General features: G+C 44.7%; 2 protein-coding genes across 3 annotated transcripts; one reads left to right on the forward strand and one right to left on the reverse strand.

Annotated features, from left to right (window-relative positions):
• Positions 1 to 12,045: 12,045 nt before the first annotated feature.
• LOC139650649 (phospholipid phosphatase 3-like) lies at positions 12,046 to 25,035 on the reverse strand. 2 transcript variants are annotated; one of them, XM_071527381.1, is made up of 6 exons: positions 24,650 to 25,035; positions 18,662 to 18,819; positions 15,212 to 15,492; positions 14,951 to 15,008; positions 14,661 to 14,837; positions 12,046 to 14,096 (listed from the first exon to the last, which is right to left on the reverse strand). In XM_071527381.1, the coding sequence occupies exons 1-6, from the start codon at positions 24,786 to 24,788 to the stop codon at positions 13,968 to 13,970; spliced, it is 942 nt and encodes a 313-aa protein (XP_071383482.1). In that variant the 5' UTR covers positions 24,789 to 25,035; the 3' UTR covers positions 12,046 to 13,967. The 2 variants fall into 2 exon arrangements, with proteins under 2 accessions (XP_071383482.1, XP_071383483.1); XM_071527382.1 differs by lacking the exon at positions 18,662 to 18,819 and adding an exon at positions 19,213 to 19,367.
• Positions 25,036 to 34,966: 9,931 nt separating this feature from the next.
• Positions 34,967 to 39,565, forward strand: LOC139650654 (complement component C8 alpha chain-like). Its single transcript, XM_071527388.1, has 11 exons — positions 34,967 to 35,076; positions 35,221 to 35,314; positions 35,896 to 36,043; positions 36,193 to 36,340; positions 36,793 to 36,982; positions 37,072 to 37,254; positions 37,411 to 37,651; positions 37,829 to 37,960; positions 38,231 to 38,388; positions 38,611 to 38,833; positions 39,414 to 39,565. The coding sequence occupies exons 1-11, from the start codon at positions 34,967 to 34,969 to the stop codon at positions 39,563 to 39,565; spliced, it is 1,779 nt and encodes a 592-aa protein (XP_071383489.1).
• Positions 39,566 to 72,089: the final 32,524 nt, after the last annotated feature.

Raw genomic sequence — 72,089 nt, forward strand, 5'->3', positions numbered from 1 at the left:
GGCTTTGTGACAGAGGTTCGAAGACTTTCAGAAGGTTATTACCATTGGCCACTGTTAGAGGGAGACAAACACTGACGCATCCATCACAGAGCTGTGAGGGGGAAAACACAAGCAATTGGTTTAAGCCTGTGCAGCAGAGTAGCTCTGTCTGAGAATCTGTAAGCTCCAACATAGCCAACTGACTGACTGTTTAAAATAAATTTAGGGTGGTATGTAATCTACTGCATATAATATGTTTTGTATTGTCTCTTTACATTGTACATGAGGCTCTGTTTTCCGTGTGTCAGTGGCTATATACTGTGAAAATGAGCAAGCCAATTTGTCGTTGCACCAGCATCATCACAGAAAGGGATGAGAACTCAGTATGTGATTAATCACTTCATTATATCTCAAAAATTACTTTTTAGACCTTTTGTGCTCCTCTGATGTTGGCTGGATATAATATATCTATCACAACTGTAAGATTGATTGTCCTTAAACTGTGAAAGAAAGCCAGAGGTTTATCTACTGTAACATAAGGACACTTATAAGTTATCTGGTTTTAAGCAATGGGTCCTGTGTCACACAAACTAAAGAGTTGTGTTGAAGTGCTGCTGATGGTCTGTTTTCCAGACACCCAGCCAATGATATGTGGACACCAAGTAATTGTAACTATTCAGGTAATTGTTTTATTACCTAGGTTGCTGGCAGGCATTCTTGGCCCCAGTCAAAAGTGTATAAAATAGGACAAAGAACTAAAGCTGGCATCAGTTTTTTAAATGCTTTTAAATAGGGCCAATAATGACCCATAATGCGCAGAGTGGGTGTAATGAGTGTGATTTGCCTGAGCCTAATTTATCTAAAACATTACGTCTGGTGGTGCTTTTAATTATTGCTTTGACACCCTTTATGTGAAAACCCTCGTAATAACTGAAAGTTTACAGCTAGAAAAAAAGAGTGTTCCATTGTGTTTTATACCTCATGATGGATAAGTGAAGGCTCCTCTATTGCGAGGATAATAATCCCTATAGGATCTGCATTTTGACATGCTACAGTACATAGGAATTATTCAGTTGCCTTTCATGCATCGGAAAAAAGGCTGTCTGAATGCCAGAGTGCTAAACTCATTCAAGTCCCTTCAGTGAGGAGATTCTGCTGTAAGCTTTATACTGAGAGGCAGTATCCTATTGTCCCAATAAGATGACGTGCAGAATATCAAAATGTCTATAAATTGGTAATGAGTATTACAATACTCAAGTAACAAACTATTGTCGTGGTTCATTCGTTTCATCCACGTTGTGTGATGTTTGTTTTAGCAGTCAAAGGTATCCCACCTGCCTGCATAACTCTCATTCCTTCTCCTCCTCTTTCACTCTGTTGCTGTTTTCCAGAAGAACCTGTGCATCAACCCATTAAGTTCATAAAAATCTAGTATACTTATTACAGCCAACTACAGTATTTCTGTTTACAACAACAAATACTTTCAAGTGCTCTTACTGAAATCCTTTTTCCATCTTCAGAAGTTGTAATTCATACTTGTCGCACATTTTTCAAGTATTTTTGGTCGCAATTGTGTTTTTATGCAAACTGATAGAGGGAGGGGGTGTAGTGGAGGGTAAACCCACCCACCTTTTTATTTGCAGAATAGAGTTTACCCTTTTTAGACTGGCATAAATCTTTACAACGTTATACAAGGATAGGATATTATAAGGAAAATAATCATAAATTGATGCTTTTCTGAAAATATACATGATTTTTGTTGATTGTTTTGTTGTTTTGTGGTTGTTTCCCTATGATAATCACCAGCTGGAATTTATCCACCTTTTTATCTACTTTACCACTGCCTCCTTTACCACAGGTATGTGTACGTTGATGTAAAAGTAGTCAAAGTCGTCTTATTGGTCTTGTGGAAAGAGGTGTGCAACATTTTCTTAAAAATTCAATAATATTCTACCGAAAGTTAGAATTATATATAATGTGTCCATTTGTTTTCGCTCTTCATACCACCATATACCATTAATTGAAAAAACATATTCTTTGCACATAAACCTTCACTCTACTGCAAATGGCCTAGACACAATCTGCAGGTCAACACAACATAGCAAGTCTTTCAACAGCATGCAATCTCTGAATTTAAATATGTTTTATACTTGCAATGCAATGAGTACTTAAGATAAACATGATTGAATCTTTGACGTTTATAATGAGATGCCCTGGAAAACATCTCAAATGCCCAACATAAATTTACTAATTTCATTACACTTTCTCTGCTTTAGGCTACAGGTTACCCATAACTGCAGGAATAAAGGTGTGTTTTGAAGAAATGTACAAAGACACTGTAACAGTAGTGTGCAAACAAATGTATTTGAATGATATGATTCAGTTGTTCAATAGTGTAAAGTGGAAGGAAGATGACAGTTCAGAAGTGGACTGCAGGTGAGAGGGCAGTCAAGCAGGGCTTTGGCTCATCTGCTTCTGTCTGGCAGGTTTGTTGGAGCGGCATCTCTGCTGTTGCAGCCATGTTGTCAGCACATTTCTTGTTCTTCCTCCGGAATATGCGAGATAGCCAAGAAAAGAAGCCACGCTTCTTCTTCTTTGGTTTGGTCGACACGCTGTCTTTGGCACTGGGACTCTGAGGTCCTGTAGGTTCGACCAGCTGGACGGATGGAAGTGTGTTTTCCAGGGTCAGACAGGACAAACTGCTAGACGCCTTGTTGTGAACAACAGCCTCACACACACAGAGACAAGTGGATGAACATGAAGCTTCAGCCTCCTCAGGTAGGCTGGTTTTAGCCTCAGCAGCGGCCTCAATCTGTGCACAAGGGTTGACCGTTTCACTCTTGATGATAAAAGGACATTGTTCTTCCTCCTTCTCCAAGTCCTGGAGGAACAGCATCAGTTTAGAATCAGCTTTGACAATTGGCTCCCATTCATCAAGATGATCTTGAGTAGGGGCATGGTGTGCAGCGCAGGCAGCCATAAATGTAGAACTCACTGATGAGGAAGCATTCATGTGCTTTTGATGAAGTTCCTCCTCCTCCAGGAGGACTGAGAGGAACTGCATCAGGTGAGAATCAGTGCTGCTGACAACAGGTTCCCATTTGTCAAGCTGGTCCAGAGTCGGCCCATGCTGTGGGGAGCAATCAACTACAAATCTAGAGAGATGTGATGAAGCATAGAGGAGCTCCTCACCAAATCCCTCCTTCTCCAAGTCAAAGTGGGATTTGACCAGTGGCTCCCACTCATCCAGGCAGTCCAGAGTGGATCCACAGGGTGAGCAGCAGTCAGCCACAAATCCAGATGTGTCACATGGGGGGGCATAGAGGTATCTCATTCCAACTTTCTCCAGGTGGATGTCATCGTCAAAACCAAAGGGGGAGTGCTGAAGCAGCCTCAATCTCTCAATGATTTTGAAGTCATCAGTTTGAGCCTCATGGGATGGAGCCTCAACAAGGCGGAGCAGGTTGGATTGATCCTCAACATGCTGAGCTGGGTGGATGGATGCTCCAGCATTACCTAACACTGTGTCCTCGGTCATGAGAGGAGACTCTTTCTCTGTGGGAGGAAGGTGTCCTTCATCCATATCCAAGAGAAGTTTGTATGCTGATGAAGCTGTGCTGGCTATTGGTTCCCATATATTTAGGCTCTCAAATCCACAAGCAGGTTTGGAGCTGAGACCAACAGCAGACTGAGGTGAAAGGTCACAGTCGAGCTCAGCAGTCACTCCAGAGAAACTAGAGGCTTCAGCATAAAGGTATTGCTCCTTGTTCAGGACTTTCACAAACATGCAGTTGATGTTTTCATGGTGATCGTCATTAAGGGCGTTGAGTCGAGCGACCATTTGCATGGATGCTGAAAGAAATGCAATGGCAACATCTTAATGCAACAATGCAAATTAATGCAAATAACCACGAGGCCCCCTGATGTAGCTTCATCATAGCTTCATCTTAATGCCTTTCACCATAGTTTTGTTTCAACAACAAATCTAACTGTGAACTTACAATGTAAACCAAACCAATGAAGAACTGGACACAAATGCAAATCCTTCAACACATACAAATAGTCTAACCTGACTGTCTGTCTCTTGTTTGTCTGTTCAGCAAAATCCTCTGTACTAATCTTTTCCTGGTAAATAATACAATTCTAAATACATGTGGCTTACCAAGATGGAAATTACTCTCCATGTTTTCCTTTCTAAAAGGCAGATATTGTTGATGTTTCTCCAAATGAAAGCAACGTGAGTTTTCTGTCTCAATGTGCAGGTGAACACCGATCAGAGATGAAACTGTGAGTCTGAGTCTGTCTTCAGGTCAGTCTGTCTTTATGACACTGACATTCTAAATTCTATGAACTCTGCTGCATTGGGTCCAGCTGCATTATGATTCACTTTGATTCACTGACTTTGATGACAGATTTCTTGCTTTGTAGGCCTATGTGGTTTATAACCTAAACATGATTAAACAAGCACAGATCCTGTACAGACCCCATGGCGTGTGTTCAATTCTATACACTGAAGCACTGGAGAATCAGTGAAAGGTCTTCCCCTGTACAGTACATCTAAAACTCTGTAGCCCAATTCAACCTGCTTGTCATGTCTTAAAAGGCCTGTAGATGGTAGCAAATGTTCAACATTCTCAAGCACATAGACATTTGATGATATTCTCAGAGATGGAACAATCAAGCCACTTTTTTTTTTTGCACATTTGGGATTGCATTCATAAGGTCTGTTATGTTAAGACTACTGATCACGTTTCACCAATGAGGCTGTCAAACCCATATAAAAATCCGTGGGACTCTGAAAACTGAGCCTAAGTCAACACTCTGAGGTCATCTCATCCACTTAAGAATCTTTAAGAATATGTTTTTGTTATTATATAGGAGGCTCTTAGCCATAAAACGTCCAGCTTCCACGACAAAAAAAAAGACTGCTGTGAACAGGTTCGATGATTTCATCAGAGAGGTGTAATAGAGAACATAAACTCGTCAAACTTGACAACATTCTTGCAATTTCCTGGGAATGAAAAAGGAGAGAGGGAAGTTTGAGTCACAAATGGATACAAAATCAGGTTACTGTTACCCCGGGGGGGGGGCTGTAAAATATTACCCACGCTTTAGCAAGTGTTTTCGGGGCGGCTCAGGATGACCCCGGGGTCGGCATTACATGAGGTAGAGCGTAATCATAAAAATGGTGCACACAGAAAGAGTTATGTTTTTTACGAGTCGGGGCCTCTGACTTCCAGTTTTAGGGAAATCATAAACTTACGCAAACATTAAAAATGGTCTAAACGTTGATGTCACTGAAAGGCCACCATTATGAGCAGATAAGATTTTACTGCATCTGTCAGTGCAATTAAGCGTGATTTACTGTGAATCATAAAGAGGATGTGTGGGTTATTAGGGGAGTGGCCCTAAATTTTTGCCCAAACCACCTGAAGCATGGAGAAGTGAAGAGCAGGGAAGTGAACATGAAACCACATGTGGACTGAGGATACCACTATGGTTGACTGAGTTTCTGCTGAAGTCACTTACTCATGGTACATGTTCATTGGAAAAGTTGAATAGATATTTCAGTGTCTTCCTGGTATAACCTCATTTCCCACTGATGCAGCTTGAAACATGGACGTGCGCGATTGCGTGCGTCGAGTCGGGGGTCAGAAAAACATCGCATTACAAATGAGGCCACTAGGCCAGGAAATCCTCCAGGTTCACATGATTAGTGGAAGGCCTTCGCATGCAAACAAAGCCAATTAGGGAGGGAGGAGACCCCTGGACTTTTATAGCACAATTAAGCCAGAAAACACTCAGTGGGTCGTTCAGGCTCCCCAAGAAAAACACGCACTCGAGTGTTGAAATCTTCTCATGTCAAATGTACGGTACGCAAGAAATTTGATAGCACCTCGTTTCTCATGCAAAACGTTATTGCATCAACACCGGCTTCACCTATCAGGAGAGATTGCTTTAAGACTCCACAAGCCATATCTGAAAGTGAAGTAAAAAGACGAGATGAAGAGGGGAACATTATTTAACGACTCCTGCTGCTCATGAATTTTTAGTTAGATGGATCACGCAGCGCTGTGCATCTGTTTCCATTTAGGAGCCTACAGAGAGATTAAATGAGTGTAAAAAAAGTAATGGCTCTCATATGTACGGAGAGGCCCCATTTACATCCTGTAATTGTGTTGTTGATTATTCATGCCATGACATAAAGCGCAGACCCCGGAGCCGAGAAAGACGTCGAGGAAGACGCGTAAACATTTACGACTTCAAACATCAACTTCCAAAGTGATTATTGCAATGTCTAATTGAGGCAAAACACAAACAGAGATATACACCAAGGCAGGCTTTTGCACAGGCGCAGAGGTAGAAGCCCCCCACCAGCCAAACACCAACCCTTGCTCTCTGGCTGCAGGGTCATCAATAGATTCCCCCGCTGCATCAATCCTTGTTGCTTAACCAGATGGCAGCAGCAACCAAAGAGCCCGATCGAACGCCTGATAGGAAAACCCAAAGGACCGAGTGTCAGAGGCCACAGGGGCCAGTGGATTCTAAGTACATTAACATTCCTGAATAAATAACCCCAGGGAATGTTATTGTGGAGACGCTAAACAGGATTTTCCTCCCGGAGCCCAGGAGAACGCCCAGGCATCACTCTGGCGTCTCCATCGCCCCGGGTGAGGAGGAGCCGAAGAAGCCGGCAATGCATCCCCCCCACCCCCCTGTGCCAAAAAAGGAGATTTCTTAAGCCCTTAGAAAAAAAAACAGAAAAAAGAGAATTCACAAGAAATAGAGAGAGCATGATCAAAGTCAAGAAAACGCCAAATTGCTCCACATGGAAGAGTTCTGGTGGTTCTGCGCTGGTTTGATGTGTCTTTCTTGGGATGGTTTATTTCTCAGTATCCCTTAGTGAGGTTAGCTTATTGCTCTTCACTACTAACATGTCAAGTCTAATACATTACTTTGATGTTGGATGTCTTTATTCCAATGTATTATCACAACTTAAGTATAAAGTGCACATGCCTAATTCACTAAAACAAGTATTCCAGCATCTGGCGTAGGTTTTGCTGAACTATGTGAAGATATTTCCTGCTGTTTTCTTTAGAAAAATGATATTATGTTGTGTCTAATTGAGTGCTAAGGTGTTAATTGCCAACAGAAAAACTGTTTCCATGCCATTTTGGTCACTGATTAGATCTCTTGTGTGGCTTCCTGTGTTTTTCCTGAAGCTAGCAAACTGCCTGCATCTCCAAGGTACAAGTCATCATCCTGCGATTGGAATATCACAATAACAATGTGAGCCATCAGCCAGTGCTTTCTCCATTACTACTAGAGTCAGCATTTAGAATGCCATTTGAAATGGCATTTTCCACCACATCATGAATTATGAAGGTCCATATGATCAATCAGAATCACAGTTCGTTGTGATAAGCACTCCTTTTGCCCTTTAGGAAATGAGAGGGCAAAATAATATTAAAATCACCCAACACCAAGAGCCACTGTAGCAGAGGGAGGCCCTCATGCTGATGTTCATTGGTGATGTTCATTTGTGAGTGTGAGCATCCCAGTGAGTGACACCACTGCGGTTATCAATTGTATTCAGTGATGCTGGACCAACCAGTCACACGGTTCTACAATTCTTCAATCTGATGTTGACGATCGGAGCTGTCACATTTCTAGCTCTGCTTTCTAATCACCATGAAACGTAACAGCTAGTCAGTGGATCCAAATAGAACGCTACACAATAAAGCCCCCTGCAATGCATTAGCTGCACGTCTTCTCTTTTTCAGAAAGGTTGTTATTGCCAATTCTTTGACCTTCTCTCCCACCTCTCTGCATGTTGTGGTGTTAGAGATAGCTGGGGAGGAGGCAGAGTCCATCGACAGGATTCCTCTGGATCAGTCCGAGGCTCTGTTATATTGCAGCTCGGAGCTCCCTAGATAGCAGAGGAGTCCGCCCTGAACTCCCCCGGTGAGTCACACATTCCTAATGTCGGAGGTCAGCGTTGAGGGAGGACTACAGTCTCAGACACATTGATGATTGCATGAAATATGGCCGGGCTTGATTGGGTGATTTTTCTCTTAGGTTCTGCGAAGGTTTTCTGTTAGTGATGTTTCTCCAGAGGCGCGCCGGCCGAAAGGTCGCCACCGAGCGGCTGCAGAGTGACATGAGAAAGAAAGCAAATGAGGTCAAAAGCCCTTGGCTTGTGGCCAACAGAAATACAGGTTTCAGTAAGAATGAGTGTGGTACCTGAGATTTAAAGTTAATCACGCGGGGAAAGTTATACCCTGTCTTCCTCTCTTTTCCTTTTTTCTCACGTCTCATACTTCTCCCTTTCCCCTTTCTCTGGTTGCTGGAAAACACAAGGGGCCCGATAGAGGGGGCCTAGGTTTTCGCTCACCACCATTTCATCGTACATAGTACCAAACATTTACATTTGATCGACGCTGTAAATTGCATTAGATCTTTGTTATCTCTCGATTACCTTATCATAGCAAGGCGTGAAGAAAGACATTTTACTTTACTCAGTGATAGCACTCAGCTCCGCCAACCTCCACCTCTTCATCTCAGATGCTCAACAACATGTGGCACGGGAAGATAAAAAGCCCCACCGGTGGGATGTAGCCATGCTGTCAGCAAATGGCTGCCAGTGCCAGGTGAGCATATGGAGAGCATCAGAGCACGCTGCCTGCAATGTTTGATGAAGTCAATGTTTGTGTTCCGTCAGCAGTATATTCTTCTTGGCCCCCGTCCCATGGGGCTCCTTCAGACACATATGGAGGTAATTTGTTCAAATTCTTCAGCGGAGAAAGAAAGACGAGGGAGAAAAAAAGAAAATGGCCTTGGGATTTTGGGGTTGGAAGTCAGTTTGAGAGGTTGGGACTGGGTGGGGGTTTGTGTCTTTAGGCGTAGAGGGAAAGAGGGAGGGGGGCCTGCTGTGAGAAAATGGCCTTTAAAGAGCTTTGAGTGAAATGTTACAGTGTACGCATGGAGAATTTATAGAAGTTGCTGTTACATGACTGTGACATCCAATTTAGAAAAAAAGAGCACGCTTAAAAATATTTAACCCATGAAGGAATGGTTGAGACTGTTGGCTGTGCATCCATCACTGCACACTGATGCAGTTGGTTTTAGTCTCTGTGACCAAGTGTCAAGTGACGTCCCACATGGGGGCAGATGGCTGAGGGGTTTAGGTTGAGCTGGAAGGCCTCCAGGAAAGGGTTAAACAGGATGTTTCAACAAAGTGTCTCGCCATTCCAATCAACCTAATCATACTTTTACTCTCTGTGTACATTTGGCTGTTTTGGGGCTCGGCCTCTCGGTCGGTATGTCTCGGTTGGGGCATATTAGCTGTAAGGAAGGTTGCGATGGCAGAGAGATTCAGACACCCCCCCTTGGTGTTTACATTCTCCAGACACAGGGGGGAGTAGAGAGAGAGGGAGAGAGAGAGAGACGAGAGAGAGAGAGAATGACTTACAGCTGCAGCCCAAAGTCCCAAAGCCCCTCCATGATTGAAGAGGTCTGGGCATACATACAAGGCACAGCGAAGTCCAAACTTTACGGCTATCATTAGATTTAGAGTGGCTCATATGAACTTGTTGGGCGTTTGCCTGTATTGTCTATGGATGAGTAAAGGGCAGAGAAAGGAGACTTATGTAACTCGCTGATGGCTCGCTTTCCTCGCCTCGCTTTTGTTTCAAATAAAACATTTACAATGAACAAGAGCGGTGTTGAGGGATGGAAGATGTGGCGGGTGTTTGTGTGTGTATGCGGCCGTGTGTGTGTGTGTGTGTGTGTGTGTGTGTGTGTGTGTGTGTGTGTGTGTGCGCGTTCAGCTCGTTCAGCCCGATGATGTCTGATAACCTCTGGAGACCGTTTGATTACGTGCCAGGAGCCGAGTAAAGAAAAACTCTGAAAAAGTGCGTGAACTTGGCACGGCTCGCAGCCAAGCAGAGGTCTCCGGGGGGCAGCGGCCGTCATCGCGGTGCCCTGTGAGTAAGAGAAACTCGGCCAGCAGAGTTGTAATGAGGTCAGTTATCAGCCAGGGCGTTTGTGGGTGTGCCACGCCGCCTCCTGACATCCCCCATCTGCCAGGAAGAGGCACAGTGACCTCAGCAACAACGGCTAGTAATGTCATGTGGCGGCAGGCTCATATGAGACACAGCAAGTCCAGCAAGACCTTTTTCAGAGCAATGAACCAGGCTGGCCGCTTCTTCTTGTTTTTCTTGTTTCTCTCGTTTTTCTTCTGGTCCTCTGCCTCTTCCTCCTCCTCCTCTTCTTCATCTTCTTCTTCCACCTCTTTCTCTTCTTCTTGTTTTTCTTGTTTCTCTCATTTTTCTCCTGGTCCTCCACCTCTTCCTCCTCCTCCTTTTTTTCTTCTTCGTCTTCTTCTTCTTCTTTCTTCTTCTTCTTCTTAACTTCCCTTAACTCAAGCTGGTTTTACTTGCAAACACCAGCTATTAAATACTGCTGCTTTTCCCTAATAGCTACATTATTACAATGCTACAAAACAGCTTGCACATTGTAAAAAAAAACAAAAGGCAACTCAAAGGATGCATCATACCCACAGAGTAAGCAGTCTAATCTGTTTATGTGATGACAAAATACACCAGTTTAGTCAGTTAATTGATGACAGTTGTGCCTGACAGCAATCTTAGCAGGAGTGGTGGGGTTTTGGGGGGTGTTCGGGGGGGGTGGGGGGGGGGTTAGTATACAAGGTAGACAAGAAAACCATCAATGTCACTTCAGAGCAACCACAACGCTGTAACAGAGCGAAGTGCATGAGAAGAATTTGTAAATCACGCAGGGCAAGAACTCAACACACATAATAGGGGTTAAATTGCTGTGGGAAAACACAACAACCGTATTTTTTTCCAGCCACATGAAAAGGATTCCATTATTAGAATGCCAAGCGCCGTTGATCAAGAAAGCCTCTCTGTAATCTCAACGAGACAAAGGGCTCCGGTTGAAAATTTGAGAATGTGTAGGTTCTCTGCCATTTGTTGGTCTGGTGAGTACTAAAAATATACTTGGCTCTCTGCCCCTATCACTTTCAATTACAGCTGAAGATATCTCTGAGAAAATCTTGCGCCGTTGAGGTAGAATGGAGCGTGTCAGGACTGGTTCGCAAAGATAAACATGATGTCAAGGGTTTGGCACTGGACGTGAACACTGGTGAAACAGAGAGAGCAGTGCCCTTGGAGTTAAAGGCACTGCCATGTTTGGTAGCAGGGGGAGTCTTACTTCTAACCTTCACACCTTCATTTGATCACTTAGATCAAAAGCAGTCCATATTTGGTTTGGAGAGAGAAAGAGGGAGAGAGATGGAAAGGACCTAGGAAAACAGAGGGTGGGTAATAAGTGGGCAAAAGGGTAACAACATAAAAGAAGTATGCATGAAGCGGTACACACACACTCTGTAGGGTGTGTAGTCTTGTGGTCAATTAAGACAATGGAAACCCTGGAAATTTGTCATACCTACACAAGGCGACTGCTCCATACATGCTAGTTCAGTGGTGTATCGGCCCTGGTGCGGCCATAAAAACAAAACCCATTTTGTAGCTTATTAAACTAATCAACTGTAAGCTCCTTCTGGGCACTGTGCCTGATCCACAGTGAAATCAATCAGCTTAACGGATACCATGTGAACGCACTGGCCCAAAACCCAGCTCATGCTACGCTGGCACATAACATTACTTGCTGCGACCTGCGGGTGATTTATATGTTGCAGAGGCAAAGTGTTGCATTAAAGTGTACTGTGCTGCTCCTAAGCATTCTCATATGTGAATGTACTTTGCCACTCTGGCGCAGTCGCTCCGTGTAGCCTGTATTATTCTAGCGGGTCATTGGGGAGAGGGGTTAAAACCTGGAATGCACACTATTTCCCCACAGGAAACTGAGTATGGAAGTCTAGCATCGCCCCACGCCCAGATCTCTCCATCACACGCATAGTGGGCCCAGCTACTGAATTATTATAGTGTAAAAGTCTGAGATTCTTCTCTGTCATATGTGGCACTCGTTAAAATAAAGTTCAAAAACCTCACCATACACCGTGCTTGATCTTTTGCGTTTTTATTAAAGACACTTTATCTTTGATACATGTCTTACATTTTCATTGTACAAAATTTCACACAAGACAATACAAAAATATTGAAAGGCATTTTTTCTTTTAATAAAAATGTACTGTAGCTGTCTGCCTTGAGAGCTTTTTTTTTCCATAAAACTTTTAGTATTCACAAGTTGTCACTTCACTGCATGACATCTGCCAAGCATTGCCTCTTCAAGCAGCACGTTTGACATTTACACAGGTCTCAACACCATCAAAGTCATAGTGGATGTTTCTTCAAATAGATATACATGAGACAGTATTGTACATGGCATACAGAAGTTTCTGATGCTGTATATAAAGAACAGGGCTAGTTTCCCCATGAGCATCTTCAAACTAAGACCATCTTTTGTCTCAGTGACTCACAACTGATCTTGGTACCAAGATGCTTCCAGGCAGTGGTTCTTAACCAGTGTGATGAGACACACAGGCCTACCAAAGTTTTTGCTGAAAAGTCAATGTCATTCAAACTTATTAGAATTATTTAAAATTCAATTCAATGATTTTTCGTCCATGATATAATGCAGCAACTCATTGCTAGCCCTCTTGTATTATCACACAAGGCTTTGTGAGACTTTGTCAAGCAATCAGTCTTTCAATGTGCCAAATTGTGCCTTGGTACCAAAAAGCAACCCTTGCTGTAGGAAGTCCCTGTCCGGACGGTAAGTATATATAAATGTCTGTGTAGCATATATCACAGGGATCTCAGTGATGTGAATCATCAATATGATTAGTAGCAATAAAGTACATGTATATGATGCTCTATTTTCCACAGTGTTCCTGTCTTGGGTTATATGTGTCTGTTGGAGCAGGTGCATGTTCTCTGTGTGAAGAGAGGCACACCGGTAGGCTATAAACACTGAAATATAGACATGACATTAAAACACACTGGCACACTGACAGAACCCAGCCAAACCCACATACACACACACGGACACACCCAAACACACACACACACACACACACACACACACATACAGGCAGTCACTCTCACCTAACACTTGTGAGCACCCGTCTGGTACATATAACAGACAGTCATTTCATTAAATGGCTCAGTGGGGGCTCGTCCCAGCCAGCAGAAAGAGGCCCACCTCCAACACACACGCCCTCACCGTACTTTCCACCTACTGTAACTTCTCTATGCATTTTCTATGCAAAACTACATTGTGGACATAGCAAATAAAAGAAAGGTTACTTACAAAGCTTTGCAAAAGCTTCACTTCGGTTCATTCAAGTGGTGACAATCAGTACTAAGTTTGGATAAAATAGTGCTATAAATCAAACATACAATGCTTACTTTTTTTTTTTATAAAACCAAAATAAAACAAAAGGAAACATCCTTCCTGAAATCAAGGAATTTGTTTTTTGTCCATGATTTGTATGTATCAGGCACACAGTGAGGGAGTGGTGGTAATATAGTACAATAACAACAATATAGAGCTTCCATGTTGGCTGCAGCTGAGGGGAAGCTATGCACAGCTTCACTCATTTCTCCATCTCATTTAGTTTCAGACTTTTGTCCATGGAATGACCTTCGCTGAAGATCTGCGACTAGGAGAGTCTCCAAGGCGGATCCGTTTCATAACAACCGGAGTAGAAGGACAAATATCCCTGGAGATAAAAACAGAGGAGTGGTCCCCTCTCTTTTCCATATTAAAACGTCTGGTGAGATTGAGGGAAAAAATAGGAAAATTTCCGCTGAAAACGCAAAACTTGCTCGTCTGCGTTCATGTTTTCCGCGGTCTCCTTCAGTGTGAGATGACCATGATTCCATATTCGTCTGCACTATCCAGATTCTTGGAGTTCCCTCCATCCAGTCTCGGCCAGTGGGTGTAGCAGTGATTCAAATGGCACAGGTCAGGATATATATACTCGTTTGCAGTCCTCTCTATGCCATGATGAGATGGTTGCTTCGTTCTCTGATGTCTGCTGGAGGAACCAGGTCTTTCTTGACTGGGGTCGGTGATATGTTGGAACGTCGGCCTTTGGGCTTGAACAAGTCTGACACAAAGAATACCTGTGGGAGGGACAGAGAAGGATCTCCATGAACATCTGAGTCACAGAGTTATACAGTTATCAGACTGTTGTTTTAGCTTGTTCACAATGCATTTTTGACTTTATCCTGTGGATTTCCTTTTGGTTTCATAAGCCCAAGATGTCGCAAAATTTTCTCAACGCTCTGAGGAGCATGTGATCCTTCAACTAAAGTGAAAACATGAAAATCACCAAAATTGGAGTTACATGATTTTCACAGGACAACAGCAGCAAGTTTGTCCTTTCATCCAGACTGAAGTAAAAGGTCCGTACGACATACATTTTTATTGTTTAAAGAATCCCCATTAGCGGATGCCATTGTATCTTCATGGGAACCATATATAACACACATATAAACATCTGTGCAACATTTGCACATTATCTCAAATTGAATCACAGCTCATAATGGGCTAAATTTACAAATATCATGGGGAGAAATACCAGTTCCAAAGATCAATTTATAGCTCAGGATGCTAAAGTTCATAATGATCTCTGGTCTGGTCTAATCTAGCAGATTACAGTGTTACAACATCATAAATCTACTCACTATGCAGTAGGCCACCAGGGCTCCCTGTGCGAACCCAGCCAGGACGTCAGTGGGGTGGTGCTTGTGATCGGAGACGCGGGACAGGCCGGTGTAGAAGGACATCATGATGAGGGTGAACTGGGTGAGCGGGCGCAGCAGCCGCGCTCCGTGCCAGGTGAAACGAGACTGCAGGTAAAACTGGAGAAGGGACAGAATGGCGTGTTCAATATATGGGTGTATATTGTGTGTACCCATGTATAATCCCACAGAATATGTGTGTGTCCATGTTGAAAAACAAAGCAGTGACTCACCACCAGATAAAGCATGGTGTACATGGAGAATGACGCATGTCCAGAGAAGAAAGACTTTCTGAGGAGAAGAGAGGACAATCAGCATCGGCAATATACATATCTAAACTACATTTTTTAAAACGTATAGTAAGTAAACCCACTTAACAATCAGTTCAACAAGCACTTGAACAACTGCAGTGGAAACACCACTAAGCCTCGCAAAGAATTCTATCTCATGTATTTGACACATTTGTGAGCAGCTTTGACAACTCGTGACAATACCTGGCCTCCTGAACTTTGCTCTCCGGCCCCTGACACTGGTAGTCAGTGATGTAGCCCAAGGAGCAGTTGATGGCGGAGTAGTCGGGTTTGCACACGTCGAGGAAGTGGGGGCGCATGCGGCCCACGGACACCTTGGCGATGTCGGTGAAGGACTGGCTGATGGCGCAGCCGAAGACGAACACGCCCACCTGCTTGTAGAGGGCGGAGATGTAGGGGTTCCCCACGAACGACTTGGAGCCCTCGTTCAGAAAGTGGATCCTGTAGCTCTCCCCGATGATGATCTGACGGGACAGAAGGGGACGGCGATGAGGATGACATCATGTGTGGCATGGGGAACTCTAATGATAGCAGGTGAATATGCAACTGTTTTTTTATATTAAATAGGCTGAGGTTCAGAAAGTTTAATGGCGTGACAAGTGATAAAGAGAGCACTAATTGTGTCTTGGAAGTAAAAAATGCTCTTAAAAGTGCTACTTTACGGTCGCATGTGTGTGTCTGTGCCGTTCTACTTGTGAGAATTAAAAACAGTGCAGCGATGTGGGGGTGAATGCGAATTCCGCCATGCAAAGTTTTCTGTAAGTGGGCAAATAAACCGCTGTCTGAAACCGACGATTGACGCGCAGGCTGCACTTAGGGGGATGTGGAGAGCAATAACTCACTACAGCTGTTCAAGCTCAGGACGCCTTCCCAGCCCGCCCTCCCCCTCCCCCCTCCTCCTCCTCCTCCTGTAGTCTTCCAGCGCACTGACAAATGAATGTGGGGGGGGGGGGGGGGAGAGGGGGGGGAGAGGGAGAGATTAGAGGGGTGGAAGGGAGGGTTGGAAAGTAAGAGGAGAATGGGAGTAAGAAGGGATAAAGGAGAGCGAGTGCAAAAGTGGAGGAGGAGGAGGAGGGGGGAAAGTGAAGGAAGAGGACGGGGGAGGGAGGGAGAAAGAGGAGCGGAATCAGCGGGAGGGATAGTGGGAGGGGGGGGGGGGGAGGCACCGCTGGTTCTAATCAGCAGAACCGCTGAGCTAGGCGACGTGTCTGATTTTGGTGGCCAGACTCCGCCAGGCGCACATCGAGGGCGCGTTTGTTTTTCGGGGGGCCCCCGCGCCGGCTCCCTCCCTCTCTCTCTCTCTCTCTCTCTCTCTCCCCTCCCTCTGAAAAAGGGCTCCGATTTCACAAGGGATGTCTCGGGTGTTTTCGTGTTAGTATCTCGGTTTCATCAAGACATTCTTGCGAGGGGCGCAGAAAATGAGGCTCGTTTCGGAGAAACGCGTTCGGCGGAGGGAAAGTCCTGGAGGAGATTTAACGAGCCGATAGAGCGCGTCGTTTCCCCCATCCAGGCCTTTGGAGCCAGCCCGATCCGGCCCAGCTGCTTTTCACGGGGGAGAGAGAGAGACAGGGAGAAAAGGCATCTGGTTCCCCTTGTGCAAGGAGATTAACTGTGTGAATGAATGAACCCGATGGCGTTGTAGGACATGGAGCTGCTACACTGTAACCTCAGAGATAATCAGGGCAGAAAGAGGTTATCTTGTGGCTTATTTCATATAAAGTCTCCCATCTCCAAAATGATAACAAGGAGACCCAAACACTCTCAGAGAGGGTGTTTCCTTCAGCATAATGCCAATTATAAAGGATGTGGTCTCTCTTGTGCCCTTGTTTCTCAGCTTCAGTCAGTGGGAAATGAAGCACTAAACGACCTAATGTTGGTGTTTTCTGGTTCAGAAAACACAACGGCTGGCCAAAAAGCTCAAGGGGGGGGGGCAGAGATGGATTTTAAAGTCACGTTCAGCCAGGGGAAAATGGGAGTTCTGGCAAAGTCGTCTTGTTTTGGGCCTCCACCGCAATTCCACCCTGCCAATTACAGTATTTGACCGAACAACCATTGCGTCAACCATAATTACACAGGGCCAGAGCTCCTTCTCACCAAGAAAACCCTCGTGGCCCCGAGCCCTTGTAGTAGTCTGCGCTCCAGGAGGAGGGCACTGCTGGCTGCAAGAGAGCCGGTGTAGAGTCCCGTCAATGTGCCCTTGGGCAAGGCACCTTCCCCCCTGCTCTGCTCTATGGGGGCTGCCCAGGTGACGACAGCACAAACCAGTCTAACTATGTACTTCAATTCAATCAAAATGAGATTGAGTCTTTAAAGATACAGACAAATATAGAGGTCCTGCTTTTTAAATTCTCACTCCACTGTTGCTGATCCCACCTGGGAATTATTTGGAGAATGGCACAGATGCAGGGTGTGTGGACTTCTACTTTGGCTACTTTGCTAAGCTTCAACCTCTGAACAGGGGCAAACAAAACAGGCGGTATTATGGGATGAGGTTGTAGATTCTGGCAACTCAGTCTTTTCTCCAAGGAGATTACAACAATCTGAGCCACTCAACACTCCACCCTGCTCAACTGCCTTGATCACCTGAACCATCTTAAGCTCCCAATAACAAACTGGAGAATGTTGTTGATTGGCTGTTATCTACAATACTCTGAAACCACTCAGAGGAGCTGATAGCATAGGTATGGAGAGGTGTTGTATCTGTAACCCGATGATTATGTAGGATCATCTCAGTTTATATTCACAGTGAGCTAAAGGTCAGGGAAAGTCCTCTGGTGCATGTGTGTGTGCATGAGTGCATTTGTGTGTGTGTGTGTGTGTTCTTGGGGGGCACAGGGAGTAAGAAAACACAGTCAGACAATGTTGTGTTATAACTCTAATTTGATTGATACATTTTCACAGATTTAAAGGTACTGTGTGCAGCATTTTAACATCAATACATCATTATCACATTCGTTTTTAAACATTAGTGTAATTAGTGCAAACAAATGAGACCATCACCTGTGACGATTGGCAGCTTACCGTCCTCCACAATGCATTTTACACTGTGTGATTTCATGTGACATCTGCTGTATTGCTTTATTTTTTTTGCTTTATTTTAGATTGCTTTAGGGCACAAAACAGGAAGAGGGCTGCTTCCAGCGCAAATGGATCTTAAGTTTTCAGAGTTTCTTGCAATGGCAGATGGTGGAATGAGTAAAAGACCTATGGAAACATTTCTTCCAACATGTTTATTCCCTGTAGTAAAGCAAAAGAGAAACCGAACACACTATGAGTGACGTAATTTTGAGAATCACTAGCACCAACAATATGAGATAGAGGCTACCAACTGTCTCCACCATGGTCTCATTTGTTTACAGTAATCATACCAAGGTATCACAATTAATTTGACAATGATACATTGATGTTTAAAAAGTCTACACACAGCACCTTTGAAAGTCACATCAACAGTTTAAACATTAAATCACAGTCACACCCCTTCTATAACCCCAGCCTCTACATCATTAACACACACAGGATGAGAACCACTGTGGTCGACATCTAGTACACAGAGTCAGTGGGTGCTAGTAGTGATGGTGAAGCCGCTGAGACGCGAGTGAGTGACGATGACATTAGTGCGTGAGGCAGACTTACAGACAGGATGGTGATAAGAATGCCAGCAGCGCAAAGCACACCGTCGCTAATGGTGTCTCCGTGTTTGGCCGGGTACTTGATGGACTCGTCGTCGCAGTAAAACCCCCGGCGGTACGGCTGAACAGCGCTGGTCTCAATGACCAGGAAAGGCAGGCCGGCTGAGTGTGAAGAAGCAAGTGAGGCACAGAGGGGGGGGGGGAAGGGAGCGAGGGGGATGGGTGAGGGAGAGAGATAGAGGTGCCGGGTTAATAGGCAATCTTAGAGGTCGAAAGGTACGAGCGAGAGGCCAGGAGGGAACATTCGGGGACTGGCTCGATCCATTGTGTGGCTCTTATCTGTCTCTCATGGTTTGCTCTCAATTCAATATCGGTGGGGTCTTCTGAGCAGCACCTTTGGACATATTAAAGTGACCCAACTCAAATTTCTTGAGCGTCTACCTAACCGATTTGTGTGTTTTGGAGGTTGCAACACAACCGAGCCGTTCAATAGATGGAGAGCGTCCCGATGCACATGTTCCCTGGTTTCTCTCGCTGCACCGCACTGGGACTTACTGAGGCCACGGGCACAGAGAAGCCCACGGCTGTGAGAGCGGTGTTGGACACCGTGCTGCTCTTGTAGGGAAGGCCGATGCCGCCGTCGTCGCAGAAGAAGCCTCTCCGGTAAGGCGGGAAGGGAGATTTGTGCAAAAACACGGCAACAAGCAACACTGTATAGTCGGACAACACACACACACACACACACACACAGGAGCGTAGGTCAGATAGCTCTTTAACCCAGTGGACAGCTGCATGAACAGTATGGACAGATGTAGCTACAGGCAGACAAACAGAAAAACACACAGACAGAAAATTCCCAACACACACACACACAGGCAAAAAGAATCCCAGCAGACATCTATTTAAGTTATGCATCTCACGCCGTTTCCAAAAAATGAGACAGCTGCTGAGATAAGAAAATGAGCGTATCTCTTTCAGAAATAAACAAAATGAAATCAGTTGTAAGTAAAAGCCAGGGAAAAAAAAGTTCTGTCATTGTTGGAGACTTAAGTGAACCCATCATGCTTAGAATAGCATAAACTGACTTCAAACAGGCTGAGATAGCGCTAAAAGGGTTGGGATGCGTCATGTTCACAAGAGAGTCCATAGCAGATAACTCACATGGAAAAAAAAAAAAAAAAAACACACAACACTATCAGCTTCTTCCTTCCTTTCCTGCAGAGGCTTTCAACTGCACTTAAAAGGCCCACTTTAAGATGCCTGGAGGGTGTCTGCGTCCGATCAATTTAGTGTCTTTCGCCACTTTAAGTGGTAAAAAGATCTTATTTATCTCCCTGACAACAAACATAGGGTGGGAGTGAATAAGATGCCAGCCAAGAGGACAGCTTATTTTCCATTTACCAAAGACACCAAAGGAGGACTTTAGAAATTGGAGCGTTGAAGTGGGACCCAGGAGAGGCCTCAAACCCCCGACAGAATTTGGAAAACATACTTTCCAATCGCTTCAAAGGAACATTTTAACTGATGCTGGCGCTTTGAAGTCACTCTTTGAATAATTCTGCGATCTGCGAATACAAAGAAAAACAAACACGATCCGCGCTCTCGCACTTTCTCCCTCTCTCTCTCGGGGGGGAAAAAAGCACCGGGGTGTGTGGAGGTCAGCGCTGGGTGCTGCTGAGGGGGGCATGATTTCTCAAACCAAATGTCAACACACACGCCTCAGTCGCTGAGCCCCCACCCCCCTCCCCCTCCACCCCTTACATCCACACACACACACACACACACACACACACACAGCAGACTGGCCTTTGAAGGGCCAGCTGGGTTGAGCTCGGGTTACAGGCTGAGCGCCCTGCTGCCTGATGGGAACTCCAGAGCGCTGGCCTTCCCTCCACATCCAGCGGGATTCACGTTGTTGCCGTTAGCGTTTTTTCGCCCTCGTTCTTCAAACAAACACCTGAACGGTCGCAATCAGCAACTCTGGTGGGGAAGGGAACGCTCTAGAATACTGTAACAGTGAAAATATACTTTCAAGTGCACTAAATCCCGACTGTCTGATCCGTGCAGTTTTGCTTTGCCCCGGCCACGGGGGGGGTGGGGGGGGTGGGTCGAAGGTGCTGAATGTGAAACACGTTAACCCCGGCGTCCTGACCCCCGGTGACCGCCTCTAAACACACTCACAGACCCAAGAAGGCAGAGAGAGATAGAAACAGAGAGAGAGAGAGAGAGGTGGCCAAGGGCTGAGAAAATAAAGCGCAGTTGTCCGAAGCCTTTAAGAAAGCTGCGAGGGGGTCAGGTGCCCGCTACAGCTGAGAGGAGGGACGGGAAAACAACAACAACGAGACGCTGTCAGCTCCTGTTCTCCACACTTTCAGCCGGGCTTGCTTCTCCTACTCTCACCGCCTCCGACCCCCGTTTCCACCCGTCCAAACAGTGCAGCATCAGCACTGAGCAAAGCATCTTGGGATTTCCCCTCCTACCCTCCTTTCCTCCCTTCCCGCTTCTGACAGCCTGGAGGGGGAGAAAAAAAACAAAAAAACACAACCCAGTGTCCTCCTGCCAACAACAACACCACCGTGGGTATGTCTTATGCATTAGCTCCACATCCACCCAAAGACAACAGAAACTGTAAACAAAATGGCTCTGAGAGAGAAAAAGTCTTGAGTTTTGGGCTTACTAATGTCAATATCAGGTGTTTTCCCCCCATTCTGTTCTGCCCTAAAGCGGTTTGCTTAACAATCAACCGGGGAACGCCAACAGGCTTCTAGTGTGGAATAACCAAACACCCTGAATGAAGAAGGATGATGAGTTAGTCAGCAAATACTTGAGCGCTGTCTCACATCAAAATATGGTCGAAAACTTATTATTAGGACCTATTAGTTAGAATTTCCTACGCTTGTCCCTTTGCATTTGTCCCGGTTGAGCACTGGCAGTTTCATGTAGCTGCAGCATGTGGAAACTCGAATCAATGTATAACCCTCACGTTGAATTAAATCCCACCATATTTTGGAGGCATTCGTCAAAACACCGAGTGAGACTATTAAAATAAACAGACGCACATTTTCCACTCGCTGGCAATGCTCTCTCTCTCTCTCTCTCTCTCTCTCTGGCATATAAATGTATACATGTCTGAGGCAGTTGCGGTGTATACACAGATGCAGTTGTTTTTACTCGCACCCTTGTGTGCAGGGCAGCAGCCCCCACACACAACCTACTCCCTGTCTGTCTGTCAGTCTGGGCCCGCTGCAGAACTCAGCTCCTATATGCTCTCATAGTTCCACTGTGGGAGGGAAACCGGGTCAGCCTGCCTGGGGTAAACAAATCGCATTTGCATTGAATTGCTCGTGGCTACAACCGCTACTGAAATTCAAACCATGTGTTATTTTCTTCATGAATCCTCAGCACTTGTTTCATAATTGTTTTTTTCTTCTCTTCCCTATTATTTCGGACTACAAAAGCAAAAGAAACTTTACATACTGGGCAGTTTTTCCTCTTCTGCTCCCACACCACATATATACATAAACATATAACAACCCCACATATAATGTATGCATTCCTTAGTTTACACACATGGCCTTGCATGCACATTAAACACATAGATATTTGCATACACCAACTTTACAAAAATAACAGCCTCTTGCATGTAGACCTTCAAGCCTACCAGCACTGTACATAGGACTAATTCATCTTAACTTTCATCATTATCATCATCATGTCGAGTCCACTGGGGCAACTCGGGCTAAAGAAGAAGAAGAAGAAGATCTTAACTTTATCATTGGGAACAGGAGACGTCACAGGAAGCCCCCCATCTTCTAATCTCATAACATGCTTTAATAATCTATCCCACTTAACTGTTATATCTGTGTTTTTCTTTTAGCTTTTGGTTAACATTATTTCATATGAAACTGTCTTCACAAATGCATCCAACTGTTGCTTAATTTGGGGCTTCTCATTCTTTTTCCAATGTGTCAGGACTATTCTTACCACAGCTACCGTCCCAATACACACACACTATTTTAAACTATTGTTTGATTCAACTCTTTGACTTGAGATTTATCACATAACGAAAACAACCTTGGGGTCCAAGGTAATGGCTGCCCAATGCTGTCCTACATGCACTGTAAGGCTCTATCCCATAACAGGGCACAGCACCTGTTTCAGATTAAGATCAAGCTTATGTTTATGCTTTCTTACCCAACAAAATGTTGAGAAAATCTACTCTTGCGCTGTTTTCTGTTTGTTTTCTGGCTCAAAATGATTAAAAAAAGAGGTCTGTGTTACAATGATTAAGCCCCCAACCCCACCACCCATGCAGAACTAGGGTGAAAGCACATGGAAACATTATAAGATGATTAACTTGAAAACATGAAAGCCACGAGCAACAGCTTAATGGCAAACTGACCCCGATGACTTCGCCTTGGGTTCAAGCAACAAACAAAATCCCAGCCTTCCACTTCCCTCAGCATTAGCCTATAAGCAACACCATGACTGAGTTCCAACTACACTTGAATCCGCCTGAAATTCATCCTGTGTCGACTTGCTAATGGTGTTTTCTGTGGCACTGATGATGGTCTAGTGGGATCACCGCGAGTGGAGATGGTTCATGTGCATGAGAGAGAGGGAGAGAGAGAGAGAGAGAGAGAGAGAGAGAGAGAGAGAGAGAGAGGGGAATATCCCTGGGAGCAGCAATGCTAGAACTGCAATCACAGTGTGAGAATGGAGGAGTGGTAATTACCCGATTGCCCCCACCATTTCCTCCTTGTGGTCACTCCCCTCAAACCACATCTTTAGCCAGAAAAACATTGCTGGTTTGTTGACAGGCTTTCTCTGTGGGCAGGTACGCACACACAGGGCGAAAACATGGGGCTTTACCCTCCACAGAGAAACTTGCATCCTCAATATATGCCCCCCAGAACAACACATGTATTGGAAACATATGGTCATACTAGAGGAGAAAAAAGCGGTACAGAAGAAGTGTGTTGTCAGATCATGAAAGGTTTAGGCCCCAAGGATCAGAAAACCTTTTGTAGGTCTTTGGGTTTAAGCTTCAGCATGACAGATTATTTCACGCTCAATAATTCACCAGAACACTGTCTGCTGTTGTGGAGCAACAACATGAGGAGTCACCAGTGCCTGTTCTGATGAACTGTCAAAAAACACACACACACACACACACACACACACCTCTGACCTTTTCACCACTTTTCCTTTAATTACTCCACACATGCAAATATATTATGCCAGATGTGACTTCAAGAGAATTCCTGGCTGGTGTGGAATGTCAGACATTCTGGAAAATATAATAAGGAGTCAAAGGAGAGGTGCAGGTGTGGGTGGGGACCCAAGAAATACATCCCCTCTCGGAGCAATTTATTAATTACATTTTCCCCTCTGGCAGCACATTTTAGAGTCCTACTTAATGTAAATGTACTATGAGAAGGGGAAAAGGGAGTGTTAATGTCCTAATATCTCCAGACAATTTGTATAGCTGTTCATAATATGGCATTACTTGTTACTTTGTCCTGTGGAGTGAAACATCTTGGCAAGCTGGTGTAAAATTAAGAACATGTAACTGTTGGCTAATAAAGGTATATTAACAGTAGAAATGTTATTCCTTGGTAGCAGAACTATAGTAATCATACAATACATTTTAGAAGGATACTATACAAATATCACAGCAAAACTATAGGGAATACTATATCAATATTATAGGAAAATGATAAGAGATTAAAAAAATGTAAAACAAACTACAGTATAATAACTATAAACTCACTATCAATTACAACAGACACGCTTTAACTCCATAAGAATATAATAGGTATATTATAGTGAAAACATAGGAGATAAAAAGAAATACCATAAAAGTACTATAAACTCACCATTGAGTACGACTACATAGTATAAGTCCTTATAGGAATATTATAGATGATGTTAGAGATGTTATTCTTTCTCCAGTTGCTAATAGTGTAGTTTGCATGCATGGGACTCTTACCTAGAAACAAGCAGAACAGATCGACTCCGACCAGCAACTTTCTCCTGCTGTTGTCTTTACAGTTATTGTTGTTCAGTGAACTCCCGCCGTTCCTCGTCTCTGCTGCCATTGTTTTCTCATAGATCAAGCAGCGTTGCATTTAAAATGTATTGCGTTTTTCAACTCAAAAGAAAGAAAAAAAACGGTTACTACTACTATTACTACTGCTGCTGTATTGGTTTCTATCTACTGTCAGAGCGCCTAAAGGAGCGAGTCTACATGAATCCTCGCTTACGAGGAGTAGTCGTGCAAGTCAGCGGTCTGTGACTGGGGGAATATGCTCTTTGAAAGTGTTCCTATTAGTTCCTGTCTTCCCTTATAATAATCACAGCTCGCTTTTCCTCTAACTTCTAACCACCCTCGCGCGTTTCTTGGGGTACTGAGCGGATCCTGCGACAGCCTTCCAGCAAAACCACTCCCCCAGCTCCTCCTCTTTCAATTAATGCCATATGGAGTGAGAGTGGAGAGCTTGTCCACAACAATTGGTACAACCGATCACACAAACACATGATCCAGGGACATATGAGCAACAAGTCCATTATATTTTACACTTATATCCAGAGTGACTTGAGTAAAACAGTCAGGGTTCTGATGTAAAATTCCACAACTTTTCCGTGACTTTCCATTACTAAGTCAGAGCGCTTCCATGACCCTAAAAAATGCCATTCCATCCTGATTTCTTAATGTTGTTTTTCACCTCAGAGAAGTTGTAAAAGTGTAAACAGTCTGGTTTCCATTACAGTTGAACATGTTGAGAAAAACAGCTGAAGACCACCGTCTAATGCAATGAATGTGTGAAACAAGTCGTAAAATGCATTCTGGTATACTCTTGTAAAGTGAAGCATTTGCAAAAGTCCCTGACATCCCCTGACTTTCCCTGCCTGTTATAAACTTCTCAAAATTCAATGAACAATGGGAACCCTGAACAGTAGAATAAGCATAACTTCCTAGATCACCAAAATTGCAAGCAACTAAAAAGAGTTCAACGGTCAGAGATAAAGCCCCTGACCAAGGAACAATAGAGCAAAATGCAAGGAGAAGAAATAGGATAAGAACAATGTAAGGGATTTGTTTTTGTATCAATTATCTCAGAGTGGATTATGTATCAAACATGTGAGAATGCAACAAATGACAAAAGCATAAATCAGTGAAAAACATTTATTTGATGCAATACAGAAACAAAAAGATAATTCAAGTGCAAAGAATGTATTCACAAACACAATATACAAAAAAAAAGAAAATTATACTCAAATTTAAGACACAAGTGAACAGTTGAGTGGCTACTTTATGTCACTGCTCTTTGGACAAAGTGCAGTGATTCAATTGGTGCATCATTTACTCTTAACAGTAATGCAAGGGAAAATTTTCCAAACATGTATAAAACAAAGTGAAAAAGTAACAATACACAAACTCAACAAAAAGGTGAAAAGGTAAATCACAGCACAGTCACATCAGTGGCTCCCTTGGTGATGCCTTCGGTTACTCCACTGTAGAGGCAAAAACAGGATTTCAAACACATGGCTGACGGGTATTCATTACAAACACACTTATATTGCATCAAATGTCCACAAGGTTTTCGGTTTCTCACACTGGCACTCCCTGCATTAGCTGATGTAACAATCAGAAGATGTCAGCGTATAGGGGCGGGGGAGGAAAGAGTTCCAAGTCTGCGAAGTCAACTTCCTGGTCACTGTCGCAGAAAACAATAAGCCTACAGTGAGTCCTCACCACTGCCAAAGAATTCAAAGTACTCGGTGTGCTCTCTAGCAAAAATATGAGCGAGACTGTTCCAATACAAATAAAGATCAGTCAGAGTGAAGCCTCAGATGCCGACGAGATACACGCTGTCAACACTTACGGATAAGGCGGCTCCTCAACGGCACACAAGAAGCCTGGGGAGAGACGAGCAGATGCGACTGTCACCTTAACGCTAAACAGTCGTCTCTGCAATCTGTCCAACGTGACAAGGTGACTGGGTGTTACAGGAATCAGATGCAAGTTCCCCACAAGTTATTTTCCATCACACTCAAAGACTCAACGCTGAGAGTATAGTGTCCTTAAAGTGTGTAGTGAGTAATCTCCTCTCAGCTTCACCATAATCAGTGAGAGTGGCATGAGTGGGTGACAACAAGTGGAGTCGTGGAAAAAGTCTGCAGACTTACCTGGCGGCTCGGCACTTGACACAGGACATAATGGATAAGAGGGAGACAAAGTTTTCAATTTGGAACAACATTAATTTGACAATTGATTATAGATTATGAGCAGCACAACATTAGTGGACTCAAATGAGATAACGTTGGATGAAGTAATGGTTGAGGGTAAGGACAAGGGAATGCTGTACTTTGTCGGGGTTGCCTCTCCGTTGTCAGTGACGTCACTGAATTCATCTTTGCTGTGCTGAAAGAAGATGGCTAGTTTCTGCAGGGCTTCATGTCTGGTCCTAAAGGTTTGGGACAAGTAACTACTATGAATCAATGAACTATGTTCCAAAAGGAATACAAAGACCTACTGTATGTAAAGGCAGTGATACACAGGAGCGTAACTGCAATGGGGAACAAAGCCCAAGGAGTGGCCTTAGTATTGTTGATGTAATTACGTATTGACATCTTATTGCCAAGAAACCTATGAAAAGATTGTTTGTCTGTTGCTGGGACCAGTGCCAACATAGCTCCAAAATTCCCTTGTATATCACCAACCTGAGGCTGAACAATAATCTGTTTGTTCAACTAACAGCACTGTTTTCCCTTGTTTACAGTCTTCCATATTAGGCTACTTATGATGATTCACAAAACTTCATTTATTCTACAGTTGGTGCACATTTAAGTTTCTAAATTACTATCAACTACATGAAATGTAAAAGAAATCTGTACGTACAGCATGTACACACTAGCCATCATACTTCAGAGGTGCATGCAGAGATGTTTATGTACACGTGTGCAAGCAAAAGGAAGATGCCAAGCGATCGACTTTAATGCCTGTGTGCTTGAGACTTACTGTGTGTGCAGGTCCTCTAGGTTGGCATCACTAAGAGTGTGCTGGGCACTGGCATGGCCACACGCTGTGAAGGGGTGTACAAGGACAGAGGTGGGTGGAGAAGGATGGGTAAGTTACATAAGGGCAGAAGAGGGAGGGAGCAGGCAGGAGGCATGTTAAGGTGGACATCAAAGGCATGTTATGGTCTGCCATATGTCAATGGATAACATAAAATCACCACAGGCAGAGCCTGCAACTCTCTTTGAACCAGAAGCCTGAAAAAAACATGTTATGTTTTCACTTCAAAAGGCCTGGATGTAAAATGTACTCACACATCTCGGGCATTGAGACAGTCCGCTGGTGAAAGCTACTGTATAGTATGAAGAGAAACAAAATAATTACATATACTGCCACACAAATCCAATAACATCTTTCAGAGGGGAGATCTAAAGGAATGTAGTGAATGAACTAAAAATATTCCCATCTAGTTAATGGCTTTTGTCATTCCTCTTGACATCCTGAATTTCCTCAAGGGGATTAATAAAGTGCCATCTTATCTTATCTTATCCATCTTGGGAACAACACTCATCTAACAACAACATTAAGCCATTGATCGCCAAGACTGAGGGCAGTTATTTTGTCAATCTTACTGGCTCTCAGTGGAGGGAGAGAGGGTCTCGTCCTCACAGGCCCACTCCTCGCTGTCATCTGTGACTGAGGAAAAACACAATTATTTGATTAAGCATGCTGATGATAGAGATTTGGCCGGATAAGAGACAAAACCCTCAGTTTACGCGTTCCTTCACAATCATAAAGTAGCACGCGTCTGTCAAGCCAGCCGATGACTATCTCTCAGGATTATTTAAGCTTTGCACACAACCCCTTCTGTTGTGTGACTGTACAGGCTGATTTCAAACGTGCCTCTGTGCTCCATCAGTCAATAAGTCCATAAATCATGTCATTCACTTTTGTATGTTCTGCATTTACTAGGCTACAATGCTTTTTGAGATGATAAAAAGCGAGTATGTAGCAAAGTTAATGTTGGACACAGAGGTGAAACTACAACCATTCTCCTTGTTACACAACAGTGAGTTGACCATAGAGCTAATTTACAAAAAATTCAGCAAATTAATTCTTGGTGAAACACTTACAGCTGCTTGTTAGTATAAGATGGTTAGAGGATCTGCAAAACATAAAAGACAGGAGCAGATGAATGATTGTTGATGATAAACAATGATAGATTAGAAACCAAGGGGGTGGTTACAAATATTTTTTATTAAGAAATCAAAGAATTTTATTCGTGAGATACCCAGTACCTGCTCCCGATGCTGATGGTATCACCCTCTACGTTGCCTCCTCTCCCAGCTGCTTGGGCCTTCTTGCCGAGCTCCAGCATCTCCTTGATATTTAGCTCCACATTCATCACTGAAATATATCCATCTACAAAAGCCAGGATAGATCAGTCGTTAAAAACACAGAGAAGCTAACAAAACTATGGTGTAAATGTGAAAACAGCAGAGCGGAAAAGACACTCGTGTTAAAGGATCATTTCTGTTAATTTCATGCTAGGTTCAGATGGCCAGAGAACAAAATTAAGCTTCACGTTTGTTCAAGGCAGGACGCCCAAGTCATGTGAGCCACATCAGCTGATCCAAACAAACATCAATCATGTTCGGCACTGTTGACTGGTTGTGCTGCTTTCTACCTCCACCTCCCCGGACTCCTCCTGCTCTGGTTACCTCCGCCAAGGAGGTTATGTTTTCGGTGCCGTTTGTTTGTTTGTCCGTTTGTCTGTTAGCAGGATTACGCAAAAACTACTGGCCCGATTTTCATGAAACTTCGTGGAAGGGTGTAGCATGGGCCAAGGAAGAACCCATTACATTTTGGAGCGGATCCGGATCCGACTCACGAACAAGCAATAATAGCACGAACCTTGGTGGAGGTCTGCGCTCTCCGAGTGCCATTCTAGTTCCTTATTACATCAGTATACTTGTGATGGTATGTTTCTGTAGGCTTGTCTCTTGAAATTATGAATATTCCATATCTCAATGATATGTATCTGCCGGGTTCTGTTCTAGAGAGTAGGACCTGTACTGCCATATACCACTGTGTATTATACAATAATGGTTATAACCTCATGATGAGTGTTCCTAACTGAACCACACATTTCAGTTTCTCCAGGTTCATCAATGACCTACTCTTCCATGGGCAAACTGATATCCCATGAAAATAAATAGAATCAGCCTCCAAGTTTCATGTTAAAACAGCAACGGGACTAAACTCACACTTGTGGTTTGCGTCTCGGGCCAACCATTTGCCTTTGGGGCAGTTGGTGGTGCGGATGATGCTGACCGTGTCCCCGCTCTTCACAGGCAGGTCGTTCTTGCGGACTTTGCTGGCCACCATCACCTTGGCGTGGTACATGGGCTCTTCCTCGCCAGTCACCTACAGAGTCAAACCTGAGCAATGAGCCATGGGAGGCCGTGGTTTATAGCTAAGAGGGGTTGTTCAGGCACAACGCAAAGTGGAGCCGTGACTGTAAATCACAGCCTCAAGTGGCTTATTGCTTTTACAAAATGGCAAATGTGCAAGATATTGAGGACCAGAACTAATATTTCCAGTTGACCTTGGCTAGATAACTAAAATAATTTTTATACATGGTGCATTTGCGTGCCTTATCCTGCCTGTGGTGTAGGATGGGAAACTGAGACCCATTGCGATACTGTGATACACTGTGATATTGATCCCTAAGGGGACATCATCTTTTCACTTGCCCCCCTCCACAGGGAGGTCAAAGGTCAGGATCACCTATAGAACAGCACTCTGGAGCTGGTAGGGATTCAGTGTCTTGCTCAACCAACATGGACTATGGTTAGGAAAAATGTTAATCGTTTAGCTTTGAAGATGACATGTGATGCAAGCAACTTTCTATCAAGTCAATCAATGGCTCAATAAGCTGAAGTGATCTTTGAATTTAAGCACAACTGACCTATGAGCCTTTCAAAAGCTGACCAGAAAAAAACAACAGTCAGGAAATAATGATGTGATGCAATTGTTCAACTCACTTTGAACTTTTTTCTCATTTCATTTTCCTTCTTCTCCCTTTCCTTTTGCTCCTTTTTCTCCTTCTCCAGCCGTTGCTTCTCCCTCTTTTTCTGTTCTTTGTAGTCGGCGTTGTCAGGGCTTTGGCATAAAACAAGATGGAATGTTCAGTGCCAGAACATTTTTTTTTTCATAAAGATTAAACATATCACCTGAAATATAAAGGGAACCATATACTAACAAAAAAAACTTACATAAATCACAAAAAACATATTCAAAACAAAGGGCCACAAATAAAGGGTTAATTTGGCCATCTCATTTTTACCAAAACAAGGAGCGAGGTCAGATGTTGAACATACCTGTGGACATGAGTATGGGTCAAATGACCATGTTCTCCTGATATACTGCCCCTGCAATTTAGTAACCACAGCAAATCAAATCATCGGCTGCCCACCATCTGGCAAAAATCAATGTCAATGATTAATCGCAGGACTTCTATCTTTGAAAACTGACATACCATGGATTCCGAGGCCATATGTTAAGACGCGCCTCCTCCCTCTTGAAATGAACACAAAGAACATTTTTCAGATGATTGTTAATCAGAGTGGAGGTTGGAAGCACATAGTTTGTTCATTGTGCAGAATGGTTCGCTGATCATAAACATAATTGTTCTCTTAATACTCACTAAGATAATCAGATAAGATAAGGTTTAAAAATGAAAGTTACCGCTGGGTGGTTGTCAACATATGGATCTGTAAGAAATGGTTAACAAGGGAGTTAAATGTTTAAATGGGTGACAGTGTGTAAGAGCTCTAATTTTGAGAGAAAACACTGTATTAAGCAATCATTCTTACTCTTTAGGCCACCTTTACGTTTACGTGAGTTCTGGCCAAAGATGAGTTTGTTGATGTTCTCAACATCCTCATAGACATTTTCACATGCTTCGTAGGAACTGTCCTGGTGATGGACACTAGAGGGGAGCAAAACAGTCAAATCTCTCATAGCTGGACATTTTGACTGATGAAACTGGGGCAAACTGTGATTCCAGTTACTACAAAATTAAAACTTAAATTGGGAGCAGCGAGGAAAATAATAATTTGACATTCTTTATTCACTCTGACCTTGAATTTGAGGCATCTCACCTTGGCTGTGGTTGAATCCCCTCATTCAGTGCTGCGTGGTTACCAATGTCTGTTTCCTCTGTGATGGAGTGGGGCTCAGCAGCCCCCATATCAGTCTCATCAGCTTGAGGCTCAGGAAGAGGAGCTACAATCACCTCCTCACTCTGACACCAAAGATCTGGAGCCACTGGCTCTGGGAGCTCTGATAGGTTTAGTGGGTCAGGGAGGCTGGCTGGATCTGGGAATATTAAGTCATGACTGCCGAGGTTCAAGCTAAAGCTAGCGGGCTCCACAGGCTCACACACTGGTAATTCAGGTTGTGTGTCTTCAAAATCTGAGAACCCAAAGTCAGCCTGCGCAGGAAGTTCAAAGTTGACAAAGTCTAAAGCCTCCAGTTCCAGGGCAGCAATATCAATAGCTTCACCCTCTGCAGTTTCCATCACTGAATTCTCAAAGTCCGGAAACACTGGAGCATCCAGTACAGAGTTGGAGATGGACGGTTGCTCGGACTCTGGCTCTTCACTTGGTGCATGGCTACGGCCTGGTGACACCTCTGCAATAAGAAACCAAAATCAGTACTTGAACAGATGTTCAACCCCACAAATAAGTATAATCTAAACTGCAGTACATATAATACACAGTCATTGATGTCCAAGTAAAATAAATATAAAATTTGTCTGCCCACAGAAAAATATTCTTCAGCTTGCGGCCACAAAAGGGGAAAAGCAAAAGTGAAAAAAAGCAAAGCTAGGCAAATGGAAAAGAAAAGGGAAGGGGAAAAAAATGAAAGCAAGTTAACATACCCTGGACTGTGGTTGGATGGTAACAGCTGAGATCTACACATGGAGGTCTGGGAGGCTTTACTGGCAAAGGCCCCAGTGACCTCAGGTCAGGTAGAGGCTTCTTGGGAGGAGCAGAAGGTGGAAGAGGTTCCCCAGGCTTCACAGAGGGAAGTTTAACTTTATCCCTGCAAAAATGTTGATCCATTGCAGACTCTAGGCATTGGGGAAAAAAAATAATAGAGCAAATGCTTCTTAACATTAGAGGTTTATACAAACGCATGCACTGCCAAAAATCATAATTAATTCATTTGGAATTCATTATGGGAAGAAATAAACAATGTACCTTTAATATGAGTGCGTGCAGAGCCATTGGCTTTGAAGAAGGGACGGGCCGAAATACACGCCAGGTGTGGAAGACAGACTGGTGGGGGCGCAGGGACATCAGCCCCCATGCTTTCAACATCCTTTGGAGATGAAGAGACCACCTTGTCTGTGGAGCTGTTATCAGGGGAACGCAAACTCTTCGGTTTGGCGTAGATCAACAACTGCCGGCGTGAGAACTTCTTCTTGGCTCTCTCCAAGGTGCTAATAATTCGGTTGTCTGAGTCCCCGCTTGTCTCTGCGGAAGGAGGGGTGATGGGGATATCTGGGCTGGAGGGGGGGCACTCCGTGGATGAATGGTCTCCTTGGAGGGAAACCCCATCTTCCATCCTCTGTCTCTCCATGGAGGACAATTCCCCAGGAGCGCTGGTAGGTCTGGTGGTCAAATCAGCATACGTGGGCTCTTCTTTACTTTCCGCACTGACCTTTGACGCTTTGGTTGACTTGAAGGGAAGCAGCAAGCCCTTCTTCTTGATTTTGGTTTGTGGCAGGACTTCTTTCAGAGGCTCTGGTTCCAGTTTGTGCTCTTTGGTGGCTGGTGTTTCTGTCCTCTGTTCTTTTACAGGCAGGACTGGAAGCACCAAAGGCATGTGTCTGTCTCTGAGGGACTGCTTTGTTGTGCCCTCCCCACCACCGAGCTGGGATGGTGGGGAGGTTTGCTGAGGTTGTGGTGGAAAGGAAATTGGACGCTTGCCCTCACACGCCCGCAACCCATCTCTGAAGATGACCCGGGGAACTACTGGTGTCTTGTTTTCTACTGCAATGTTAATGCCGCTAACCACGGAGCTGCAGTGGCCTCCAGGAGGAGGGAGGTGTTTGGGCTTTTCCGCAACAGCTGGTCGATTGGTTTTGGCTTGAGCCAGGATGGCCTCCTCCTGAAACTTGGCCCTCAGAGCTCTGAAGTTGATTGGTCCCTCCTTTAATAAATCATTGGCCATCAATCGACAGACCAATGCAAATAGTAATTATTCAGACAGGAGAAAAAAAAAAGACATTTTACTTAAACTGGTTAATGTGGGGAGACACAAATTATTGTTTCTATTTCACTTGGAAGGGTGATACCTCCAAGCCATAGCCGTTTGTGGTATAAACAAATAAAACAATTGTAAACCACATTGTAGGCTATAAACAGGACACGGCAAAAAGGCTGTCTGGATTCAGGCGTGTCTTGTTGCTTCCAACTGACTAACTTACTCGGAAAAATCTTTTACAACAATTACCTCTTCCATTGTTGCTCGCTTTTTTCATCCACTGACATTCAATTTTCGCTGGTTTGCGCATTTGGAAGGCGGCCTCAGCTTCAATAAATCACGACCACGACGACGTTGCCGACTAAACGTCCGTTAACTTTTGCCAGATTAATCAAGCCGACCCCTTGTTTAGCTGCTAATACAAGCAATTGAAACCTGCCGCCGTGCCACGCACCTGCGTGCTGCGCGTAGTGTGGTACGTGCGCGTTCGTGTTTATGTGATTGACCAATCGGAAGCCGAATAGTATTTTCGATTTCTGATTTTACATTCATAATGTCTCTATGTGTGTGTGTGAGTGGTGGGAGGGTGTCTTTGTGGACTGGAATGTGTTTTCTGATTGACCAATATTGATCAGCCCACTGAAAACTTATTATGAGAGAGGAAGTGTGTGTTTTATTATGGGGATGCCTTTTCCTGTTGTACATTCATAATATGTGTGTGTGTGTGTGTGTGTGTGTGTGTGTGTGTGTGTGTGTGTGGTGGGACTGTGTGTTCTGACTGGATTAGAGTGTGTGTGTGGGTGGGTGGTGGTGGGAGAGGGGGGGGTAGATCATTACGAGAAATAACTTTCCCAACTGTTGTAAGAGCATGTGTTTACTCTTGATCAATCATTCACTGTAGCTGGTCTGATTGCATTGGTAGAAGTCCCTTCAGGATGACAACAGTCACTCTGTATGTTTTCTGCTGTGACATTTTAATCTTCAGGAAGAGTTATAGTCATCTTCAACATGGGTAGGTTAACTCCTATACTCTTGGGCGTATGCACCCTGCATCTGCTTTTCAACTCTTGCACTATTGTGAATGCATCCAGGAAGGCATGGAGCACAGCTGAAAACAGGTGCCGTATTTCCTCCTTTATATACACACCACCTTTTACATTTGCTATAGATAACATTGATTCAGTACATGCAGTACAGGCTGTTTGAACTGGATTTATAATGATATGGGTATTTTTGGTCAGTGGGCCAATGCCTGCTACAAGGAGGGCCAGAGCTGTACACAGACCAACACCCATCAACTGTAAGCTGAGGAGTTGGTCACCTTGGAGTCCTTGTGACTCCTGCACAGACAAAAAGGTAATGTTAGCCACCTGAGTTATTTTTTCTGTATACAAATTAGTAATTTGCTGCTGTCGAATGAAAACCTTGATAAAAAAAAAAAAAAACTTTTTGTTTTTATGAATGGTTTGTACAGCAGGGTGATATAGACAGGTTGACCTGACAGGGTAGAAACTAGAAATCTCACCAACAAATGCTGCTTTTGAAACTGGAGAGTTGTTTGTGTTTAGTTAATTATGGATGAGATGATCAATGGGTCCAAAGGGAGTAATGATTCTCTAGATCAGCACTCCTGCTCTAAGCAGTTCAATGAAAAGGGGGCTTTACTGACATTTAAGCATTTGAATTTTAACCCACTGGCCAAATTCGACACTATACACAACCCATTTATGATGCTAGGGACCACTTGTGGACACTGCATGTGATGTTATTTGGTTCTCATCAATACATAGCCACTTATATGGAATCTTAAACTACCATTAACATGAATATTATACCATGCAGTGATGTGTGCTCTGCTTCTAATCTCTTTGTAGCATGGGCACACTCATTTCGTTTAGTGATTTGAACTGATCATTTTTTCACCCCATCCATCTTAGTTCAGTTTCCGATACATGGAGAAGCCTTCTCAGTTTGGTGGGTCAGAGTGTATTGAGGAACTCTGGCACACGCTGGCATGTCCAACAGCAACCACGGAGTGTCTGGTGCCAGATTACTGTGGAGAGAGATTCACCTGCAAAGAAACAGGCAAGTCCCACCAACAAAAACCCTTCGGGCCATACATTCTCTTTAAGATGTGTAAGAAAGGTTGTGTGTCTGTTAGTGTGTGTGCATCTGCATGTGTGTATGTAAATGTGTGTGTCTCTGTGTGTGTGACTGTTTCTCTGTCCTTCCAGGACGCTGCATCAGTCAGTCTCTTCGCTGTAATGGAGAGTCAGACTGTGAAGATTATTCTGATGAGGACGACTGTGAACAGGTCACCTCCAGAGACGACAAGTGTTCCACCCTCATGCCCATCCCTGGTGCTGAGCGCGGCACTCAGGGGTAAATGCTGTACTGCTATTACATCACTTTACTGTGCTGACTTTATGGCCCTCATGAAGCGGCAGCCAGTGAGAGCCGTGCATTAAGAGTACAACAGAATGAATCAATACAGTCCATAAGAGCATCCGTCATCAACACATCCACATAAGATGAAGCAATCAAAAGGAACAATAAAGGCAAACGCCAATTCTAAGATAATTTTCTTACCAGCAGCGATTGATCAGAGATCCAATTGGATTGTTTTACTCAGAATGAGGAAAATTAGCATTTGAGAGGGAAGATTAGGCTATTCCTAGGTCAGCAATTTACTTTGGAGTCTTGGGAATGCAGTGCAATGTTGATATATAATTTCACTAGTAAGCCCACGCCATTATTGACTTGGCCTGACATCCCATTTAGTCATCTTCATGCCTTGACTTAATGACTCATTTGAATTGTTTTGCTTTGCCTAGCTACAATGTCTTGACTGGAGACTTTGTGGATCAGGTTCTTGACCCAAGGTACTTCGGTGGACAGTGTGAATATGTCTATAATGGCGACTGGAGGAAATTCATCTATGACTCATTCTGTGAGAACCTGCACTACAACGAAGATGAGAAGAACTACCGTAAACCTTACAACTACCATACCTACCGTTTTATGGTATTGTAAAATCATAAAAAAATGTATCAGTTTCTTTATGCAGCTTATTAAATGGGCTGTTGGAACTAAGACGCTTTGAACTCTTGCAGGCTCAAGCTACTTCTGAGGGCTCTAGTGAATACTATGAGGACATGGTGAACCTGTTGAACGCAAGGAAAACTGAGGGTTCTTCCAATGTTGGTTTTACGGTTGGGATCTATTATGTGGAAGGGGGGCTGAGTGCAAGTGTGGAATCGAAGTTTCTCACAAACATAACACAACATAAAGGCCAGGTAAAGTGTATTTCTTGATAGATACATACAGGTCAGATATGCTATTCATGTTGTTAATAAGTACTGTTCAACAATCAATTTTCTTTGGTACTTTTTTGGCATGTTTTTAACAGTGTGCTCTCTACTTCAGCTGTGTTTGTTGTCTTTTGTCCTCAGGACGTGGGCTTCGTTAGGCTTTGGTCCAAAGTGCAAACGGCCCAGTTCAAGATGAGGAGTGATAAGTTGATGCTTCATGAAGATATCTACGTGTCACTCATGGAGCTCCCAGAGCAGTATGACTTTGGGAGGTACTCCCGTTTCCTCAACACGTTTGGCACCCACTATGTCACTGAAGGAACTATGGGAGGCACCCTGGAATACATCGTGGTGGTCAACAAAACCTCCATGGCAAAATCTAGTACTGTGGGCTTTCTAGTTTTTTTAATCAGTACAATCACTTGTGCGTTTTACTTTGTTTTCCTGTAAACATATTCTATTTTATGGTGTTGTGTCCAGAAGTGCTATGTGATACAGTGCATCTATATTACATGTCCCTTCTTGTGAAGAGGTTTCTTGTTGTGTCTAACTTTTACAGAGCTTGAAGGTGAACAAGTTGGTAGATGCATTGGTGGCTCCATTGGTTTAAGCATGCCTCTTAGTGAGCAGGCATCGGCAGGTCTCAAACTGGGTGGAGAAAGATGTTGGAAAGATGGACAATATGACCAGGGTGAGATATCACAAATCTATTAGAATGTGATTCAGCAGACGAGGCCACAGAAAACAACAAAACTGAATATTACTGTATAACGAGAGATAGTAGTTAATTTGCAGTTTTTTTTGCAAATAACTAAATGATTTTCTAGATTATGAACAAGTCTTTTATAAATCCCTATCAATCTGTAATTTATGTTCAACTTACAGATGATATGTTATTAGGAAGTGTCAGTGGAAATATTATAGTAAACATGATTATGATTTTTTTTTTGTTGAAATGTAGATCAAGACTCTACATCCAGTTTTATCGAGGACGTCGTCACTCTAGTGAAGGGGGGCGTCACACAGAGCAGCAGTGGCCTGTTGGCTATCAAGGACCCGAACACCTACAAGAGATGGGGAGCAACCCTCAAATACAACCCAACACTCATCGAGTATGAGGTGACATATTATTGAGAGAATTTGTCATTTTACACGATTTGATATGAAACCACTGATAGCATGCCTTTTAAATGGAAGGAAAATAAAAACAGTTGTCATGGTAAATTCCTCATCCTCAATTGTCATGATGATCTCCCACCTCTCTTGTCCAATCTCTCTGTGTGCCATCTACCATTCTTCTCTCCCCATTCCTGTTTCTCTCCCTCTTCTCCCATGACCCAGACCATGCCCATCTATGAGCTAGTGCGTCTCAGCACGGCCGCTGACCACGTCGGTGACAGACTGGCCAACTTGCGGAGGGCCTGGGACGAGTATCTGCTGGAATTCAACTCCTGCCGCTGCGCCCCCTGCAGGCACAACGGGATCCCTGCCCTCATCGGGACCTCCTGTCACTGCCTCTGCAAGGCAGGCTACCTGGGACAGGCCTGCGAAGAGACTAGAAGAGGTGAAATGTTGAATGTCATCTGTTCACATTGTATAGGATATAACATTTCGCTATATGCAGTGCTTTTAGCCAATTGCTAATAGCAAATTCATCCATAGTTCGTCCAAAGCCAGGAGAGGTGAGAGGTGCATAGCAACCAACACCTTCGGCATAAGTGCACAGGAAGTTGTGTATTAGTTTGGTTGACTCACTTCTCAACCTTGATCAGTGTTTGATTTATTTTGTCAGTGGCACATGCACAGGATTTAATGGCAAGTAATATAGACTTAAACCTTTAGTAGCAGCATTTTCCTGCTTAAGACCTAGAAGCCTAAATATCTCCCTTGCATAAGGAGGATTCTCCCTTTGCTGACTGACAGGGTGATTGAAGTAGATTATTTCAGATGGCTATCTTGCTGTGCCTGTTTGCCTCTGTCATGTTGGAATTAGGATGTGATAGTTCTAACGATATGCACACGTTTACTGAATCAAAACCTTTTGGTTATTTAGGGTAGGAATAGGAATAGGAATAGGAAGGAACAGGAAGGAATAAGAAGTATGTAGTTTCATTGGCTTAAAATCACCTCTTCTCACTTAACAGATACCAAGACGGATGGGTCATGGTCCTGCTGGGCGGCGTGGTCGTCCTGTCAGTCAGGGAGGAAGACTCGGACAAGAGCCTGTAACAACCCGCCACCTGATGGGGGCGGAGCTACCTGCCTGGGCTCCTCCTCTCAGACCCAGCGCTGCTGAAGTGAAGTCTCTGTCACAGACCAGGGTGAAGATGCTCTTGAGTGCTAACTGAGGATCAGAGCTAACCTAAGTCACTTGTTGGGAAATTGTTGCAAAACTGATCACAGAACAGCTAACCTAACCCTTATCTTTTTTTTAAACCAATAAAAACACTTTTGAACTATTCCTTTGTAAATGTTGTAGCTCTCAAAAATAAAATGAAATATACTGTATATGGTATATGTCTATACCTGGTCATAATGTATGACATATAGGACAGGGTTGGAATAAATTTGCTTTGTGCAGACTATTTCATGTGTGTGTTGATGTTTTACTACCTAAGCAATGTTTCTTAAGCACAAAGTTAAATGAAGTTATCTTTAGATGCTTAAGTAGGGCAATTTTTGTGAATTCTCTCTGATGTGAAGGTTAATGTTTTGGTAGGAGAAGCTGAATCCAGGTCAGTGCTCAGGGGCAAACCTAGTTAAACCTATTGCTACAGCTGCACAGTAAAAAAAAAACACATACCTAGAGAATAGCACACATGGTTTTGCCATCATGTATAAAATATTTATTGAAGATAGCCCATGATATAGTCTGGTATTGTTTACATTTGTAAATATTAATCATATTTCAATCACTCCCCACTGGGAAGGCAAAAACATCACAGACTTGTCTTCTATCTTTGAGGCAGATTTGTTACAGCTTTATGCCCAGGTTGACATCAGAAATGTAGAACAGATTTTAAAAGCATGCAGTAGACTCTTCCTCCAGTCCTCTGCAGGTCATGCCTCCGTTGCTGGGTGCAGGGTTGTTACACTGGCGACTTCTCCTCATCGTTCCTCCACTGCAGGATGACCACGCACCCCAGCAGCTCCAACTGCCTTCAATGGCTATATCTGGTAGGGTCACGGGTCAAATCATTCATTAGTCCACAAAAATAGAATAAATAATACATACAATAAAGGTTATTCATGTAAAACTTCCCAAAGTACTGTACAGTGCATAAGGCAAACAACAGTATGTAAGGTCATTTAAATGGAGAGCAGAATGTGGAAGAATGATAATGTGAAACAGTAAAATCAAACAAGAGCAAAACAATGAAATAGAATAAACAGACAAAGAGGTTAGATTAAAAAGTTATGCTGTAGTAGTGTTTTGTATTTTTGTGGCACTCAAGTGCTAACCTTTTTTCCTCTGAGTGATCTCACAGCCCCGCCCACTGTAGCCAATGGGACACACACAGTCACACCTTGTGCCTGTTGAAGGGGAAGAAGATATTTCCATCATCATCATCATCATCATCATCATCATCATCATCATCAAAACTCACTTTCTGGCACATACTCTCTATTTTGGAGCAAGAACTCCCAGCCCACTGAATTTTAAGACACTCTCACTCTGATGGATGGTGGGACAAAAAACATGAAATCCTCTGAGGTACGAGGTGCTGTACCCTTCAGGACGGCCAATCCGTTGTTGTGGCAGGGGGCACATCGGCATGAGCTGGCCTCCTCCAGGTACTCTGACAGGGCTCTCTTCAGGTTCCTCTTCAGGCTGTTTACATTGGTAAAGTCTCTGGAGGTCACCAGCTCATACAGTGGCCGCGTCTAATCAGAAAGATACATAGAGTCAGTATTACTATTTGAAGTTGATCGAATCACTTGGTCTTGTCTGCCCCTGTAGAACCAATTGGATTGTCCCAAAAGTGCAGAATCCTTTCCTATGCCATGCTGCAGCTTTTCAGCCTCTCAGGCTATCTATCAACCTAGTTGTATTTGGCACAGTTGCTGTTTGGGCATCTTTTGCTGTTTATTCTCCAACCTGCTGTTGATCAACCTAGCTGTACTTTGCACACCTGTGATTATGCCAATGCTGTGTCCAACTCTCTTGCAATGTGTCAGCACCAAATAATCAGGTCAAATCAGGTCGGGTTTCTTGTGTACCATTGTTCTTAAAGCTGCAAATTAAAGTGATTCAAGACTAGATACTATCAATGGTACAGAGGAGTAAGAGGGAGATTATCCACCCATGAAATGGAAAACTATAGCTATAAAGGAGAGACAGAAAAGAGGTACAGTAAAATTATGTATTATGGGGAAGAGAGGTTGTGAGAGGCAAGAAATAGAGGAGAAAGAGTTCTGAGCAAAGCAGAGGACCACAGGGAATAAGGTGAATGAAAGGTGAGGGAAAGAGAGACAGGGAAAAGTGAGCGAGTGAAAGAGAGAGAAAGAAAGACAGAGAAACTCTCACCGTGCTGCGGATGAAGTCGGGGTTGTACCGCACGGCGTCGCCCCATAGCCTCATCAGCTGTGGGGTGGGAAGCTTCTTGGACGCCAGCGCAGTGATGGATTCACTATTGCCGCCTCGTACGTTGGCAATGAAGTCCTCCACCATGCTGCCCTGCACTGTGTCCTCTGGAGAGAGCGAGCGAGAGAGAGACAGAGAATCAGCATCCGTTAAATGTTTCATTTTGCCAGGAAAATGATATCCCGAGGGCATTCGATGAAACATGGAAACTCACTTCCCATCTCATTCAGCAGACCATCACAGGATCCGCTCTGGACCCCCCCTGACACATAGACACCGTATACGTTGACCCCCACTTTGAGGCCCGACTGCACACACGACTTGTAGTCCTCCAAAGAATAATCTAGATAAAAAAGGACGTCAGAGAGAGATTTTTACCATATCTTTCGCAATATAGGCTTATGCAGGATGACATGTAAAATCACATCACTGCCACTACAGCTCCCATATACATCATTAATGGGAAATGACAAACCTACATTGACACATTCAAAAGAGCAGTCATTCTAGGGCTTAAAATGGACAATAGGAGCACAGCAGAGCAAGAATTCCCAAACCTTTTCATGTCAAGCGTCCCCAAAATGCGTTCGACAAAGACACAAACCCCATGATAAAGGTTTTGTCCCTGGAACTCCCTCTTCGAGGTTTTGTTGTTTGTCTATACTGTATCTTTAGAGATAAGAGTGGGGAGGGCTGAATCTCAGATCAGATTAGTTCTTATGTATTCTTATGCATTCTCACACTGGGTTAACTTCTAGTGAATGAAATCTTGATCTAGTCCTTATTTTGCCCCAAGGACCCCAGTTGGGGAATCATAATATCTGCAGCACTCCCCTTGGTTCCTATAAACTGCATCCAGGGTTTAATACTGGGACCACATCACTGCAGGTTGAAACTGAGCTTTGATATCACCTGTCTTTTCGAGCTTCTCCTTATTCAGGATGATGGTGTGCTCATAGTCTCCTCCGAGAGCAGCCTCTGTGATGTAGTGGGTGCCGTAGTCTCTGTAGATCTGCCGGTATTCCCCGTAAACGTAGGACTGCGGCAGGGAGCGCAGGCGCTGCAGGAACTCCGGGTGCAGCATCAGATCATCTGGCTTCAAGATGTACTGGGCCAGCTCCAGCTCCGCTTTGGCCCGCACAAAGCTGTTGGTCTAGATCAATGGGAGGCAGGTGAGGTCTACCTGACAACTTATGGTTCAGTTTAAGATTGGAGTGGGAAATTGGAGAAATTTTGAATGGATTTGGGTTTTTTTAATACAGTGCAAGAAATGACAAGCTGTCCAGTGATTTGAACTTGTTTCCAGATTTATCAAATTATCGCACTGCACTGGCAGATAATCTTGCTGGTTTCAATAAATATCACTTGATACATGCCACAAAACAATGCTGAAAATCTTGAAACAAGAAACTTTCTCTAAGACAATTTCATTTTTACCAAGTAAATGTCCTGAAATAAGTTACATTATCCTGAAAAAAAGTACAATTTGTTGAAACCGGTAAAGCTGGTGCAGTAAGATGATTTCCCCCCCAAAAAAAAAAAAAATCTAAAATAAGTTTGATAATTCTGGATACAAGATAAAATAACTTAACAACTCAGTCAGTTTTTGCAGTGTAATCCCAAATGTCACACCAAAGTTTGGTTTGGTTTTGAGAGATGTGGGTGCAGCTGCAGATTATAAGGTGGTTGGGAGGAGATTGACAGAAACACAACAAATCTCACCTTTCCAGAAGCGCGGCGGGTCTTCTGAATTGACTTGGTATATTTGGCGTTATTGGTGTTGAAGCCAAATTCAAATATGCCTGGAATGGCAAAGCCAATGGAAATAATGGTTTTTTGGGTGCGCTCCTTCATGGTGTAGTCCATGTAGTCAGAGTACGACTCAAAAGACTGCAGTGTGAAATCATACGAGCCTCTCGTCTGCAGATAGAGAGGAAGCAAAGTTTCTATTAATAGTGAAGAGTCCTATTCACAAAGGCTTGGAAACAAAGATAATTTATGTGTTAAAATGTGTCTCAAGATTAAGAATGAGGCTCCAACTCAATACGGATCACATAAAAAATATCAAGGTCTACTACTGGCCGGTCCCACCTGTAGCGTGTACTGCTGCAGGTTGTAAGGCTTCCTGAATCTGACATCCTGGATGTAGTGAGGCAAGCAGCTGCCGGCGTAGTATCTGTTATCAAGCACTACTCCCTCCAGGTTACTGTTCAAGATGTTGACTCTAACAGGAGAGGAGAAAGTGGACAGAAAGCAAACCATGTTTCACACCATCAGCATCAACAGTGAGCAGATTCATTGGAGAAAAGCGACATATTTACATATCTAAATACTCACATTCCAGATTAATCATTGTAGTACCACTATATTTTATTGACCAGTGAATCATTTAAGGACCAGTGGGAGAGCGGCTCACCCTTTGGCAAGGTTCTCGATTCCCCAGTACTCTTCGGCCTCGTGCCTGCAGGCTTTGTGAACCGTGCCGCAGTTGATTTCATCTGACATGTCCCCGCAGTCATCTTCCCCATTACACTGCAGAGTTCTGGGAATACAGCGACCTGCGAGGAAAGGAAAGACACGGGTGGCATTTAGTCATTTTTCATTTCCAAAACAACATAAAAAGTCATTACCTTAACTTCATCATTCAAAACCTCTCAAATATAGAGTATCCAGGCTGTGAAAGTATAATCATTTTGTCTGGGAAAGGCTTAAGTGCCATAATTTGTTTGGGCAAATGGTGGATATCTGATTTTAGAACAAAACTCTTGAGCAAACTAGGTCTGTCTGAAGTTTCTTGACCAAAATGAAGAGATAACCTACTCTCCTCAAAAGCAGTATATCAACACTGTTTTTAAGACTTGCATTCTTCTTGCATCATCCCTTGACTAGTGCTAAAAGGTTGTCAAATCTGAGACTTAATAATGCAAGAGGGTTTCCCAGATCTTACCATCAAAGAATTTCTTGTTGTTATTGTTGTTAAGCTAATGGAACAAAGCGAAGTGTAGTGCCAAGATGCTCAGGGGAACTGGGCCCTGGGCGTCAGTTGCACAGTATCTTTATTAGCCTGAATTAAAACCAACAAAACAGCTTCAGTTCAGCCAAGAACCCCTCTGAGCCGGTGGACCTCACCAAGCAGCTGCTATCCAGCAAACAAGCATGCAGTCTGTATGGGCTCAGTATAGGACAGTAGATCTTGTGTAGTGCCGTTATTACAGTGCAGTGTAGGAGAGCAGATGATATGGAGATGTGTGTAGGCAGGAGATACCTGTTTGGGTGCAGAGGAATCCCTCACACAGAGGAACGTTGTCACAGGTGTAGCGGGCCGGGACAGTGCAGGACTCCTCCTCCCTGCCATGAAAATTGCACGGCTCCCCTCCAAACTGAGACGGCTGGATGAGTTTAGCGTAGCGATACTGGAGGGTCGGGGGAGACAAACACATTTAACAGTCTGAGAAAAACAGAGGGAGGTACAACAGCCGAAATTACATTAGTGGGGTGTTTTCACTTTGTCATATCAAGCTTACTGATCTCCCTCGATATAAACTGGATCAGTGGTGGAAGAACTACTCTGATCCTTTACTTAAGTAAAAGTACCAATACAGCAATGTAAAAATACTCCATTACAAGTAAAAGTCCTGCATGAAAAATCCTACTTAAGTAAAAGAACAGTTTGGTCCCTCTGACTGATATTTTATTATATATGACATCATTAGATTATTAATACTGAAGCATCAGTGTGTAAGCAGCATGTTACTGTTGTAGCTGCTGGAGGTGGAGCTAGTTTGAACTACTTTATATACAGTTAGCTAGTTTAGTCCAGTGGTTCCCAACCTAGGGGTCGGGCCCCTCAAAAGGGTCACCAGATAAATCTGAGGGGTCATGAGAAGATTAATGACAGCGGAAAGAAGAAAAAACAAATCTGTTTTCAGTTTTTTGACTTTTTCTCTAATCTTTAATTTTTGCTGAAATATTGGATCATTTGAACATTTATTGAAATGAAACCATGTGAGGTTTAGAGGGAAAAATCACTATTTGGTGGAGCTGTTAACAACTGATAGACATCTGGAATGTGACCCCGACTACACACTGCTTTTTGTAAGACGTCAAAAGCCAAAAAGATTGGAAACCACCGGTTTAATCTTTAACAATGTGTTGTATTTTAAAAGCTTGTTATATTATCCATTGTGTCAAATCTCCATCTGAAAAGTAACTAAAGCTGTCAAATAAATGTAGTGGAGTAGAAAGTACAATATTTCCGTCTGAAATGTAGTGGAGTGGAAGTATAAAGTAGCATCAAATGGAAATACTCAAGTAAAGTACAAGTATCTCAAAATTGTACTTAAGTACAGTACTTGAGTAAATGTACTTAGTTACTTTCCACCACTGAACTGGATAAGATGGAGCATTACAGTGCATCAGCAGAAACCTTTGCCAGTGGATTTCTCCACCTTATTGAGATACAGCACTAGTACTGCCGTGTCCCACAAGGGTCAAAAAGTTGAATGCCAGACTGCACTCTTTGAAGGTGTAGCTGCTGTAGAAGTTCCACTTTTTACATAGTTGCTGCACTGCTGCTGCATTGTTACTCAATCACACTACTAATGCAGGATAGATGCAGGTTGGGGAAATCTGTTCCCATTCTTGTGTACCAGTTGATATGGGCCCTGCATTGTAATTGGTCTCTAGTCTGATATAGTTCTTCGTTTAAAGGCCTAATGCAGCCTAGAGTTTCTCCACCCATTGAATAGGTACAGTGGTTCTCTCATGCTAACCCATCTAAAAGAATTTCATTAATATGGGTTTCAGTGGAGAGTTTTAGTGTCCCATGATGGTCTAAATGCTGTTTCAGATGCTTTCACACTCTGACAAAATAAAATTATGGGGGAAACACTGAATCCTTCAGATTTTTTGACTGCTGGATATCTGCTATCGGTGGTTTCAGTCTAACAATATCAGTATGGGTCTTCAAAAACCCATATCTGTCGAACCCTGGTCTCCTCTTGTTACAGTTACCCTCATGGGAAATTATACACATCATCCTCCTGCTCACCCTCTTTTTCTGACAGGTGTCACAGCGAGTCCATGTGCTCCAGTCTGATAAAGCACAGTCCACCGGGTGAACTACCACCACATCACCCGCTGAGCGAGCTTCACGGACACTGGGCTCTTCATTGCCGGCTGTCGTGACGGCAACTTGACTGTAATGTGTTGATAAAAATCAAAACAAAACATGCAAAAAAACCCATCATCTCTACAATTTTGAATCAAATATCTTTGGGTTTCTCAAAAATAGATTGGTGTAAGAGCATATTGGTGCTGACAGATCATAATCAGGTAAAAGACAGCAGATCTAGTACTAATTGTGAAATCAATCATGCTCAGAAAGCTCAAACTGGAAATCAACACACTATTCAAAAGCATTTGAACGTAGGAAATTATAACAATATCAATATCAATATCAATATCTGTCAACTGACAAATGAAAGTCAACAACAGCTTTGATCCATTGTACTAAACATAGACAAGTAAAACTCCTACCTTAGCAGCACCAGGCTCAAAGTGACATGGAGGAGACAGCAATGCACATTGATGGAACTCTTCTGCATCACTACAGAAAGCATAGCGGTGTGTTATGACAGCGAGCGAGGAGACAGCAGAATGTTCACCGCTCGGCTCTGTGTGTAAACACACACTGGTCAATACTGTGCGGGGCATGAACTCTGTGCTGCCATTAGTACCTTAAAGCTCAGACCCAGAGTGGAGCTGAATCCAACGTATTGAGGCCAAAAAACTCTGTGTTGTATTGCTAGTTCTATGTCTGAGTACATTTACCACAAGACCTCTGGGCAGTGGACACACACTGAAGATTCACCAGGAACCATTTTAGAGAAGCATTTGGGAAACTCATCACTGACTATGAGGAATCTACTGTACAACAGCCTTTTAACACTTTGATCCCTAGGTCTTTTTAACAATTCAATTCACTTTGCAGTATCGCAAAAACTTGCATATATCATTTGCAGATGTGCGATGAATCTAAAATGGAAAGAAAACACTGATCAGATAAGACAGAATAAACATGGCATCGTTTCCCAATGCTTTGCAAAAGCACACATTCCTGTAACAGACTTGTGTGGTCGAATCACTCCAGCCATGTTTGTGTACTGATGACCTTTGACCTTCTGGATTTTACAGAATGACACAACTCCTTGCTACGTCAGTAGGACACACACTCAGTGAAAAGAGTAATAATAAGAATAATAAAACAAAACACTGTTAAAATGTGTCATTCTTTGCAGTAGGCTTAATACTGTGCATAACACTGCATACCCAGATGTTGGTAAAGACAGTACATCATTCTTAGGGACACACACCTATATTCTAATGGCATTGTGCTATTCCATGAGTGAAAACAACAGTAATCAAGTAACCTAATCTATATTTAATAATAACAATAATATATGAATACTTTCTCTTAAGTAGTCATATGGCCATGACTGACTACATGAGTTCTCTAGTATTTGTGTGAATAGAGCAGCCTCTGTTGGCTGCTTCTATGGTCTTTGCAGCAGATCATGAGACTGATGCCATTGCACAGTAATGACGGAAAGGTAAAATAAAGCAAAGAAAACCAAGGAGAAAAGTGGGAATCACATGATATTTTATTTGTGACTGAACAGTGGGATGGGTACAGTGTATGGGGAAGAAATAGACGTACAAAAGTCCTTTTTTTCTCTTTTTCATGACAATTCTTGATTTCATAAATAAAATTTACAAAATATTTTGGACTATTTCTCATTTTTCTTACACGAGCAGGGTTACAGTTACCATCTTCATTTTAAGTCTAGAAGTTAATAGTGATATCTCTATGGTTTCATATTATATAAAGTTGCCATCTTCTCGGCCATCTCGATTCAGTGGAGCAGATCTACAAATATGCCCAAACGCTTTGTTACAACAATGACCTGTTTATTGTATACAATGACTGGACAAGAAGAACAGTGACTGGACAACAGAAAAACCTGTACAGCTGATAAGGCATAGAGATGCACTCTGGAGTCTCTGAGCGTACATGTATATGAAGCCGTATCCTGTCAGAATGGGCTTATTCATTTGATTTGATCGGGAAACCAAACATATGCGAGGAGTGGGTGGATACAGAATTTGAAAGCAAATCATGAACGATGGGATCAGCATTTCGGAAACGTAGAATATCTAAAAACAGGATGTGCAGGAAAATCCCACCCTGCCTCCCACCCACTAAAAAAGTGACTGTGACTTTTAAGAAATTGGCCTGTGGTTTTCTTTTTCTCTATTTTTTTTTGTGTTTGAGGACCCTGTTGTTTCTTTCATCTGTCGAGTTCAAAACAGGTGAGACAGGTAGAGCAGGCTTTACTTTTGAGTGACTATGTAACACAGATTCACAGTTCATATGTCACTGACTGGAACAAAAAAAAAAAGAAATGGCAGCAAAAGCAAAACAAACATCCAGACGTCAGAGATGGAGGTGCTGGTAGGGCATTGCTTGAGAGAAACACAGGTAGTTGGCGTCCGAGAGGCAGAGAGCAATCGTATGGCACAGAGGCTCAGGTGTGGGGACCGGGAAGATCTTATTTACAAAATAGATGTTTGGCAATTTGATTTCAATAGTGACGCCTCAAAGCCATTTCGTTCTCTCTAATGACTCGGCGTCATCAACTCAGAATTCACAGCTTATAAAATAAGAAAAAAAAGAAAATCATACTTTGATTTTTTTTTTTTTTTTTTTTTTTTGTCTTAGACTGAAAAGGAAGCTGTAGAGAACAGTTTTGCTCACAGTTGAGTCCGCTGGATCCACACACAAAGTCTGTTCATGCAAAATGGACAAATCGGTCGATCAACACTATGAGAACGTTTGGCAAGTCCATCTGTCGCGCGCAGTCTTCGCTGGTGGCAGTTAACAACTGAAGGTCAACCACATAGGATGCTGCTCCTCGTGAAAGTGTCTAAAAAATGTATTTGCATCGTCCATGTGACCATGGCCTAAAACTCACAGAATATAAACCCACTAATCCATTGCAGAAGGATGCAACAACCTCCTGTTCTGTGTGTGGGTCAAAGATCAAAGGTCACTTCCTGGTTGAAATGTTATTTGATTGGACGATAAAGCCAAAGTCTGGTTGTCAGTCTGAGGAGTGAGTGTGGCCTCTGGAGGGAAGCAGATCCTAGGCTAGCCAGCTTCTGATTGAACTGCCGATATTTCCTTTAATGGTTGAAAAATACAGAACATGTCTGTGTAATCCAGCTGTGAGAGATGCTGCTGTCCACAGTCACTCATCCCGTTCCTGTCAAGAGTTTGCTGTCCTCTTCTCTTCCTGGTGAGCTTCCATCTAGGCCTCGAGAGCTTTCCATCCCCTGTAAAAGACAGCAGCATTACATTGGTGCAGTTCTGCAATCTGGACCACCGGGTGGCAACATCGTGCCTTCCTCTCCTGAAGGCAGCGCTCCTCCGTCTGGATGACGCAAAGAGGCACAATGACAGAAACTGTTAAACTAAAACCGAGGCCCTTTTCCAATTGGCAGTGAACCGCTGAGCCACAAGGAAGAATGAGACACACTGACAAATGAAAATATAAGCTAATAAAGGAAAAAAGAACAGAGTTATTAAAAGAGGAGAGCAGAGGAGAGCAGAGGAGTACTTGGACGTTGTGAGAGGAATCAATGAGTAAGCATGCAGCGAGGGAGATGAAAAGAGCAGGGAGGAGAAGACATGAAAAGATACAACATGAAAACAGTGGCGAGATAAAAAGGGGAACAGAGGGAGGAGAGGAGTGTGTGTGTGTGTGTGTGTGAGGAAGGAGAGAAGAAACACCCACTCAGTGTCCGTTGTTCTCTAGCTGTCTTCCTGTGGACAGGTCTGGTCCTGAGGAGGATCAAGAGCTTCACTGGGGCCAGGAGAGAGCGACCTTGCAACAACAGAGACCTGAGAGAGAGAAAGACAGAGAGAGCGATAGATAGATAGATAGATAGATAGATAGATAGATAGATAGATAGATAGATTAATAAAACCAGTCAAAGAGAAGCCATCCTACAAAGTAAGTCATTTATTTCATTTTTCATATTTCATTTCATTCACGAATAGCTGTTAAATTTCTTTTCAGCTCCTCCAGGAATATGTGATTTGCTGATGGTGAGATGTTTTGCAGATATTGTAAGATATTGTAAGGGCTTGCAATTTGCCTCTTTTCCCTCACATGTTAACACAGAAAGCCACCTGTCCAATCTTTTCAGAAAATGACAAGGGCCACAATTTGCATGAAACATAATTTCGCCGCATTACACGATCTAATCAAAGCACTTGTCAACACATAAATCAACTTTGACCTTTGATGTGTAATTTTTTTTTGTAATTTTGTCTGCACTTGTACAAGCAACGTTCCCAATTGCCTTGACATTTTTCAAAAAAAAAAAAAAGGTAAAATCAATCCTATTTGGCCGCATTAATCACAGAAAACTCCGGACGGGCTGCTTTGTGCATGTGATGTACGTCCTAGTTGAAAAGATCATTCTGTTGACAATAACCGCTGATGGATTACAGCATCATGTCAGTCAATTGTTAAATCAATCCATTAATCGTGTCGACGGGGACGTGACCCCGGCGCACGGCGCTCACCGATTGTTCCTCCTTGGCGTTGCTGGGGTTGCCCTCTGGGTCTATGGGGGAGTGATCTGTGGGAGGGTCACTGGCCTGGGAGGGGGGGCAGTCCGAAGAGGAGCTCTGCTGGGGGGCTGGGGTGGATGCTGGGAACAGAGGGGAGAGGAGGCCATATGTGAGTCTGTTTTGAATTCAATGAACTCATGTAGAAAGATATGCATGAGATTAGAGGACATAGGGTTAGCAGCCTTTGACCTTTATTGCATGTCATCCCCTCTCACTTTCTATTTCCACCATATCTGTCAATCTGCACATCTGTATAATATCAGATAAAGCACCAATCATTAAAAGTAATTATAAAAAATGTATCTTTGCTTTGGTTACTTCTAAGGCATGGTTATGCATGGCAGGGCCCATCTGGCTGTTCCAAGGTCTGGCCTAAAGACTAAGGATGCTTTCACATCAGGGACCCGGGCCAGGATCCGAGTACACTTGACCCCAAAGTCCAGTTCGTTTGATTAGTGTGAACACTGTGTACTGTACCCGGGCACGGATCAACGAACCGTGCCCAGGTCCACTTGAAAAGGTGGTCTCGAGTACGGTTCATGTGTACTCGGGTGCGGTTCACATCAGGTGTGTAAACTACTGTACCAAAACATGGAAGTGGAGTGCTATTTACAATGTGACGTCATAACTATTCAACTGTCCTGTTCAAAACATGACCGAAAATGCGAACATGACCGAAAATGCGGAATTTCGCGAAAATGACCGCGAAAGGATCTCTCTGGTCTACTGAAGAAATAAAATGCTTACTTGAAATTTGGGCAGACGAAAACATACAATCACAACTGGACATTACACACAAAAATGGCGAGATTTATGGATGAATTCGAGAGTATTTACATGCGCGTGGGTACAATAGAACAACAGAACAATGCCGTGTCAAATAAAAGAAAATGAGGCTGCAATATCAGAAAGTACAGGATGCGGTGCGTAAGTCTGGCAGCTCAACTGACGAAAAAGACAGATTTCTTCTTCTTCTTTGTGTTTATTGGCGGATCGCAAACCAACTAGGTGCATACCGCCACCTACTGTATCGGAGTGTGTAGATACGTAAGTGTACTCGGGTACTGAACAACATTACTAATGTGAAAGCTGAGCGGCGGGGGAGTGGAGAGGGGGGGGGCAATCGTACTCAGGCACGGTACAAAGCAATCGTACCTAATATGAAAACGACCTAAAGGTCATTGGGATTTTGGTCGTCAGGAGACATCAGTATCTTCTCACTTGTTAAAACACACTTTAACACACTTGCTTTTATGAAACTGAACAATAAAATGGAACACCATAAACGCAGAAATAAAACTTATTTCTGCTTTTATGAGTGTTCCATTTTATTGCTGTTTCATATTAACTGTGCTTTGTTTTTTGTGAGGCACTTTGTAAATGCTGTTTATGGAAAGTGGTTCACCTGAGATTTGAGATTTTTTAATGCCTTCCTGCTTTTCAAGGAAAGTGATACATATGTGTGTTCAGTCAGAATAAAGATGTAACAATTCCATAATTCATTAGCTATGATTATGTAGGAGCACAGTAAGTGAGAATACTCACGAGAGTCAGTGGACGGCGATGTGGATGTGCCCGGGCTCAAGGTCATCCTGGACAGGTCGAGGTCACTACAGCTGCCTTCCTCTTCCTGAGCTGCAGCGGCCGAGGGCGGCAACAACTGGCTGCAGACCAGCGTGTCCGGTACGCTGACCGGGCCCGGGGTCCCGCACCTGCTGACCGCCGCTGACGCGAAACCGGCTCCCACACCTCCAGCTGCGGCTGCGGCTCCGGCTCCTGACGTAGAGGGGCCCTCGCCTGCGTCTGAGTCCCCGTCCAGGCCCTCCTTCCCCAGGCTCAGCTGCCTCTGCAGCAGGGCGGGGTCGGCCGTGTGCTGGGGGCTGGTGATGGCCGAGGAGGGGGCCGACAGGTCGCAGGCTTGGGGGCACACAGTGGTGATGGGCACCAGGCCCTGGAGCATGGCGGCCGGGATGGCGTGGCCCCCCACGCCCATGGCCTGGGCCGGCATGTAGGCCGCCATGGCCGCCCACTGCTGCTGCGTGGCCGGGAAGATGTTGGCCTGGCTCCAGATGACCGGCTGGCCCCCGGGGAGGACCTGAGCCACCTGGAGGGGCCCCTGCACCGGGAAGGCCAGGGTCTGAGCCTGGCCAGGAAACGGCTGCTGCGCCCACTGGGCCGCCTGCACCGGGCCCATGGTCATGTAGCCTGGAGGAGGAGGAGGAGGATGAGGAGGAGGAGGAGGATGAGGAGGAAGGAGAGGAGGGGGATGAGTGAGGAGGGGAGGAAATCAGCGTGTTGATAAAAGAAGGAAGAAATTATTATGATTTTGAGCACAATGTAAATCATTTCTCCAATGATTACAATCAAAATAAAGGGATTTGAACCACCTTACATGTGCAACGTAAAAAAATTGTTAAAGCTTCAGAAGCACATAAATCAACAAGCAGCAGAAAGAGCACTGAGCTCTAAACACATTGCCTATTCTGCATGTTTACAGCCTATATATGTTCACCTGCTCATTATGCGCTGCTGTGAAATGAAAAATATAGTCTCTTTCTTTAGGAACCTCAAATAGGCCCCGTGACCCATTTTGGGCCCTGTCCCTTAGGTTAAGAAACCTAGCTCTACAGTGTCTAAATGGCTTCCAGCACAAACAACAGTGCTGCTTGGTGGTCCTGATCCGGTGCAAAAAAAACAAAAACATGAGAGATAGGAAATTCATTTTGTTTTGAATTGCTGAACATCAAAGCAAAACATTCGCTCAAAAGTCTGTGCCTTTACGTTTTATGTTGTGAAAAATGGCAATGTTTCATGCTGGTGTGCTACCTGAGGGCACAGAGGTGGGGCTGAAGGGGGCGTACATCTCAGCAGGGGGGTGCTGCTGCTGGCGGTTGCTCCTGCTCGGGTCCAATGTGTTGGCAGGTGATGGAGGCATCTGGGAGGAAAGGCACAGACACGCACACACAAACACACACACACACACACACACACAGATGTCACCACTGTCAAAGTCACCCAAAAATCACTGCAGACATTTCTCCTTTATCTGCCGCACTGTACAGTAGAATATTCAGTTAATCCATGTCTCTGCGACTGTGGTGGCGCTAAAGCAACTACTCCTACTGCCTAAATACAATACATACATAACATTACAGATATAATATGATTGTAATATATGAAGATGCATCAGTATTTAGACACATCTACGAAACGTCCATCCATGTACCAATTGCAATCCTGATCATACTGTAAACCTGCCACAAGTCAAAGTCTCCATTCAATTCTATACACTTGTGTGGATTCCACAAACTCTAGAAGGCAGGAGGAGGGTTTGCTTTTGTGGGGCAGTTGCAGTACTCACCGAGGGAGGAGTGGACATGTCGCCGAAAAGATCAAAGTGGTTGATATTCTGTGAATCGAACCGGGGGGGGGATGAGGGAAAGAAAGAGAGGAAAGCAAAAGTGATACATCACGACAATGAGATTTGCACAGTCAAGAAACCTCGGATTCATCTCCAAATAGGGCATGGTGGTTGTGTGGGTGGGTAGGTGGGGACGTGAAATCTATTCACAAAGGCAGTTGTGCTGCGGACGGCAAGAAACAACCACCCCCTCCTTCCATTATCAGAAAATGGATCTAAAATGAATCTTTCATGGCTCGCTATAATTGAGTGGGTAAAAGGCTATTCAGTCCAATAAAACAGGCTCTGATTAGATATTCTTATGTCTGCCAATCAAGAGGGCCCTTGAGAGCCTGTGACGCATTATCATGCTGATTCCACTCCGTGAGCAGAGACGCACGGAGGGGCTTGCGTTCTATTCCGCTGAAAGAATGAATACGTGAAGGAAGAAGCTCCTCGAACCACCCGGCCGAGACGGCGAGGCCACCGCACCCTATATAGGCAGACGTGACCCCCGCTTCAGCCCCCTCTGTCTCCTTCTCGCACTACACTAAAGAGGGGTGGGGAGGGGGGAGGGGGGGAGGGGGAGGGGGGCACAGCCTCTCTAAGAGACTATGGAATGGGTAAGTCGCATGAAATGTATGTTACAGTCTCTGGGGCCATGCACAAGCGGACAATGAATCACCATATAAAAGCACAAAAACACACACAAGACACGCACAGGATTTGCATGCTATAAATAAACGGATGCATGTACACTTACAAACACACAACGAATAATAAAAAAAAAAGAAGAAGAAAAGAATCAGGGGGGAAATTACAGCAATCAGTGTTGCTGAGAAGGGGGGGGGGGTATACCGCTGTTTATGTCCTCTTTGAATAAGCGGGGACATAATGGATCTCACAGTTTGCATGGCACTTTAGAACCATTGAGGGGTACAGAATGAGTCAGAGTTTGGAAAAGGTAAGCATTAGGATTGTACACAGAGGTCTCCCTGCAGGCGTTGACACACATCAGGGGAGCTCTAGGCTCTCAAAAAAAGCTCCAACTGAATGAACAGACAAGCAGTAACACTTAGAGATATGGAAGCGCTGCTACTTATACTGGCATGGGCTGTTTGGGTGAGATAGCGAGGGCCGGTGCAGTTTATCTGTTTGATATGCTGAGCAACAAGCACACAAACAGCGAAGAGAGAGGCACTTTGCTAGGGCTGTTTTCAAAAGTCGCGTGGACATTTTTTTTCTCTGGGTGAATGTTTGGCAAATAGGCTTGAATAAATGTTTTTATTTATGATTGCGAGAGATGCAATAGCAAGGTCACTGCATGGCGGGTGGTGGGGGGGGGGGGCGGGGTGGAAGAACTCATAAAATCAACCAGGACGGAAAGAAATATATTTTCAGTTTGCCGAATGGAAAAACAAAAAACAAAAGGCGCTCTGTACAGTATGCTGTTATCTGAGGAAATCAGTTTCCCCTGGAGAAAATATATTGCTGTCCATTACGGCGCAGTTTTTATGAGTCTTCGATGGCTTTGATTGTATGGAGCTGTGGCTGCGCTGCATGCAGCTCGGCCGAACACCCACTCCACCCACAAACCTCTCGTTTTCATCCTCTGAGGAAGATGGAACAACCCCCCATGTGTTCAGTACCACCAGTCGAATGGGACCAGCGAACAGAACCATCACCGTGACTGATTTTGCCGAGGCCATCTGGTCATGTCAAATTCTGCGTAGGATTGGATTTTCGAACGCGAAGCCTGCCTCTCTAATGTCCTGTGAAATCGGTGACATGTCTGACTTTGGTTGACCAATCAATTAGTCTTATCTCTTTGAGCAGGCTAGGCATGACCGATTTAGCTTTGTTTCATCATCAACAGAGAAGTGAAAGCGAATGCAGACGTACTGCAGACCCCCTTCTGAGTTGTTTGTCGCCCAGGAGATCCTCATGAGGACCTGTAGGCAATAACTAGATCTAAAGCCGCTGATGCTTTACTGTGAGTTAACACGAACGGCAAAAATCTACATACTGCGCAACTAAAAATATCAAATGCAGCAGCACAAAAACATTGCAAATGGACATTGTGGAAGGAAGGGGGGCTTAAGGCATTTCCTTCAAGAGGATCTTACAGAGAGGTTTGCAAGTGGGAGAGTGAGGAAACAAATAATAAAAACAAAAACACCTACAGTCATGAAATGGCGTTTTGGGACATCATAGATCCCTTCCTTCTGCTGACTGGTTGGGACCTGCATTGGATTGGAGGTCGATTCAAATGGAGAATAAGTAACAGAGCAACACCCTTCTGTCTTTTTTTTTTTTTTAAACAGGCTGGGCATTTAGAAACAAAGAGCTTACAAGAACTGAAACATTTCTACCGAGCTAGAAAAAGATTACTGCATCAATTTAGGTTTAGTCCATACAAACATTTCTTTTGAGACGTATTGTGATGTTTTAGAGCAACGGCGCTATGCAAATTCTACAGTTGTGCCGTTGAATCAATTCTACTTAAATCAATATTGATTGTAAACAATGGTTGAAGATTGTGCGTGCTGGTTCTTTGGGTATTAAGGAAGCCTATTGTAATTCTGCTCTGGTACATCTCAACTAGCTCCGTCTGACAACAAGAGAAAGCCACAGCTCTGGTCTTCTTTGTATATTTTTCTCACATTTATCTATTAAGCACAGTGAACCATCTTTTGCTCTCACTCTCTCTATCTCTCTCTCTTTCGACTGGTTGACTTGGCTTTCGGTTACGTTTTCCCCAAGTCTATTGATCTTGTTTCATTCTGAGATCAAATGGCATGGCAAGTGATTAATCTCTCTCTCTCTGCATCTTTCATCTTCAGAGAAGCGCGAGATACAAAGAGGGGGAAAAAAGAGGAGGAGGAAGAGAGAGAGGGAGAGAGAGAGAGAGAGAGAGAGAGAGAGAGAGAGAGGGGAGGGAGGGGGATAGGATTAAACCACACAACAGGTCCCTAGAGTCCTACACTGGTCCCTCAAATGGTGTGAAGCAAAAGGTCAAAGTGGTGGATATCAAAAACCAGCCCACCATATGAGCTTTGGGTGAATTATCCTGACCGCACAATTGACCTTGACTCTGCTGCGCCCGTTTGAGGCGTCGTCTTCTACATAAACTGGCCACACTCTTGCTTTTCTCTCTCTAAAAATGAACTGAGCCTTCTATAATAGATCTCACAGCAAACATGCTTTGTTGTGTTCTCTTCTAGGAAGGCAAAATATTGGGCTTTCATCTCTCAGCCGGAGTGAAATAATTGTCGAACCAGCAGAAATCTCACACCTCTGATCTACAACCGCGTCTCCAGGAATTCCTTTGGTTTTGATCTACAAAACAATCGGCATTTTGTAATTTTGAGAAAAGTGCTATGTAGTTATAGTTAGTGCTGTTACTATTGTCATCTATCACAGGGTATGAGGAGGGAGGAAAGGGGGGGGCGATGCTTGTCTTTGTACCTGATAAACGCTCTCCTCTGACTGGGGGCCACGGAGGGGTTCGTGTCCAGCCTCAAACACTATGTACTACAGAACAGAAGTAGTGGGCAAGGCACAGAGGTGTATAATGAGAGTAATGAGATGAGAAGATAGAGAGAGGTTGGGCATATAAAATAGAGAGATATAACGAGAGAAAGAGGGATAATGAGAATCAATGGAAGTAGGAGGGAGTGAGGATGGGGCGAAGTGCAGAATGAGATTGGGAATGTTAAGGGGCGTAAAAAAAAGAGGAAAAGAGAGATGGGGTGTGAGAAAGGAATGGAGAGAGAAGAAGAAGAAGAAGAGAAAGAGTGGGGTGGGAAGAGGAAAGAGCACAAGTATAATAGGTCAGGCAGTAGTTCAAGGCAATGTGGAGGTCTTAGAGGTCTAGAGGTCAGCAGCTCCACCTCTTCACTACAATACAGACCCGGAGGTCAGAATATTCGCTTGAGATCCATGAGTGAATTATAGTCCAAGTCCTCAAATCCGTCAGTAGCTCCTCAGAGGTCCACATAAATGCTTGAGAGTCTCATTTATGGATCTCAAATTAAGATTCTGGCCACAGTTTCTTATGGAGTTTTGTCAACCAACATCAACATAATCAAAAACTGCAAATGGAATGTGTGTTTTACTGGCAATAAACAGCTACAGAGCAAAGAACAGAGATGATTTTGGAGGGTTTGGGCGTACCACTGAACATAGCATTCAGAGTAAGAGTTAGTGTTGTCTGTATTCAGTGTGAGCAAAACGAATAGAAACTCATGTTCAGCCAAATGCACAGGGCGAGGGGGGTAACAACCAGTCGGGGGGGCATGTCTTTGGAAGAAATCAGAACATTGACACAGATCAACTTAAAAAATATGGTTTTACAACACTGCACTGGCAAATGGGAGTCGAATGGTTGAACAAAACTGTCCACTAGGATGGTCTACTGTGTATTACTGGAATGGTGGAATATCATGAATCATTAATTCAAGCAGATCGGTGACTGGAGAAGGTGTTTGCGTCGAGGATTAATTGTTTCTGATTCCCAGCTTAAGACTTAATCACGAGTGAAAACAGCGCCAGTGAAGCTAGAGAAGCGTCAAGGTCAGCGGAGTTTCATTCCTGTTCTGATCGTCTGTGCGCTCGCGGACGTACCTGGTACACCGGATCGTCCACCTCGTCCTCCAGGATGGTCTGCAGGGCGGCGGGGGGAGAGAGCAAGGCATGTTTTCCATCATGAATACAGCACAGCAGAAGGCATACAGAATCGGAAATAAGTGGAGGAAGGAGAGAGAGCGAAACAACACCCGAATTCCTCGTAACCTATTTCACAAAAAAGCATTCGCCTCACTCTGTCTTTTCCAGCATGCATTGTACTAATAAACATGATCGCAGACTGATAGTGTGTTTGACATTGTCGCCCCTGGTGACACACACACACACACACACACACACACACACCTCCAGTCACACATACCTGACTCTAAAAAAGCATCACAACCTGTTACTCTGCCATTATCTGCAGATATTCAACATCTAAATCTGTGTTGCAGCCAAATGCAGTCTGCAATGCGCCATCAGACGCCACTTGAGGAGAAGCTTGAAAGTGTTGGGATTTTTGTCGTGTGAATGAATTGCTGGCTGAGTTGTAAGGTGCGATCTCGCCGTGGGATGGGTAGTCAAGCAGAGAGCGCGGACGCAGGCGCTCTGATCCTACCTGGTAGACCGCCTGCTCACACTGTTTGTCCTTCTGGGCCTTCTTCTCCATCTCCTCCCGCTGCTTAATGTCGTAGATGAGCGTGAAGAGGTCGCGCAGGTCAATGATGAGAGGCTCCGCCTGGACGCGAGGAGCGGGAGGAGAGGGAGGAGGGGGAATAGGAGGAGGATGTGGCAGAGTAAGGAGGGTTGTGAGGAGGAGGTGGGGGATGAGGGGGAGAGAGGAGGGGAAGGAGATGCAGGGCAAGAAGAGGAGGGAGAGCAGTGTTAGGAAGATGAAGGGGAGGGGGAGGAAGAGAGCAGGTAGAAAAGAAAGAAGAAAATGAGGACAATCCAGAAGATGCATAGGAGGAAGAGGAGGAGGAAGACGAGCATCGGGATGACAACGTTTCAAACCTACATTCTCTTCAAATCTGTGGTAATAATTGATCCAAAAACTTTCAGGGATAACTGTCAAAAACTACCAATTAGCACTTAAACAGAGGGCATCCAGGTGACGCAACACTCTGGCAGCCATATTGGAGGTCGTCAGCTCTTGGGCAGCAATGGCTGTGAAGAGCTGATACTTGGCTGTCTAAACAGAATTTAAGACATATTCAATTTCTGCTGTTTTTGATCGGGAACTGGTCATTTCTCCACTGATAAAATGGAACAATTTTGTGTTTCAATTATGTCAGCTTGTTAGCTTGCAAATCATAGTATCTATGAACTCATCTATCACTGTCTTGTTGCATCTGATTTGCTAGCGCGAGCAGTGGCTAATTGCATGTTAACATTAACATAGGTTTCTTTGCTAGATTAGTCTGCTGGCTAACTACTGCAGCTAACAAAGCCAAAAAATCAGCTGCTTAGCTGATGCTTTTCAAACTACAACTAGTAGTGCTTTAGAGTAGAACTAGTACCAATGGGGCAAAGGCTAAGTACAAGACAGTTTCCTAGTATCTTTTTTTCTTGACTAGCTTTTATCTCTAGCTATTATTTCATAGCCAGTTCTCAACCTGCATCAGCTGTGGCTGCTAGTAGATTTGTACTGCAGCTGCAGAGCCTCTATTGGGACAAGTACTCACCGATTGCCCGGTCTTGATGGCCACGAACCTGTGGTGGCCCTCCTTCCCACAGACATAGCCAAAGGCCCGGTGGTCCCTGGTGTCCTTGGCAATGTAGCTGATCTCATGGACTGAGTGGTGGTGCAGGAGCACCTAGATGGCAGAAAGGTGGAGTTGTTAGAGTACAGCGAGGGCCATGCACACATCTTATGGGGGCCAGGCAAAAAAGGGCAACGCCACACCTACATCTTCTTGTCTTTTTGAGGATGGAAAGGGCATATTTTTCTCATTTGATATCCTGCCTCGCTTTAGAGAAATGCCTCGTTCCTATCTCTCACAAAGAAAGCATTTTGTATTGATATTGCATTTCAATACAAAATGCTTTCTTTGTGAGCGATAGGGGCAGGGAGTCAAACCCACTCTGAACCCTGTGTGTGCATATAAGAGTGTACAAGCAAAACACTCCCAACCAACACAGAGTGAGGCTAAAAGTGTCCGACAGTGAGAGAGAGAGTCTCTTTTTGTTGACTGGCAGAGGTTTAGTTTCTCATGTGGGTACAAATCTATGTTGCACAGCACTTGGTAGTTCGCTCAAATGGAGGGAAAAGAACTGGTGTTCTGTCATCAAGGATATAATCCAGCAGCATTTAGGAGTTTGTTTGTTTTTTTCCGTTGTGTCAGATAGGGTGGTGGAAATGTCTTAGTCCTCGACAGGGACTAGCCTCAACCAGAAGAACTGCCAATTTTTACTACTTTCTTCTCTGCTTATTTATTTCCAGCTTTCATATCTCTCAGCAGGTTACGAGATGCTGCGAATTTAGTGCTTGAGTTAACACCAAATTAGACTAGCGGGCCACAGTTCTGTTTTCACAGATCTTTAGGATTTTTTTCACACCTCAAAGGAATCTGTTTGTGTGTATTGTGCATATGTATAAAGATTAATTTACAATGTGCCAGACCCATATGGCAGCCCAAAAACACCAGGCAAAACATATATATATAAAAAACACTGACACATACACAAAACATAAACACACACATACACAGAGCAGTTCGGCTGTCACTCAGACTCAAACCCACCTGCTGCTCCACTAATAGCAAAGATAAGCTTAGGCGCAGGGTGGAGCTTTCATCTGAATATTAGCCGATGTTAGACGTATTCAGTGGGGCGCATCGCTAGTAACGCAGCAGATTAATGTGAAATATAAAACTAATATGACTCCTCTACTCTACACGACAGAGAATCATGTCAGCTTACATAAAGTATTTCCATCTAAATGCTCGCTGACACCGCCTGCGCTGCGATGATCCCCCATTTTAACCATAATAACTCAAGAGGGATATTAAGTGTGGAGTGTTATTTACTGGGAGTAATCAGTAAATAAAACGGAGAGCATTAGGGGGGACGATTTCCAAAACAACAAATGAGCTTGTCAGAGATAGTGGGGCTGGTTGGGGGGGGGGGCATGGGGGCTTAATGTTCTATTTCATTACCGGCGAAAGACACGGCGCTATCACCGCTGCTCATATTGAAAACGGATGCTATCAAAGATGGCTCTTTCTTTTGGGGGGGGATCGATGCTTGATGGGCGGGGCGGGGGTCGGCAGCCGCGGGACAAACGGCGTTGCATAATTATCAGTTTAGCGCTAACGACAGCTGAGGTGGAGCCGGCGGTGTAATTAGCATTAGCGGCGATGATCATTAAGGGGTGGAACTGAGCGCTAATTATCGGTTAGCGCTGATGAGCAGAGCGGGCCTATCTAGCCAACGCTACGCCCCAGGACGGGGGAGAGCGGAGCCCCTCGATCATCCTGTAATGGAACAGCAGGCCTCCGAGTCCTCCAGGGGGAAGGAAGCCAGGATGGAGGGGGAAACAGCCCGTCTCGTAACATCGCCGTAACATCGCTCACTGCGCTATCATTAGCGGACAGCCAGGGTCTGAGTGATCTTAAGTAGGTCTTGCAGCGTCTTATATGTCAAAGCAGTTTACTCAAGGTCAAATATCAAGCGCAAGACCTGCATTTTAATGTTGCCCAGTTTAATTTTTAGTTGCTAAAGGGCAAATTGTCCTATAGATAGATACAAGCATGTTATTGCTTGTATTTGATTGATAATTGAAAATAAATGTGTATTTTGGTAGATGCGATGATGAAAAAGCACAGCATTTTGTTTGAGCAGAATTCCTAATCTGAGAACCTTGTGGATTGTACATCCTTCTCTCTGAGCAGGTGATGCGGTGGTAGTGATATGTCAACTGTGCGGCGTGCCAGCCAGGCTTACAAGATGGCGGCTCTGGCAGCCGTTGTGAACTGAACCGTGCGAGCGTCTGCCCTCTGGATGTCCTGCGCTGTGTTCACAGCAGCAGCTGGCAGGGGCCTCGCGGTGGAGCTCCGCCACGGGGCCCCCGCCGCCGACACGACACTCACCCCTGATCTCTCGTCGTAAATCTTGATCCCGCCGAACGAGACCGTCAGGAAGACTCTCTGCTTGTGCTCCCCCTTGGAACGCGCCGAGGACGCATTCCCTGTAGGAGATTTGAAAAAAAAAAGAAAAAAAAAGAAATGAGGAGATGAAAGGATATGAGCTCGGCGTGAGAGACAGTGAGCCTTCTTCTCTTCCGACTCAGGTGAGTGTGACAGTGGGAGGTGGGGGGAGAGATTAGGAGGGGGGGAGGGAAGATGGGGGTGACAGGAGTTACATAAGGTGCAATAGGACAGCGTGTTCTCTCATGTGCCTTTTCTTGAAGCTTCAGTCTCTGAGGAATCTGCACGTTGCCTTCCGCAGCGACTCTTATTATTAGTATTGCTGCCTTTTTTTTTTTTCAGAGTGCCTTTTTCTTTCCCGTTCTTGAAGTCGGTCTGCCGCTCTTCAACGTGACACGCGCCAGTGCCAGCTAACAACAATAAAGGTGGAGATTTGCTGACTGAATGGATCGCGCTGCTGACCGACCGCCTCGCTGTGGCTACCCCGCATCCTGCTGACTGAACAACCACCCGAGCCTTTGAAGTACATTTTTTCCCATGGATCTCAGCTCTTTTTTTCCTTTCTTTTTCTTTTTTTTTTTTTTTTTGTGTGCATATTCTCAACTCTTAACGAAAAACAATTAACATTTCCACCGTGTTCCTTTTGACGCGCACAAAGGCACGACCCGTGTGCCTGACGTGTCTTTTATGTACCGAAAGCCTGCGAGAGATGGGAAGAGAGGAGAAGGGAAGAGAAGAGGAAGAGGAGAGGAGATAAGAGAAGAAGAAAGACCTGCCTGCTGTGCTGAATGCCTCTGACAAGTGTGAATGCCCGGTTACGTTGACGAGTGAGCGACCTCTCCTGTACACCCCACCCACCCTCCCCCCCACCACCACCACCCCCCCCTCTTTTAAAGCTGAACGGAGATCTAAACCCAGGCCATTATAAATTGCATTGAACACCATCAAGCTCTGCTGCTTCTGTCATCGGTCTGGGAGTCTGAGGTGCAGGAAGACGGGCGTGCTGCATTGCCGCATCCATACATACGCACATACAGCAGATACATACATGTGTATTTATATGCATACACAGAGAGGGAAAGATTAAGAGAGGACGATACAGAGAGAACAAGCAAGAGAAAGAGGCATAAGAGAAAGAGAGAGAGAGAGACGGGAGTAAGTGAGAAAGAAGAGAGCGGGAGAGAGAGAGAGAGAGAGAGAGAGTCGATGGCTGTTGTCAATCAGCGATTGGCTTCTCCATTTGGTGGATTAGTCCTCCAGGCAACGAGAGGCAGCTCAATAGAGACCCCGTCCCCTCCTCTATCCCCTGTCCAGATAATAGCAGGCCAGTATCGACTGCTCCATTGACTGTAACTGGCTGGCGGCCGGCGGTGACTATACTGCTGAAATGTTATATCAAGGCAGGGGAAAAAAGTTGTTTTATTGGACATATCACTTAGAATGGATATGGGGGATGAGAGGCTTTGCCTGCTGGCGATAGTCCGTTGCTCCTCTCAAGGGGCTTCCCACACATTTAAGCCCCGGCAAACTCCGCAAGAAGATGCTTCAGAAACCCATGCGTGCGTTCTTCTTTCGGAGGAGGATTTATCCCGTACCCACCTACTGCAAAGATGCTTATGGTGCCTCTTTTTATCCAACAGAGAGAGTGATAAGTACGTCCCTGTTACTTCGGAGAGCCTAAACACAGCTGCCATTTAAGAGGATATGAAATAAACTGTTACGAGTGGAGGCAGTATACTAAAACGTCGCACTTTAGGAAAACACAGGAGTACACACTCATTTCAAAGTGATATTTCACAATTCTTCATACATACGCATGCAAAATAAGTTCAAGAACTGTCTTCCTCCAACACGATCAGACCTTCTATGATCCATAAATCAACAGACTTTTCCCTGACTCTTGCCACCGAGGGTTTGCACGTAACCTAATTCACTTCCCGCAAACTTCTATAAAGAACACAGCCTAAAAATATTATCTGGGTCACATTGTTGCAGTTTGCATATGTGCTAGAAGTATGACATCATGAACTATGTTTTGGCTTTAAAAATAGAAGGCTGCGACTGACACGATCGCAGATACAAGAGGCAGACAGATTGGTGGTTTGCTCCTCTTGAAGGCACAGGGTTGTACTGCGCTAAAAAGTCGAGGAGAATATTCTACTAAAGCGATATATAGCTTGAAGGATCTTAGGATGGGAAGCCAGTTTGCCTCCAAGGTCGAAAACGCGTATGAGAAAGCGGTATGAATAAACGTGGAGAGCTCTAAACTCCAAGCAGTACTAAAAATACGGCAGCCTATTAGAGGGAAAGCGAAGTACAAAGCCCCTTCCATTTTGCAGTGAATACAATACCTGCCTTACAGTAGCTGTCTACATGACACAGACCCATGCAGAGATACAGCTAGACTTTTATTTGCTCCATTTGGTCAGCTCCTTACTTTCAGTGAGTCAGATGCTACAGGACAAGACAGCTCCCATGACTCATTCAAACAGACAATAGAGACATGCCCGAGCATGCCTTTTCCAAATCTGACTGAGATGAGTGAAGAGGCTCGATGATGTCCCTACAGGCAGACAGACTTCTACACACACACACACACACACACACACACGCACACAGGAGTCCGCACCTTGAGCTTCATCATGGAGTCCTGGCACAGCTTGTCCCCGCGTGCCGCTGTCACCTCATCAATCCCGATCAGCTTGGCCTTGTAGCGCACGCCATCTCCACGGAAACGCTTAATAAGCCCCGCCTCACTGCGGTCCTGACCTGCAGCGGGAGAGACAGAGAGAGAGAGAACAGAAATAAGGGAGAGAAAGAGAGAGAGAGTGATTACAGGAAACGAGGATGTGTGAGCTCAACTGAATCCTTACAACTTGAGTATCAGGCCCTGCTCGCGGTATAGAGGCGAGTGATGTGTGTGTGCATGTGTGTGTGTGTGTGTGTGTGTGTGTGTATGTGAATGAGCTGCTACTGCGGTATAAATATTTATGGAATAGGAAATGCAGAACGAATAGCAAATTAGCAGCGGCCAAGATTGAAAGAAAATTGAAGTTGAAATTGAAAACGAAGTTGGTTACAGCCAGTGGACAAACAGACCAAATGAGAAAACAATTGGAACATCGAGAAAAAAAAAAAACACTGTGACATCACCTATCCCAAGGCCTTGTGGGGCATTCACACACACACGGCTAGGGGTGGAAGGTTATGGGGTGGCTGGGTGGGGGGGTGGGGGGATGGGTGGGGGGGGTTCTGTCCTCTACCTCACGCCCCACGCCCACGGTTCCCATGGGCGCTATTTGGCGGCGGCAAACAGCTTGAATGGCCGCTATTGAGAGGAATCATCTCGGTCCAGCGCTCACCCACAATCCACCAGGCGCTCTGCGGGTGATGGATGCTGGGGAGGTGGGTGGTGGCAGAAAGGTGGTGGGATTGGCGGTGTGGGAGCAAGGGGGAGGGGGGGGTGTCTGGATGTTTGGGGAGGTGTGTGTGTGTGGGAGGGGGGGTCGTCTGGATGGCCTCAGGCGTTATACTCTGGTTCTCTCCCTCCCTCTCTCCCTCCCTCCCTCCTGATTATTCTGTCTGTCATTCTCCCCAGACGCCCCGACTCCACCTTGACACTGACACCTTTCTCAATTTGTCTCTGCCGCCGTCCGCCGCCATCCGCCGCCGCCTTTACTGTTTTGATTACGCGGGTCCGAGGCCCTTGAGCGCTGCCGTCTGTGTCTGCTGTGAATAAAACCGTCTCCTCATAACCTGTACAGGGGTTTTTGTCAGCGCCAACGCCGACTCCTGCCGCGCTCGCACAAAGAGATAGTGGCATTTCAAATCAAGGTCACTCGCACCTTGGAGAATTTAACACTATTTCAGGCCCCCGTCGCACTCTATTCTAGGTCATGAGCCCATACATCAGTTAGCTGCACATTTAAGTGGCTGGTTAAGCCGCGCGCGAGGAGAGGACAAGCTTTAATATCCCTAACAGAAACTGTCAGGCAGCACTCTAAGACCATATTACACCAAATGAGCTTATTCCACCCAGAAACACACGGCGTTGCCATCCATGCTACATCTCCCCCCCTAACACAAATGGAATTTCTCCTCCTTCTCTCCCTGCATATTCCAATGAAAACGTCTTCCCGGGACTTTCAAGTAGGAGATATGAGAGGGGGGGTGGGCGGTGGGGGGAATCTGAAGAAAAATGGCAAATTTAGAAAAAGAGCAAATTAAGTGGCCTGCGCAAATGGGGGGAAAAAATGTCTTGGTTCAAACGCAGGCTCTTGTCTTGGCTATGCACACCCTCTCACTAATTCATGAGGGCACAATTCTCTAAAGGGGGGGGAGGGCTTGACGATGCTAAAGTCATTAAAGTCTCTAAGTAAGTGAATGTCAAATCTGGGTCTAATTCAGACTTGTTTCCCTGCCAGAGGATAATGAGCCTTATATACAGCTGCTGTGTACCTCTGAACATTAACTAGACTCAGCCTGGCATACTGCAACAATGTAGGGGAATGAACATGCCCGTTTTAAGGATCCATTTTGAGCACAAACTCACTGGAAAGACATATAGATATATAGCCATGATAGAAGCCCTACTTTTTACATGCCTGCAGCACTCCCAGTTTGGAAAAACCCTGCAGGACAGATACAAAGGAGGGTGGACTACCTACCGCTGTACCAGATTCAAACCCTTCTACATAATTGTACTCTTTTCATGCAGTATTATGCATTCCCGTCCGGATTTTACTGACTCATACACTCTATAATGTCATGCAAAATGCATGCTGCTCCAATTGCATTTTAAACATCATCGGTCCAATTCAGCGGCTCTCTCTCCGATGAGTTTCGCCAGATGTTCTGTGCCATTTGTTTCTTTACATACACAGCGTGCCACTTCACCTAATAACACTTCAGGAGAGATTTAGAGATTTATGCACGGATCCTCAAAAAAAGAAAAGTAGGGCTTGCATACCGAATGAGAGTGTTGATACAGTGGCATAACTCCTACAGTACGTGCTCCGGGTTCAGATCACGGTGAGTGAGTGCACTGTATTTGGAAACTAAAGAGCTGCGGGGCACGTTGTTTCATGTTGTTACACATTGGAAGAAAGAGGAAGAGAGAGGGGAGGGAGGGAGGGAGAGAGGGGAGGGGAGGGAGGGGGGTGACACATATTCCTCCGGCTTCCTGGATTCGACAATTAACCCAAGGTTGAGCGGTCCTCGCAGTGTTTCTGGCCTGTAAGCCTGACACAGCTCACACTGCGTCTGACAGTGTTGCCTAAAGTACAGTCTAGTGTATTAGCCTCCTACATGGCACAACAACATGCCCACCATTGTAGTAATGGGGCTCAGAATAGACCAGCCAGGATCCAAATCAAATGCTACAGTTGCCCACCTGAGACAACAGGCCCTGGACCAGGACCATGGAGAGAACAATTACTGCTAGCCCTGCTCCATACTGTTTCAGGGCTTTCCTCTGATCAGAGCGGCGCACCCTCCTCCTCACCACACTAGAATGGGGACAGGGAAGGGACAGATGGCAACAGATGGAGAGTCAGAAGTGCCCCTCCAGATATAAGGACTTGGCAACGAGACATTTTTTGTTGGGGAGCCGGGCATCGAGGCAGCTTAACCTCTGAACCTTTTGAGCGCGTACCCATGTATGCCTGTCTCTTTCATTCGTCAATGCCCCTGTCTTGCCAATATGCCGCACATACGTTCATCGTTTATCCGTAATGAGAAGAATATTGCCTGTTGAGATACGTATGCATCTACATGTCATGTGCGGTACTAGCCGCTCTTCTGCGCGTCTGTGTCCCCGTGACAAACTCTCCCACTTTGTATCAGCCTGTCTCCTGAGTGCCGGTCCCTGTCAGCGTCGGGGGCTGATGACTTAAAGGAACAGTATAGAGAGTGGAGGTCTGACTAGGGCAAATCTGTCCCCGCCATCTGCCTCCCCATGTGTACAAAATAACATTCACAAGCCTCAGCAAACACACAGATACACATTTGCAAACATTAACAGCGGCGCGTGTTCCCTAGTCCCAAACCCGCACCGATGCACAAGCTCCGACATCAGAATACGCTGCGCAACTTCGGTAATAAACGCAAGATAGAGGTTTTGGTTAAATGATGGATCGTTAGACCAATTACTGAGCTAATGAGGGGTACTGCGCACATCATCAATGCAGTGGATAGTATATCGGCTTACATACGGATATTGATGCGTGCTGGGCGGTGATGGGCAGGATCATTCTTTAGGTAGGGCTCAACGACACTATCATTACATTAATGGTGGAGCAGTGCGATGGAACAGTAGGATAAACGTACCATCAAATGATTTGGCCAAACGTGGGGAATGGCGTTGCACCATTAGCTAATAGCTTTGTGAGGAAGATAGAGTCCGCTGCTGCTGTACTAGGGTAAAATGGTTGGTATTGACTAGAACATCTTACAACCCTGCCAATGCAATAGATATGAGAGGTGACTGGAGATTTAACGTGCTGTTTCCCTCTCTCTCTCTCTCTTTCTCTCTCTCTCTCTGTCTGCTGTCTCTGTCCTTCCTCTCTCCGTCTCTCTCTCTTCCCTCCTTTTACGAGTGTCTCTCTTTGAAATGAATCATTTTTTGTGCACAGATTACAGTGGGTGAGCAACAGTTGCTATGGAGATGGAGTAAAGTCACGCATGTAAAGCAATTGCATCGATGGGTAGAGGGGAGCTTCGGCTTTACCATAGCAGGCAGACTTTGCTGCAGTGAGGGCTGGCGTTTTCCTAATGGCTTGGCAAGGAGTGACCATGGGAAAACAAAAAAGACTAGTGAGTGTCCACCATCTCCTCCTTGAATTGGGTCGTGTGTGTGTGTCCATTTCCACGTCACCCTATATGTTCTATTTTCTATTCCTCTGAAAAGGATGAAGGAGAGCATTGTGAAACTTGCTATTTAAGAGAGAAGAATAAAGCAGCAAAATAAGCAGCACAGCATTCACATTAATGCTAATCTACATTGGCTACTCCAGTTGCTACCCAGCCACATGAATACAAACAAAATGCTAAATGTATGCCATCAACGTGATCCTTGAGAAGGTCCTTCACCTGGCCCCCGCCAGCTCACCACCGCCACTGGCTGCGCTGCATGACAGTCCGCATCCATCTTGATGTTGCCCCATTTCCATTTATATGGATCTAAATAGCATCTTTGGTGATTGTGACAATGGTCCCTGCAGCAATGTGATTAACACGGTGAAGTCAGGGGCTGATAGCCTGCGCTGATAGCCCCCTCCGGTGAGCCGCATGGCCACGTGTGTAATAGGCCCCTCGCTCTTCTCTCCCCCCTCCACTTAACTCAAATCGATGGGCCCTCCTCCAGCCCGGCCATTTATCTGAGCAAGCCGACAGAGCCGGCGAAACAGCACAGAGGACCTGGCCCGCGGCCTCGTTACAGCCGGCCCGGAGAAGCCAGATTTACTGGACTGCCGCTGGAGTGGCTTTATTCATGGATGGAGAAATGAGGGAAAAGAGGGATGAAGAGCAGGAGGGTGGCAGGGAGAGAGGGGGGGGGGGGGGCGAGCGTCCTTTTCTCGCTCCTCCCTCCTTCCCTCCCTCCCGACGCTCTCTCGCTCTTTCTACCTCTATCTCTCCCTCTTTCTTCCTCTCAGCCAATTCAATCCCATTTCAATCTCCCGGTGAACGTTCTGAGGCTGCCTCGGCCTATTACATCACTTATGCTGTTCATCAAAGCGACAGGGTGTGAATTACCCCGTCCATGACACCTAAATCATGGCACTACCAAACCCTGGGGCTACATGGAATAGCTGTTACTACATCTGGATCCCTGGGATGAGGCAGGGGCGCTTCTCGGCAGGCTTGACTGAGCGGAGCGTCTCTCCACGTAGTCCAGCATTATTTCCCTCCGTACGAACATGACTCACGGTTATATTGCCAAACACGCAGAGGGAGCGTTCCCTACCATCCTCCCTTTGTGTCCTGACTTCCTTTTGCCCTCGATTCTGGTCGTCTTCCCTTGGTGTGTGGATTGTGTAAGGATACAGTATGTTTCCTCAGCATAACGCATCAGCCTTAAATAGTGCATGAACACAGTTGTAGACATCATATGAGCCTTATCTTGTACATGCTACTGTCACCCCAATTCCAGAATTGTTTGTAATACTAATGCAGTATGGTTGCAGAGGGACTTATTAGCCACCGCTGCAACTGATGCATATTAGAGGCGAATCTTACCTTTGATCCTCCTGGACTCCCTTCTCTGGCTGGTTTTGACACCTGGCTGGAGCTCGGCCTCTGCTGACATCCTCCACCGCTGAGTCCGTCGTCCCGCTCACAGCAGATCCACCATGGGTTAGCAGCGCGCTAGCTAATCCTCCAACTTCCAATGTCCAATCCCCCCCGTCTGGTCCCTCTCAC

Source organism: Centroberyx affinis, unplaced genomic scaffold (genome assembly GCF_046629955.1).
Source record: "Centroberyx affinis isolate AG114_WGS23_722 - 3 ecotype Tasmania unplaced genomic scaffold, CSIRO-AGI_Caff_v1 ptg001526l_1, whole genome shotgun sequence".
In the NCBI taxonomy this organism is placed as follows: Eukaryota; Metazoa; Chordata; class Actinopteri; order Beryciformes; family Berycidae; genus Centroberyx; species Centroberyx affinis.

Coding starts and splice junctions, on each gene's coding strand:
- LOC139650649 (XM_071527381.1), bottom strand. CDS start 24,788: ATGCAACGCTGCTTGATCTATGAGAAAACAATGGCAGCAGAGACGAGG. Junction 18,820..24,649: donor TCTGTTCTGCTTGTTTCTAG/GTAAGAGTCCCA, acceptor CTTCACACTCAG/CCGGCCTGCCTTTCCTGGTC. Junction 14,838..14,950: donor ACACCATGCTTTATCTGGTG/GTGAGTCACTGC, acceptor TCCCTTCTCCAG/TTTTACCTGCAGTCTCGTTT.
- LOC139650654 (XM_071527388.1), top strand. CDS start 34,967: ATGGGTAGGTTAACTCCTATACTCTTGGGCGTATGCACCCTGCATCTG. Junction 35,077..35,220: donor TGGAGCACAGCTGAAAACAG/GTGCCGTATTTC, acceptor GCCTGCTACAAG/GAGGGCCAGAGCTGTACACA. Junction 36,044..36,192: donor ATTCACCTGCAAAGAAACAG/GCAAGTCCCACC, acceptor CTGTCCTTCCAG/GACGCTGCATCAGTCAGTCT.